Consider the following 72,089-nt stretch of genomic DNA (forward strand, 5'->3'; position numbering starts at 1 on the left):
TGTATTAGCGGCTGATCCCACGGCTCGAACCCATGACCTATAGGTCACACGAGAGACAACTTTTAACATTGCTCCAAGGCTCCCCTTCAACCAGAAGAAACAATCTTTACCAAGAATTACTCCAAAGATTGAAACTTGATCAAAAAATACGTTACAACACACTGTATAAAATCGTGTGGTGCATTTTCTTTGCTACTCCCAATAGCTGGGAGCGACACAAACAGTGAAACAAACAGAAAGATTAAAGAAGAATAAACAGTGTTATATTTCTCATAGGGTTCAACTAGATCCTAATAGCAATTTCAAGAACCAAAAAGCCAGTATAAACAATTGCAACAATTTGCTAGACAAATTGCAAGGGAATCCAAACATAAAAACATGTCCAACCAAACAGTCCAGCAAACAATAAGCAAAAGTACAAAACATTATAAGTAAAAAAATGAAAGCTTAAAATCCAACTGACCTCCAAAAAATTGAAACCCCACTTCAAGTTCACCACCAAGATCAAAGCTTTTGGTTCCAATCTTGTTCAGAAACAGCTAACACCCAATAAAGAAAACTTAATTGCCAGTCAATTTCAAGCCAACTCGCAAAAGTGATAAACTGCAACAAAAACAAAGATAAGATTGCAACATTAGTCCCTCAAAAGTCAATTTTAAAACAGGAGTAGAGAAAGAAAAAAAGCAAGAAAGGTTGGCTAATAAAGAAAAAATATATAATTACTTACTCTTACCAAGTATAGCACATGGAACAAAGCTCCACCACCACTTTCATTTCCAACTACAAATACTAACTGTTTTTAGACAAACCATAGTTCTAGAAGAAGAAGCCAAATTAAACACATAAATATGAAGAAAAGGTAAAAATATAAGTTAAAACAAACGCGTAAGCCACGTTCATTTTTTATTTTTTTTGGAAAAATTAGGCAAATATAGTGTATAGATCACTATCTAGAAAAATAATAATGGTGGGGTCCAAGATTTGCTGAAATCTTGCATTTTCAAGGTCCAATCTATGGAGTAACCCCCTCAACCCCACTACCCCACATGTATAGACGAGTGAAAACACGAAAGTGACATACAGAAAATATGTATGTATAGGTAGAGAGAGAGTCTAAAGAGAGAAAAAGGCAACAAAAAAAGTGTTAGCTGGTCCGCACAATAGCTCAGTCAGTGCTGGACTATTTGGCAACTTGCCACTATATGTCATGGCAATAACCAATTTTTCCCTAAAAAAAGAAAAACCAATTTCGAACCCCACCTCCTCTTGTTCTTTGGAGTTTTTTCTCTTCTTTTTATTGGTAGAAAATTGTGGAATATTGCTAAACAAAATAAAATTTATTCAATTTGGTCAAAAACATGTCATTTCTTGCTGGAATTAATAAATTCACGAGACAAAATTTTGGGATAATTTGAACCAAGAAAAGAAATTCATTATGCCAGAATTAAGTTCACCAAAGAATTATAGTGACTAAACCCTCATGACTCATGAGCCACTAAATAATTTTGTGTTGCATGCTCAAGATAAATAAAGGGTGGTTTTGATACTATGGATAAACAAAAATAATATTGGGATACAAATTTAATATTGCTTTATTCCTTGTTTGATTATTGATCTTGGAATAAGTTATTTCAGGATTAAAAATAGTATTGGAATAACTTTTACCTACCAGATGATGGAATAGAAATCTCAGAATAAGTTATCCCCGGATAAAGCAGTTAAATTGACAATCTCATGATTAATACAACATACCAAATAATCAATAAAAAATAATAGCAGGATAATTAATTTCTATCAGGACATGACACATGATAGGAAGGTGTAGAGGTCGAGTATTAGGGTTGAAGGTTAATAAGTAGTCAAGCATTTTTTCTACTATGTGTCGGGTTTAGGGCTAGTCTGATAGTGTCTTGTCTCATACTGCTAGTAGTACATATTGTTTTCATACTAGTTTGCTGCTTCGATTTCCTACTATCTGGCCATTGTTACTGGATATTGCTATTGCTTTTTTCATCTATTTTTATGGTTCTTAAGTTGCTGGTACTATCTTTCTTGTCTTTGTCGTCTATTGTTTCTTTTTATCTTCTTGAGCCGAAGGCCTTTTGAAAACAGTCTTTCTACTTCTAGAATAGGGATAATGCATGCGTGCATATTATCCTATTCATATCCCACTTATAATATTATACTGGATTGTTCTTATATAACTAATTCCAGCATAATTAATCCTGGCATAACTGATTTTCAAATCAAACAGCCCTTAAGTATTCAAGTTTCATTGTCACGGTTTTAGAAAATAAAATGTTTACTTGTAAGAGGACGTGTTGAAAACAAAAAATAAATAAATAAAAGTATTTACTCTTTAACAACTTAAATTATTAAACAAATGGTTCACACAATTACTAATTCTACAAAGGTAACCACCAAAATGCAAGAAAACAAAAGGACTCTATAAAAAAACATATATACCTAACAACCTTGAATCTTGATACCTTTACCCATGACTTTTGTCCAAACATGTGACTTATGTAATCTTGTATAGATATTAGTAATAGAATATTGTTGACTTAGATCGTGTAGGAGGTAGGACAAAAGTTTTGGAGGTGTTATGTTTCAAACATGTTTTTGAAATTAATGTTTATAGATATTGGAAATGTTCTTTTGTGAAATTAATGTTTGGTGGTAGATTTGTCTGTGAAATTATTAAACATTGTCATGTTGTAAATTATTAAATATTGTCATGTTGTAACTATTTTTTTTTTTATTGTCTTATTGTTTATTTATTTTCTCTGCGGCGCGAAAAGCTCAATAGATTTGAAACTTGTCGATGAATTCGGAATTAAAGAAAGAAAGGGGAAATTTTATCTTTTCTTAAAAAGTGTTTAGATAGAAAAGAATAATACTTAAATGGCCTTTTAAAGTTAGGATTAGAGTTTTGCAACAATTGACTTATTAGATACTTCCAAAGAGGAAACTGTTTAAACCTAACTAGACCTTTGATATATTCCACATATGACATACCTATGCTAGAAATTCAAACTTCACGATGATTGAATAGTTATGAAATGGAGAAAAAAAAGATTATCTCATTGAAATTGTGAACTCTATTATGGAGTAATATTTTATTAGACGGATTAGTTACCAAGTGTAAAATTTTGATTAGATTGAACAAAGTGATCAACTGCTTGAGTACATCTTCTTAAGCTTCAAATGATGTTAAAAGTTGAGTGTGAATTTCAAAGAAAAATATTTTTACAAGTTTTGGAACTCATATAATAATTATTACTGATCAACAAAAGTAACCATACACGATTAATAAATTCAAATACAAGGTCATCTTCTAGGTAAAACAATTTATATTCATAACGAAAATAAGTTTTTTGGAGTGACAAGTTATTCAAGCGATACTAGAAGATATGAAAATAAATTTACCTATTAGAAACCATAGTCGTAAGGGTTAAACTTGTTCATGTATGATCTCAAATGGAGTAACTTTACCTTTGTTAAACTTTTGATCCAATATCACCTAACGGAATTCCAACTTGAGAATAATTTTAAACCATAATCAAAAGCTTAAGGAGTAAATTTGGACTTTTCTCTTTAAAAAAGTTAATACGTGAAATTCAATATCCAGTTCACGCTAAAATTTGTTAATGATAAAGGCAAGTATGAGATGATGACTTGCTTGCGGGAAATGTATTAATGGACCAAGAATGTAACTCAAGACAAAATTGAGCCATTTCAGGTAGTACGTGATCAAATTTATCCTTAATTTTCTGACACTATACTTGTAACTTTTTAATCAAAAATAGGGATTTCGGTCAAAGCTTATTTTTAGAAGAACTCCGGTTATTGATAATCAAGTAAAAATAGAAATAATTGATGTAAACAATGATTGAATAGAAAGGAAAGTAAATCAGTATATTCCAATAGTATTTCGTGTCCTTACAAATGTTCAATCCTCACCTTTTATAGCTATTTCTAAGTAATACGTTTTTCTCCTTTCATAATGGAGTCATTATGGACAATTAATAGCATTTAATGTAATGTTATAATTGGTAATCATAACTTATTCAATACAGATTCCATAACATTTTCCGTAATTAATGCCTATTAATTACCAATAATACGTATCTATACCCCTTTTGCTACTTAGGTTCATTCCTCTTATGCGACTTCTGAATATCAAGAGGTTCGAGCACCTATCCTTTCTGATTTTCTTGGATCTCTGTCGTACCTACTGAAGCTCGTGCCTCTTCAACTATTCTTTGCCAACTGTCATTCTTTTACTAGTCCACGTGACATGACATGTCACCTCATAATTAATTCTATACATGAACTTAATTTTTCCCAATACAGATAGTCCCCCCACTTGCCATTTATTCATCAATAGAATATTTGGGAAGTGGATCTCATTAAAGCAGGAATATTTGCCGTCATTATTCCTTCTCTGGAACTGACGCTTCACATGTCACTTCCATTTAATGCTTGTGACGCGTGGCATCTTCTGATTGGTTCTGCAACTTTTCAGCATCTTTTAGGACTTTTTTACGGCTTCATCAATTACGAAGCGACAGCTTCCATCATGACATTTCCATCATTACACCTTTTCCTTTGACGGTTACTTCTGAGTATAAATATAGTTTTCGCCTTTCTCTTTCTCATAAAAAGTTAAGAATATACACTTCTTGTTTTCTTCTTCCTCGTACTACTATGTCTTCTTCAAACCCTAACCCTCGAAGAGTCCCTATTGTTGATGACCTTCCTGTTGCTCATGTTAGAAGCAGGAGAGGAGGAAGACTTCGTAGCTTAGGGTCTTCATCGATACGGGGCTCTTCTATTCCTCTAGTGAGTTCTACTCCACCTTCTAGAACTAGGGGTTCTCTTTCCCAAAGATCTTCGTCTAGAAATAAAGACTCTAATGAACCCCTTCGTGAACCTTTGGTAGACGAAATTGTTCATGTTGAACTATCTTTTTACACGGATAGGGAATCGATCAGAAACCAAGTTTCTTCCTTGTCTTATTTAGATCGTGCAGATATTTTCCCATCTTAAATCACTGAAGGTCTAATCTCTATTGTTCGTAGGGATTGCCACTGGAGACGTGATTTCCCCATTATAATTCCCAATGCGAACCAAAGGATTACATCTTACTTGACTGGGTTTTCTTTTGTATATACATACCCCTTTACACTGAATTTTAAACCCCTCATTGATCCTGTTATCATCGAATTCTATCATTTTTTCGACGTTTGTTTAGGACAAATTGGCCCCATTGTGTGGAGGGTTGTTACATGCTTAAGGCATTTAACCAATATGGCTAGTTTGCCTTTTACTTTCTTCCATTTGATTCATCTTTACTCTCCTAAACTTTTCTGCCATGGGATTTTCACTTTAGTAGCGAGAAGTAAGAGAGTGTTAGTTAGCCCAGAGGATGATAAGGACCGTGGCTGGTATGCCAGGTTTGTTGCTGCCCCCACCGTTGGTTTAGTGGGTGAAGAAAATGTTCCATTTCTTGATAAGTGGATTTTTGCATGTAAGTTTTCTTTTTACAACTTTTTCTATCTTTTCTCTTTATTTTTCTCGCTATCGTTTAACTTTTTCCTCTTTTCCAACAACCATGGGAATTGTTGATGAGATTCCCAATTTCCATGATTGGGTAGGAAAGTTATTGAATGTTGCTCCAATGGAAGGTAGATCTTGGAAAAACCTGTCGCATAGGTTTGGTTGGAAGGTGAAAACTCATGGTAAAGGATTTTCTCATCTCTTCTTCATATTTTTATTCACCCTTTCTTCAGAATTTGTTTTGATCCTTCTTTTTATCAGGATTTCCCACTCGAGGTATTAGTGTTGATGCTGTCATAGCTTCCAGAGTTTCTTTGGAAAGATCTCAAGAGATAATCTTGGGTTCTTCATCGAAAAGGAAGGCTGATACGACCCATGATTCTGAAGAAGAACAACAACAACAACAACAAGATGGGAGTTCCTTGACTAAAAGGTCGCGGGCCAGAAGACGTGTCTTTTCAGATGATGAAGCAACTCCTCCTTGTTTTGTTCCCATAACCGAGCCTGTTGAAGCCACCTTGGTGAGCTCTGATGATGACACTCATGCGGCAGCTTGTGACTCTGATGATCAGCTTTTTTCTCGTGGGTTTGATAGTAGTAATTTGGGTTTAGTTTCTGATGAAGTACCCCTTGCCTCATTTACCATGCATGTTCCTATGACATCTTCTTTACCAATTGTAACCGCTGCCGTTGCTGCTCCGCCCTAAGCTGTTTTGACTTCTTCCATAGTTCCCCCTACTATTGTCCTTCATACTGAGGTTGGATCCTCAAGTGGAAGTGGAGCTATGAAGCAGATTATCATCGAGGTTCCTGCCAATGGTAACCTTTTGAGAAAGTCAGGTCGGGCTGACGTGTGGCTGAAACCTCTGATCGGTCCTGTTGAGAAATCCAAGTCGAGATTCACAACTCTTTGACTTGGATGAATGACATAGTGCGGTCATTATTAAAGGTATTTGTTTCTTTTCACACTTTATTACATCCTTCTTCTATTAAGGTTCTTACCCCCTTTTTTTAGATCAACCTTGTTGGCACAAAGATGATGAAGAGGGTTTCTCATACGAAGCAGTTAGTGCATGATTATCAAATTGAAGCGGACAACTGGAAAGAACAATATGAAAGCCTTTAAATGGATATGGAAGTGTTAGAAGAAAGCAAGTGCACCTTAGAGTAGCAATTGAAGGTTTTGACTTCAGAGTTAGCAGTTGAGAAGGCTTCCTCAAATCAAGCTAGCAAGGACAAAAATCTTCTCGAGACATCATTTTTTGAGAAACTCTCCAAAGCCAGTGAAGAGATTAGAGAGTTGAAGGCTTTGCTAAGTGAGAAAGAGATTTACGTCGGTGAACTTGTGCAAACACTTACTCAGACCCAAGAAGATCTCCGTAAGTCTTCTGATAAGGTTAGTTTTTTAGAAAGTTCACTTACTCCTCTGCAAGCTTCTTATGATTCTGCCTTGGCTGAGAATGAAAAGCTCAAAAATAAGATTGATCAATGGGAGAAAGATTATAATATTCTTGAGGACAAGATTGCTATTGAAGTGAGTTGGGCGATTTTAAACACATGTCATGATACCCTTGTGGAGGCTAGCCAAGAGGGTTTCAACTTGGATGCTGAGTTAGCCAAGATAAAGGAGACTATTGAAAAAACTCAGCAAGGCCATGATTTTCACTCTCCCATGGCTGATACTCCTGAGCATGTTGAAGATGATATGGGTACGGTGAATGCCCCAACTCCTTCAAGTCAACTCGAACCTTCTGCTGCTAGTGATACTGCTTTAGATCCTTCTTCAACCCCTCAGTGAAAGCTTATGAAATGTGATTTTTTTTATTCTCTTGGTGGAATGTGGTTTTAACCTTCGGTCCCATTTGGGGGTTTAGTTTTTTGGAAATGACAAGTCCCCAGACCTTTTCGGGGCATTTTGCATAAATGATAAATAGTTTACGACTAGGTTCATACTTAGTCTAAACTTTAATATTAAGAAGTTTTTGTTTAACTTACTTGTCTTGAGCTTCTGTTTTACTCGTTCTTGCCTTTATATTCAAGGTTTTGTTTGTTAATTCGTGGGTTTTTGTCTTACCCTTTTTGCATTTTTTGTTTTTAAAAATTGCTTTATTAACTTCATGGATATCTGAATCAAACATGAATTTTATAAAAGAGGGCCCTTTTATACTCGACACTTAATGAAGAAGACGTCCCAACTTCATAATGGTGTAAATATACTAAAAAAGAAATAGGAACACACATGTTTCTTGAAATAACTTTGATAAAGTTTTCTTTTGAACTTTGCCAAGTTTAAGTAACATCCTACATGTATTTAAATATCTTCTATAACTTTTCGTAACTGTTTTTATTACAACAGATTTGCAAAAAAGGAAATAAAATTCAAGGGTTTTTTTTATACCCATGACTAAACATTGCCTTTAACCTAAACATCATAAGATTTTGAAATCTTTATGAAGGTTCTTTGACTGGCTTGTGTTATTGGCTCGTGACTTTGCTCTACACTTGATATATTCGATGAGTAGACTTTTGGGCTTGACTTGAATTTGACTTGCATTCAATCTTCTTTGCCTTCTTATGTATATTATATAGTCCCCCAAGTGTTTGAGCTTTGAAGTATGAAAATTTCAAGCACTTGATTACTCATTCCATGCGGTCCTGTTCCTGAAAAGGAAAAACATACGGGACTCGGAGGTAAGATTTTAGATGAAGACTGCTTAACCCATTTAAATTTCTATCAGAATAGTTGTAACCCTAGACCGGGAATTTATATTTTTCCACGTGTCTTGCAGGTCATGATTCATCACTTAGTACGGGTTAGCTTTTTGCCTATCATCTAAAATCATTAGTAAAATTTTAACAATTCAAAAATAAAATTTTAAAATGAGGGTACTTGCCCGTGGATATTTCCTTTCCTTAGAAATAATATCTCTTCAGATGAACAGCGTTCCAATGTGAAGGTAGAAGCTTGCCATCCATTGTTTCCAGCTCGTACGCTCATTTTCCTGCGATACCATGAATCTTGTAAGGTCCTTCCCAAGTTAGACTTAACTTTCCCATTAGCTGCTCTCATGGATTGGAAAACCTTCTTGAGTACGAAGTCCCTAATCTTGAAGTATCTTAGACGAGCTTTCCGATTATAGTAGCGTTCCATAACTTGTTTTTGCGCTGCCATCCTTATTAGTGCAGCTTCCCTTCTTTCTTCAAGTAAATCTAGGTTTACTCGTATTTCTTCTTCGTTTGACTCATCAGTTGCTTGTGTATATCTCGTGCTTGGTTCCCCTATCTCGACTGCGATCAAGGCTTCAGCTCCGTATACAAGTGAGAACGGTGTTTCACCCGTACTTATTTTTGTTGTTGTACGGTAAGCCCACAAAATACCAGGTAACACATCTGGCTGATTGCCTTTAGATTCCTCCAATCTTTTCTTCAAATTGTTGATAATGACTTTATTCGCTGATTTAGCTCCATTACCCACCGGATGGTAAGGCGTTGAAGTAATTCTTTTAATTTGCCAACTTTGAAAAAATTTTGTGATTTGTGTGCCTATAAATTGCGGGCCGTTATCACATACGATTTCCTTTGGCATGCCGAATCGGCATATGATATTTCGCCTAATGAAATCTCTGACCTCTTTTTCTCGTACATGTTTAAAAGCACCTGCTTCTACCCACTTAGGAAAGTAATTAGTGAGTACTAGCAAAAATCTTACCTTGCCTTTAGCTTGTATTAATGGTCCCACGATGTCCATCCCCCACTTCATAAAAGGCCACGGTGCAATGAACGGATGTAATAATTCTGCAGGTCTATGCATATTGTTACCGTATCTTTGGCACTTGTCATATTTAGCCACAAAATTTTCCGCGTCTTGTTCCATTTTGGGCCAATAATAACCGGCTCTAATCATGATTTTCACTAAGGATCTTCCTCTCGCGTGATTTCCACAATGCCCCTCGTGTATTTCTCACATCACATACTCTGTTTGAGAAGGTCCGAGGCATCTTGCTAAGGGGCCCCCGAACATTTTACGATAAAGATTGCTTTGTTTTAAACAGTACCGAGCAGCTTTTTTGCGAAGTGCTTGAGCATGTTTCTTATATTTAGGGACAATACCATACTGCAAAAAAGTGACAATCTCGTTTCTCCAATCCCAAGTTAAATTATTGAAATTTACCTCGTTTTTGTCTTGATCAAGTACTAAATGAAATAGATGAATTACAAAAGCATTTTCATCATTTGTCACTTCTCCTGCAAATGCAAGGCTAGCTAGGGCGTCTGCATTGACATTTTCTTCTCTTGGTATCTGCATAACTTTCCAGGTTTGGAATTGCCTAACTAGATCACGCGCCTTTTCTAGGTATTGTTGCATTCTTGCCTGTCTGGCTGTATAAGTCCCCAGCATTTGGTTAACTACGAGCTGCGAATCGCTTTTGATTACGACCTGTTCAACACCAAGCTAACATGCCAGTTCCGAACATGCAATCATAGCTTCATACCCTACTTCATTGTTAGTAACAGGGTGGCATTTTATGGCTTGTCGTATTGTTTCACCCGTAGGTGGTACCAAACCGATTCCTAGACCTGCCCCTTTTACATTCGATGAACCATCAGTGAATAAAATCTAAGTTCCTGGATTAGACCCGTTGAATACTTGTAGTTCTTTTGCTACTTCTAGTTGCATCCCTTGGCTAAAATCAGTCAAAATATCTGCCAATACCTGTGACTTTATTGCAGTTCTAGGTTGATATGTAATGTCATATTCACTCAATTCTATGGCCACTTGGCTAGCCTACCTGATAACTCGTGTTTATGTAATATATTACGTAGGGGATAGGCAGTTACTACAGAGATGGGGTGACACTGAAAATAAGGTCTTAATTTCCTAGATGCCATAATTAATGCAAGTGCAAGTTTTTCTAGATGACGATACCGAGTCTCAGTATCTAATAATGACTTGCTAACATAATAAATGGGAGACTGTTCACCTTGGTCTTCACGAACTAAAACAATACTCACTGTTACTTCTGAAACAGCAAGGTGGATAAGTAATTTCTCTCCATCTTTTGGTTTCGCAAGCAACGGTGAATTTGACAAGTATACTTTCAAATTTTTGAGCGCTTGCTGACATTGTTATGACCATTCGAACTGATCCTGTTTTTTTAGAGTGAGAAGAACCTAAAACATTTTTCTGATGATTTGGAAATAAATCTTCCCAAGGCTACAATTCTTCCCGCTAGTCTCTGTACCACTTTTTTACTTGTAAGTATATCAGGAATTTCCTCAATAGCTTTAATTTGCGCGAGATTTACTTCAATGCCACGGTTAGAAACAAGAAATCCCAAAAACTAACATGATGAAACGTCAAATGCACATTTCTTAGGATTTAGCTTCATGTTAAATTTATGAAGAATTTGAAATGTATCAGACAGGTGTTGAATATGATTCCCTGCTTGTTGTGACTTGACCAGCATATCATCTATGTAGACTTCCATGGTTTTCCCTAAATGTTCTTGGAACATTTTTGTCACCAACCTTTGATATGTGGCTCCAGCGTTTTGGAGGCCAAACGTCATTACTTTGTAACAGTAAGTCCCCCTGTCTGTTATAAATGAAGTTTTTTCCTCATCTAGGGGATCCATTTTGATTTGGTTATATCCTGAATATGCATCTAAAAAACCTAACAATTCATGTCCTGCAGTAGCATCAATTAGTTGATCTATATGCAGTAATGGAAAAAAATCTTTAGGACAAGCTTTGTTTAGGTCAGTATAATCTACACAAACTCGCCACTTACCATTATTTTTTGGTACTACTACAGTATTAGCTAACTAATTTGGATATTTTACCTCTCGGATAGATCCAATTTTTAAAAGTTTTTGTACCTCATCTTGAATCACCTGATTTTTGAAAGATCCTTGCTTTCTTTTCTTTTGTTTGACAGGTGGATATGATGGATCTTCATTTAACTTGTGAGTCATTACTTCCGGAGGTATTCTTGTCATATCAGAATCGGACCAGGCAAAACAATCCACGTTAGTTTTCAAGAATTCAGTCAACTTACCTTTCATTTCGTGGCTTATGTTGGCCCCAATGTAGACTTTCCTTTCAGGCCAAGGTATGAATAGTTCTACAGCTTCCAACTCTTCAATCGTCATTTTGATGTTTTCATTTTCTTCCGGTTCTTGGATGGAATTGGGCCTCGAGTCTACATCTGTCTGCCCGTGTTCAGTTGAGGCCTGTGTTGCAGCATCCTCAACTAGATTCTGTAATTGCTATTTTTCTTCATTTTTTGTGCTTGAATCTGCTACAGAGTTGATGCTCCTAGATGTTTGATGATCACCACAGATTTGACGTATTCCCTATTGTGAAGAAAATTTAATAACTTGATGTAGGGTAGATGGCACAACATCCATTTTGTGAATCCATGGTCTACCGAGAATCATATTATAAGTCATATCCATCTCTACCACCTGAAATTTCGTATCTTTGACAACTCCTTCTGTGAATGTTGTGAGTATTATCTCCCCTTTTGTTACGACGCTTGAATTGTCAAAACCAGATAAAGTATGCGCCTTGGGTACCAGCTTATCTTCGGCTTGCATTTCGTTCAATACTCTTAGCAAAATGATGTTCACGGAGCTACCTGGATCAATCAAAACTCGTTTCATATTAGTGTTATGTACAAGTAGAGATATTACCAGTGCATTATTGTGTGGAGTTAGTACACCATCTGCATCATCGAATGTAATACTTTCTTCTTCCAAAATATGTCGAACTTGCTTCCCGTGTGTGACTGTAACCTTTGAAACTTTCTTGGCTGCCATATACGTCATGCCATTAATTTCTTCTCCTCCATTTATAACATTAATGGTCCTTTTTGGTGAAGGAGGTTTAGGGGGCTCCTGCATGTTCTTCATATATGCTTGCATACCCTTTTCACTAAATAATTCGGCAAGATATCCTTGCTTTAACAAATGGTCAATTTCACCTTGTAGCAATCTACAATCTGCCGTTTTGTGACCATGATCGTTATGAAACTCTGACCAGAAATTAGGATTTCGCCTATTTGGATTTGATCTCATTTTCTTTGGCCACCGCACCTTATCACCTATGCTTCTTAATACTGCTACTAATTCTGATGTGCTAATATTGAAATTGTAATCGCCAAATTTTGCCTTCGTGCCTCTATCATCATCTCGCGTTCCGCTTTTTTCCAAACCTTGATGATGAGCCTGACTCTCTATCTCTCGATCTATGATCGTACCTTGAGTTATCCTGTTTTGAATGTGAGTCTCTTTCTGCTGGTCCCATGTAGGGCTCGTATCTATTTTTATCGAACCTTTTTTCAGTTTCAGCACGTTCGAACTTACCCTCTCCTCTTTTTGAGACCGAGAGATGGTATCTTCTTCTATCCTCAACTTCATGTCGTATCTGTTGTAAACATCATTCCAAGTTGTTGCTGGAAATTCACGTAGACTTTTCTTGAGTCGTCTCGTGGCTTCTGAACTTTTCTCATTTAAGTTACTAGTAAAAGCCATAGCTGCCCAGTTATCAGGTACACGCGGCAACATCATCCTTTCACGCTGGAATCTGTCTACGAATTCTCTGAGCAGCTCCGAATCTCCTTGCTTTATTTTGAAAATATCCTCCATTCTTTTTTCGACTTTTTGAGCTCCCGAGTGTGCTTTGATAAATGAATCTGCAAGCTCAGCAAAAGAATTTATAGAATTTTTTGGGTAAAAGAGAATACCATGTTAATGCTCCTTTAGTGAGTGTTTCACCAAATTTTTTGACCAATACTGATTCAATTTCTTGTTTGGTCAAATCGTCGCCCTTTACTCCAGTTGTGAATGCAGTCACGTGGTCTCGTGGATCAGAGGTTCCATCGTATTTTGAAATATCGAGCATCTTGAATTTCTTCGGAATTGGTAGAGGAGCAGCACTTGGCTTCCAAGGTTGTTGCAAATATTTATTCATATCTATTCCCTTGATTACAGGCGGTACTCCAGGTATTTGCTCTATGCAGTCGCTTTGCTCCTTGAGCTGTTTCTGCAAAGTTAATACTAAATTTTGTAAATAAGAATTGACTATGTTACCTGGTTCTCCATCACGAAACTCGTTGGGAGTTTCACCACTGCCTGAATTAACGAGTCCAGAATGTGGGTTTTCCAAAGTGTTGTTATTTGGAGTTGGTGTTGGTGGTGCAACCGGCAACTGACTGGTAAAATCCTGGAGGGCGTTATTGACCTGTTGAGCAATTAATTTCTTAAGAGCTTCATCGAGGGCTTGTTCATTTGCAACTCTGTCATTTTGATTTCATTCAGATCCGTTTGGAGTCCCCTCTCGTGACTGTCGCTGAGAATGTTGTGGCAAAGGAGGTGGGGTTCTGTCATCTGCATCGTTCACCTGATGTCGTGGATCTTGAGGTGGTAAATTGTGTTGGTTATTGTCGTTGACATTTGACATGATCGTTTTTGATAAAAGAATCGATTTGGAAAGTAGACGATTATAAGATTCCCGGTAACTGAACCAATTTGTTTAACCAAAAATAGGGATTTCGGTCAAAACTTATTTTTAGAAGAACTCGGGTTACTGATAATCAAGTAGAAATAGGAATAATTGATGTAAACAATGATTGAATAGAAAGCAAAGTAAATCAGCATATTCCAATAGTATTTTATGTCCTTACAAATGTTCAGTCCTCACCTTTTATAGCTATTTCTAAATAATACGTTTTTCTCCTTTCATAATGGAGTCATTATGAATAATTAATAGCATTTAATGTAACGTCATAATTGACAATCATAACTGATTCAATACAGTTTCCATAACGTTTTTCGTAATTAATGCCTTTTAATTACCAATAATACGTACCTATACCCCTTTTGCTACTTATGTTCATTCTTCTGATGCGACTTCTGAATATCAAGAGGTTCGAGCACCTATCCTTTCTGATTTTCTTGGATCTCTGCCCGTGCCTGCTGAAGCTAGTGCCTCTTCAACTTTTCTTTGTCAACTGTCATTCTTTTACCAGTCCACGTGTCATGACATGTCACCTCATAATTAATTATATACATGAACTTAATTTTTTCCAATACAGTAACTCGACGGATGCTATTTATATTAGAAACATTGACGGCTATTTTCTTATTAAGTTGTATATACCATACCTTTTTGTTTTTTGGTTGAGAAAATCAGAGGAAAACCGCAACGGTCACCCTTCAGGTGTGCACTAGGTAATCTGTTTATTGTGCAATAGCTTACAAATCATATAGAAAATGTAAATCACACTAGACAAGCTTGATGCGACGAGCTTTAACTGACAATGCTGCTGGTGAAAGGAATAGAGCTCAGGTCCCGAGGTGTAAGAAACCACTCATTTAACCAACTTAGCCAACTCTGACGCTTATTATATTTAATCATTTACAGCGCGGAGTCTAAAACAGAAAATATTCTTTCTGTTATGCATTAACACCTTGACAACTCTTAAGATGGTGCTTCCACATGGTAATCCATTAATTCACTTAATGGAGTGAAGAATATGTTGCTTTCTACTGAAATGACTCTGGTAATTGTGCGGTTTGCAAAAATTTCGACTTTGCAAATGATGAAGTGATCCACTTATAACACTCTGTATCTCATATGCCTTGTCTCAAGTGGGGTTTAAGCATTTGTTATATGTGTCATTCGAACTTACAGGTTTGAAGTAATAAAAGTAAACAGAAGACGTTAATGCAAGAATAGAAGACTATTATTTTTGTAATGAATTTATTAAGTGGACGTTAGGACATAACAATTGTAAAATTCCAAAAAAGTGAATTTTCTTTTAAGTGATAAATGATATTTGAAAATTAAGTTGTGTTTGGACATGGATATAATTTTGGACTGTTTATGAATTTTTGTGAGTGATCTAAGTGAAAATTTTGAAAAATAACTTTATGGAGTTTTTCAAATTTTCGAAAAATTCCAAAATCTATCTTTAAGTGAAAATTTTAAATTTTATGGCCAAACACTGATTTCGAAAAAATATGAAAAAAATTCATGGCCAAACGAGCTCTTAATTTTTCGCCAGATTTTCTTTACGTTTGAGATAATCATAAATGCGTGTTCTCGTAATATATGATTTCAATAGAAACTTGATATTGTTATATGGTAGTGAATGTTGATTTGTTAATGTCCAACATATTCACAAGATAAATGTTAAAGAGATACGAATTTTAAGATGAATATGCGGTCATACAAGATAAGACAATATTATAAATGGCAGCATACGCCAAAAGGTGCAAGTAACATGTATGGAGAATAAAATGATGGAAAGTCGCTTGAGATAGTTTGGTCATATCCTACGTCAACATATAGATACACCTGTTATAGGTATGAAACTATGTTGAATGAATGTATTCAAAGAGGACGAGGTAGACTTAAAATCACATAGAAAGAAGTTGTCTCGAAAAATCTACAAACTCTTAGATCTCAATGTAGATTTAACTAAAGATAAGGCATAATGGAGAAATTTTTTTATATATGTGATATTGCCCTAAATCGCACACGCAAACATACACGATCAATCAAGTAATAAAGAGTGAGTAGAGTACGTTCCCACGAGGACTTATAATCAATTACCAACTAAATCAAGCAAATTCTAATTTATCGAGTCAAGAACAATTTCAAGGTGATTTTTGCAATTAATTCTACTAACTAAAGTTACGATCAAAAGAAGAACCAATTAACTAGCACACTTAGCACGAAAGGTTGAATTCAGTGAGAAATAATATTCTAGGATGATGGTTGGATAACAATCCTGTTGAATTCTTCAATCAACTCGACTTATCAATTTGTCACGGTTATTAACCTGTAAGGACAATAATACTCATAGAAATTTGACAACTTCTACTTGCTTATTAAATTTATTCTAAACCCTATATTTCTATGAGATTAGAGATAAAAAGAACACATTAATAATCTCTTGCACAATTGACTAAGCACGGCAAATAGGTATATTTCTATCCATATTCGCAAATCAATTCCCTAGTAACTAGGTTCAAGATCACAGTTTATTCAAATCCTATTGCAATCAAGAATTACCTCTTTCAAGTTCAACTCAAGATTCATATATAGTATTTCACTGTTAGCTAGATAGTAAAATAATTAGGCTCAGAATATGCATAAACAACCCATTATAATAAATTAAATCATCAAATCAATCTCTAAATATTAACATTCATGTAACACCATAACCCCCAGAATAAATGAATTTAGCCACACATAGTCATTATAACAATCTCAATTAACTTCCAAGAAACAATAATAGAAGGGAAAAAGAATAACGCAAGATGAATTTCATGCTTTCCGAACTCTATTATGGCTTTTCTTTGCTTCCAAGTGTGTTCTTGCCTCCCCAAAGTTTTCCCTCCATATAAAAATTGGCTACCTATCATATTTATATGATTTAGGGTTCAGTTGGGGTAAATTTGGCTTCTCCTAATTCAGATTGGAGAAGCTGATTTTTTCTGCTCCGGTCCCCGTCTAGCGAAGCAAGCCTCGTTTCGATATCCCAGATTTTTGCCTTTAGCTTTTCTTTCGCCAATTTTACTCCTATTTGATCCTTTTCCGCGCGAGTTCATTCCTACACATAAGAAACATGTAATGAGCATATTTTTACTTTAAAAGTAGTATGAACTCCCGTAATTCACACAAGAATTAATACATAGATACACTCAAAACATGCACTTTTCATCCTTTATCAACGAGGCCTAAAATCACATAGAAAGACATTGTCTCGAAAGATTTACAAACTCTTAGATTTCAATGTAGATTTAACTAAAGATAAGCCATAATGAAGAATTTTTTTTATATGTATGTGATACCTACTATTAGTTGGGAACAGATTTTAGTCTTGTCAGATAACTTTTCAAAATAATTATTATTACCATAGTTATATATTGTTAACACATTTTCACTATATTTTATTTGTTTAAAATATTAGTGGGAGAAGTTTGTATTTAAAGCCTCTATTATTTTTTTCTGATATTCGATATCTGTTTTGAGATCCGACTAATGTGGATTAATGTTGTAAAATTTTACTTTATAGGTAAAATACTTCTTATCAAATACGTCTAATCAAAAATAAAAGAATATTTGTTATTCCACTAACAACTTTTGGTGTTGTTGTAAAGCCACCATTAGACCATTATAAAGTGAGGAAATCTCGGTGAATATGTCTTCACGGTACAACAACGTATTTTCATTAAAATATTTACTATATAATATCTCTGCACCATCTTTCAAATTTGAAATTCAAATTCATAAAATGGACATGAATCCAAAATATGCTTCAATAATTGTGACACTAGAAGGTGCATATTATTTCTTTATATAAACAGCACCCCATGGATTCAGAATTTAAAAGTTCAAATTCAAGACATAAATACAAAATGAACACTCAATCTGCTCAAATAATTGAAACACACTGTATAAAATCTGCTTTTCTTTTCAGAATATACAAAGTCAAATTAAGCTCCCGCTTGGCTATAGATTTTGGTTACTTTTTTTCAAAAAAATAAATAAATTAAAAACATTGTTCTTCTAATAAAATGCATGTCCAAACACAATTTCAACTTTCTAAAATTATTTTTTAATATAACTTTAAAAACTCTTTTTTCAAGTTTTAACTAAATTTATGTCCAAAAGCTAGTTAAGTATAGCTACTCTCTGAAAACGATTTGATTATATGCATACAGTATATTAAATTAGCTCCATTTTGAAAACTCAAATTCAGGTAGTGGGACCGAATTAAAGAATCCATAAGGACAAATTTGCAGTATTAATGCAATGAATCTGTTTGAAATCTTGATTGATAGAGAAAGACTTATTTTTGTGTATACTTAAAAACTACCAACTAATCCTTGAAAAAAATGACAAAGAGATAACTTGTTGTTCTTCAAAGTCAAAAAAAAAAAAAAAAAAAATTGAATGGGAAACTTATACTTACTGTTTTAAAGTTGGTTTTGAAAAATGGTTTAGTCAAAATATTTGCTACTGTTAGTTCTTCAATTCCAGATTATGTGGTAGAATAATAGATAATTGGAATATACTTCTCCTGATTTCTGCGCAATTCTTTGATGACTTAGGTTAATTGGTTCAAGATTTTAAGTAATTGGTCCGATTGATATATAATTAATAATTTTTTTCCACCAAAAGTTGGTCCGTTAATTTACTTCCCCCCTGGGGAAATGAATATGTTGGAAGTGTCGATGTGGAAGGTTGCAGTGTATACTCAGTATTTGCATCAAATCAAATAATTTAACCGTAATAGTAAAACTAAATTACTTAGTGTATCACTAAGCTAGTTTAGGTTAGAAGTGGATAAAAAATTTAAACTTATTGGAGTATAAAGGTTCTTAGACTGTACTTATTATTTACCCATAAAATAATATAGTTAAATTTATACGTGGTTTCTAGACAAGTGAACCAATTTGATCCAGAAATAATAAAACAATTGAAGAATAATATGATACTTAGCCTCAGAATGTAGAAATAACGATTCCGAGAACAAAATTTTTGGGCACACCAATGATGAGATCAAAAGCAAGAACGTAAATGATATTAAGCTTTATATAGAATGTAGTATAAGTTTGTCAGAAAATTTGTGTCCTTTACAATGATAACTGAGCTCTCTATTTATAGTTCTGTCGAGGGAGGAGGTCCTAGGATCGTGCCCTCTTTTAATGTCAATTATGAGGGCCATTGATGAAGGTGTAACGGTGGAAATAAATGCCAAATTCCTTGTAACAGACTGTCGTTCTTAATGCTGCAGAATATTCTCTATTAAATACTACCGGACACAAAGTATTTTATACACCTTTATGAACATTCTCTTCCGGTGACAAGCGGAATAATTGCGTTCAGCGACCATCTCCATTTTGGGTTCCACGTATCATTCCTTTAGATGACCACGTGTCATATCATATTTTTTCCTATACAGATAGACCCATTGCTTTCTGGTGACAAAATCCGTGTTACCGGAAAGTTGGTAGAAATACTCCTTTTGGCGGATATTACTATAATTCTCTTTGCAAGCTTCTGGCAGTTGATTAGACGCGCGTTTCTTCGCATTTAATGCCCCGAACACGCGTCATTCCACGATTCAGCGCAGCAGCAGCAGCAACAACAACAACAACAACAACAACAACCACCAAGTAGAATGACACTAGTGGGATCTGGGGAGGGTAGTGTGTACGCAGACCTTACCCCTACCCCGAGAGAGTAGAGAGGTTGTTTCCGAAAGACCCTCGACTCAAGAAGACGAAAAGAGACAATATTAGTACCACCAATAGAAATCATATGAAAATAACATCATGAAAATGAGAAAGTAGATGCAAAGTAAAAACAATAGACAATACATAGATCTGACACTATAGAAAACGAAAGAGTAGTAAAATGCAATGTTGCCACTAACTGACTTCGACAAAAACCCTACCAGACTAGCCTCACAAAGGTACGAAGGAAAGACTCAACTACCTCCTAACCTACAACCCTAATACTCGACCTCCACAACTTCCTATCAAGGGTCATGTCCTCGAAAATCTGAAGCCTCGTCATGTTCTGCATGATTACCTCTCCCCAGTACTTCTTAGGTCATCCTCTGCCTCTTCTCGTGCCCTCCAAGGCCATCCGCTCACACCTCCTTATTGGAGCATCTAGGTTTCTCCTTTGTATGTGTCCAAACTATCTGAGCCTCGCTTCCCGCATCTTGTCATCAATGTGAGCCATGCACACCTTCTCCCGAATATCTTCAATTCTAATCTTATCCATCCTAGTGTGCCCGCATATCGACCTTAATATCCTTATTTCTGCTACTTTCATCTTCTGGATATGTGAGTTCTTAACAGGCCAACACTCAGCCCCATACATCATGGTCTGTCTAACCACCGCTTTGTAAAACTTACTTTTGAGTATCGATGACACTCTCTTATCACACAGGACTCGAGATGCCAACCTCCACTTCATCCACCCTACCCTAATACGGTGTGTGACATCCTCGTCAATATCATATCCCCTCTAGATAACCGATCCAAGGTACTTGAAACTGTCACTACTTGGGATGACCTGTGATTCAAGCCTCACTGCTACGCCCACTTCCCTCGGCTCAGTGATGAACTTACACACTAGGTATTCTGTCTTTGTCCTGCTCAGCTTGAAACTCTTAGACTCAAGAGTCTGTCTCCAGACCTCCAATCTCTCGTTAACACTGGTTCTCGACTCATCAATCAGAACTATGTCATCAGCGAATAATATACACCATGGTACCTCCCCTTGGATATGGTATGTTAACGCGTCCATCACCAAGGCAAATAGGAACGGGATGAGTGCAGAACCTTGGTGTAATCCCATAACAACCAGAAACTGCTCTGAGTCACCTCCTATAGTCCTTACCCGAGTCTTATCCCCATCATACATATCCTTAATTTCCCAAATATAAGCAACCGGCACGCCTTTTGCCTCCAAGCATCTCCAGAGAACTTCTCTAGGAATCTTGTCGTACTCTTTCTCTAAATCAATAAACACCATGATAAAATCCTTCTTCTTCTCCCTATATTACTCCACCAACCTCCTAATAAGGTGTATAACTTTCGTAGTATAACGATCCGGCATAAACCCGAACTGGTTGTTGGATATAGATACCATCCTCCTCACCCTCTCCCAAATTTTCATGGTATGACTCGGTAATTTGATACCCCACGATTTAGCACAGCCTTTGCCGATTATCGAAGTAATTATGGTCATGAATTTAGCCGCCAAAATTTTACTTAGACGCATCACCCTTCTCCTATGTACTTCATAATTTTTCAAACTTCTAACTTGCATATGTGTTTTCCATCTTTTCCTTAATTCTCTTCGAACCAAAAACCGTTCTCTTTCTTCTTATTCAATGGATTATTCTTCCAAACGCGCTGGCTCTTCAAATAAAAAGAACAAGGCTGAGGACTCTGCTCCTCCAACAGTAATCTCCATCATCCCTCAAAGTCTTAACACCACAAAATACTTCAAAGAAAAATTCCCTACTGCTAACCTCGTTCATGGACTGTCACTAGGTATCCTTCTTCAATTCGCCCTTCCAGTATTCCTACTGTGAAGGAAGACTGTCGCTACCATGAGTTCGCCATCATTTCTCCTGATCAATTGGAGTGAGTGACCCTTCCCAGGGAAAGTTTTACATATTTTTACACATATCCCTTTACTTTGGGTGCTCTTTCTTTGAGCGGATAGCTTGATTTTGTGATTCCGGAGTTTTGCCTTCACTACCAAGTATGCTTGGCATATGTGAGCCCTTCAGTGTGGAGAACAATTCCCTGCCTTCGATGCCTGTGCCAAGAAATTGGAGAAGAGCTATCATTAGCTCGTATGATAAATCTTTACTCCCCAAATTTGTTGGGGGGGGGGGGTATGATAAACCTATGCAAATGTGGCCACCATGCTCTGTTGACTAGCATGGATGATTATAACGACTATGGGTGGATGGAATGGTTCATTGCAATTGCCACCAATAATATCATTCCGTCAATAGCATCATCCTTTTCGTCCGCTTGGAACCATAGTCGTAAGACCTCTACCTAGTATATTTTCTTTCACTAAATATTCTTCTATACCTCTATTGATTCTTCATCCTTCATATGTTTCAGCAACTCAATGGATCCCACCGGCGATGAAAGTTCTGGACCGGTGGGTTCAGAAGATCTTAGACATTACGACGTCCGAATTTGTGGAAAGAACTGGCCCTTAAGTATGGGTGGAAGACCAAAAGTCATGGTAATTCAAACTCACCATATTTCAATTTTTCATGTGAAGAACTTGGCTAATTTCTTCTATCTTTTTCTTGAAATCATGTCTACCTGCAGGCTCAGTTGTTGTCCCCGAGGAGGGCGTTTTGGCTGATCCTGTGGCGAGGCTACTTCAGGAGGTGCTTACTCGAGCAGGTGACTCCGGGCCTGCTTCGAGCCCAAATGTTTCATTACGGAGTCCCCGTCCGAAGAACAAGCAACCAAAGAGAAAGCATTCTTCTGCGGCCGGGGAAAGGAATAAGAGGGCGAAGACTACTGCCCCATGTCATCTCTGGAATTCATGATCACTAGCCCTCCTCCGGGGCCGGTCATAGACACCGTGGTGGTCGACGAGGTTTGGGCACTCTGGGGAGAGTACCAGTGATGAAGAAGCTTCTCTACACAAAAAGCGGTGTTCATCATCAACTCAACAAAATGCTCTATCTACTGAGTTAACTATTCCAACCGAGGACAACATCTCAGTGCTCTAGGGAGAGTTTGATTTGGTAGAAAATGCTAACTCTCGCTACTGAGTCCTTACTGTTGTGTCCAGTACTGCGGGTTTGAGTACCGATCCCCTCCCGTCTTTGGTTGGGGAGCATCTATCTACCAGCACTGCATTTGATGTAGCTGCTTCTCATCGTTCGACTCCATTAGCTTCATCTCCATCTTCACCAACACCAGCAACTGCTACATCACTTCTATCTTCATCAACTCTTCCACCAACAATTGCTACATCATCTTCATCGGCCGCACTTGATTGTGAAGAGGGTGTTCCTCCTCCGGAGTCCCCAGTTCATGGGAATTTGGGGCAAAATTATGCTGCCCCTTCTGAAGATCTATAGAGGAGGAGGAATATTACTCTTTAGGTCTCTACCGGGTGCAACCTACTTTCCCGAGCGGTGGAGCTTGCTAACTATCTGAAGCCTCTGGCTTCAGATAAATATTGGGAAAAGGTTCGGGCACTCTCGGGAGAATGCCTGTTGAACAACGCCATGCATAATGTCGTAGTGGTACGTTTCTTTCTTCTACCTTTGCATGAATATATTCTAAGTTTTGCTTCTCTTGCTTTGTAGGACAACTTTTTTGTTTCTGAGGGCTTTCAGAAGCTGATTCGCGAGAAAGAGGAACTTACTTCTGAATGGAATTAGCTTTCTGCAGAACGGGACCAGACTGTCCTCTGCCTCTCGGAACTGGAAACCAAAGCCACTGAGGCTGTTGTTTTGGAGGCTCGTTTGCAGCAAAGCAAGCAAGAGGTGGTAACCCTTAGACAAGAAATTGTCCTGCTAAGGGTTATATTTGATTAGGCCAAGGCCAAATGGGCTGAAGTCCATGACACTATTCTTATTGCAACCGAGCGCGAGGCTGACACTGCTGAAAAAATGATTAAATTAAAAGCAGCCTTAGATTCCAAAATCGAAGAGCTTGCTGCAATGGAGACGAAGTGTGCCTAGTTGGAAGGGAAGTACAAAAAAACTATCGAGCATAATAGGCTTTTTATTTTAACTATCCACGACCTTGACATTAGCCTCCAATCCATTAAGTCCGCCCGGAAAAGCCTCGCTTATGAGGTAACCCAACTCAAGGAAAAACTCAAATGCCGAGCGGCTTACCTCATTGTTGAAAAAACTTACACCATGTACAGCATGGGAAGAAAAACCTTGGAAGAGTCCAAAGTAGGCATCCTTGACTTTGATGCCGAAATTGCTAGGGTCCGAGAGCTTGAGTTGGCTGCTAAAAATGGACTCCTGGCGCAGTCTGATACTTTTGGTTCTTCTGGTCCTAATTCTGAGTATTTGGGAACTGAAGAGGAATCAGAGGATGATGATGCTGAATACCAAACTACGGAAAATGTCTAGCCATCAGTGGATACACCTACTTCTCCTAGGGGAGCGGACACTTCTCTTCCTCCTAGTTCCGGAAATGATGCAGTTTAGCTTTTCTTTTCTTTTTCCCATTCTTCTATCTTTTCCATTTTGGCACGTTTTTTTGTAAATAAAGATACATTTTTGCTCAAGTATTGTTTGAGTCTTATATCATTTGAATACCCATGCAAATCTTTAATCTTTGCATTTTCTTAAGAATTTTGCGCATGTTTTCATTTCGTGTTTTGCTATGCGTAGTTTCATATGTACTTTCTTTGAAGTACTTTGATTCTGAGTATTATACCTTTTACATGAGGGTTTCTATAAGTGTTTGCGCAAGTTTACCTTTTTGCGTCTTTTCGTATACGTCTTCGGGTGCATTCTTTCCCCACAAGAATTTTAATTTCGGGCATAAATTTTTCCGAAACCTGCCCTTTAATGTGGGGTTTTAATAAGAGAGGTCCTCTTATGCTTACGATGCTCTTGTAGAGTACCTTTCTTGTTCATTATGACACTAGCATTTGAAGTAATTGTTTAACTTTCAAATGACAAAGTTAGTTCATCGTTCAGATAAGAAACAAGATAAAAACAAAAGGACTTCGTTTCAATTAATTCCTTCTATTTTCAAAAATACAAAAGCTTTTGTTATGCTAAAAAAGAAATTGACATTACTTGTGTCTATCTTGTACAACTTGTTTCTAGGGGCTAGTTGTGCAGTCCCCGGTCTCGATGACACGTTTATATTTCTAGATTTTCGTTCTCGGTCGACGTGGATTACTGATGTCGTATCCTCATATCATTCCCCCCAGTGTTCGAATATGAAGAATGTGAATTGGAACATTGGAAGTCTTGTGCCTTCAAAGATTCCACCAATAGATTGATAGATAATCCTTCACTTGGTAACGCATCTTACTTTCCTTGAGGAATCTATGCTATCAAGCAAAAGATTATCTAATAATCCTCTAGTGATTATGCTCGTGAACGGTCTCATTAGCAAACTTAACTTCCCAGTAGGAATTTGTTATAGAGCCAAAGACTATCTATCTAGCTCCGAGTAGGAATTTGTTGATTTGCCTTGATATTAAAGGTCTTACTGCTTCTATCCTCGTAGTACGCTTTCCGTCCTTGCATCATTAAAAATCTTGCCAGAAAACCCAATTGAGACAAAAACTGAATGAAGGGAAAAAGAGTGAAGCACATACTTTTCGCTCGAATAATATTGATCAACAATAATATCTTTTGAGGTGTGTCATATTCCAATTGCTAGGCAGCTTATCTCCTTCCTGATTTTCCAACTCGTATGAACCTTTCCCAGTGATGGTTAAAATGTTGTAGGGACCTTTCCATGTTGGTCCCAGCTTCCCCGCATTGAGCTCCCAGGTATTTTGAGTTACTTTCCTTTGAACCAAATCTCCTACCTTGAAACAACGGAGATTGTCTCTTTGATTATAATACCGCTCCATTCTCTGCTTTTGAGCTGCCATTCTTACACGCGCCAAGTCCTTACGTTCCTCAAGCAGCTCCAAGTTGATCAGCATTACTTCGTTGTTCGATTTTTCATTAGCTTGGAAGTACCTCAAAGTAGGTTCTCCTACTTCCACTGGGATTAAAGCCTCTGCAACGTACATAAGAGAAAAAGGAGTTTCTTCTGTGCTCGATTCGGTCGTTGTACGGTAGGCCCATAGAACTCCGGGTAATTCTTCGGGCCTTTTGCCTTTTGCCGCTTCCAACCTTTTATTGAGGTTTTGAATAATCAATTTGTTCATTGATTCTACTTGACCATTCGCGCTCAGAGGCTAAGGAGAAGACGTGATCCTTTTTATCTTCAAATCTTCAAGGAACTTCGTAACTTTTGCACCAATAAACTGTGGCCCATTGTCACATGCTATTTCTTTCGGTATTCCAAACCTGCAAATTATATTTTCCCACAAGTAATCTACCACTTTGCGTTCTTCGATCTTCTGATAAGGACCTACTTCCACCCATTTGAAGAAATAGTCAGTCAAAATTAAAAGAAGCCTTACCTTTCCGGGAGCCAGCGGCAGCGGTCCGATGATGTCCATACCCCATTTCACGAACGGCCACGGACGGGGACATGACCGAATGTAAGGGTTCAGCCGGTTGATGCATTAATGGTGCATAACATTGGCATTTATCACATTTTCGTACGAAATCTTTGGTGTCCTCTTCCATGCGGGGCCAATAATATCCTACCTGTATCAACTTTAGTGCCAAGGAATCTGTGCTCGAGTGATATACGCATATCCCTTCATGAAATTATCTCATGACGTAATTAGCTTTGGACGCTCCTAAGCACCGGGCCAGCGGACCTTGGAAAAATTTTCTATACAACTGGCCTCTCTTGAAGCAGTATCGTGCAGCTTTTACGTGCAACGCCCGCGATGCCTTGTGATCTTCGGGCCACTTCCCGTGCTCGAGATAATAGATTATTTCATTCCTCCATTCCCAGAACAAACTAGTTGAATTTACCTCGTAATAACCATCTGTATCTAGAACCAAGTTTAATAATTTTACTACCGCGCCGAACTCTATTTCCTTTATTTCCGTTAATGATCCCAAGTTCGCCAACGCATCTGCTTCTGCATTCTTCTCTCTTGCGATATGAGTAATTGACCACTCCCGGAATTGTGCTAACAAATCCTGGACCTTTATTACGTACTGCTGCATGCGTTCTTCTTTAGTGTCAAAGATCCCATAGACCTGATTTACCACCAGCTGTGAGTCGCATTTGATTTCGATGACCTCGGAATCAAGTCCCTGGTCCAATTCAAGTCCTGCAGTCAAAACTTCATACTCTACTTCATTGTTAGTTAAATGGATCGTTCTGATGGCTTGCCTCAAAGTTTCTCCCGAAGGCGTGATTAAGACTATTCCAAGTCCAGACCTTTTTACATTGGAAGCCTCATCCGTAAATAAGTTCCAAACTCCCGATGTCGATTTCGACACCGTTGCTGCCTCCTTAGTTTCCAGGGGTAGCAGTCCCAGACTGAAATTGGCCACAAAGTTAGCCAAGACTTGTGACTTAATTGCAGTCCTTGGTTTGTATTCAATATCAAATTCACTCATTTCAATAGCCCATTTGGATAATCTTCCCGAGAGCTCAGGCTTATGAATAACGTTCCGCAAAGGAAAAGTAGTCACCACAACTATTGGGTGAAATTAGAAGTATGGCCTCATCTTCTGAGCAGCTACTACGAGAGCGAAGGCCAATTTTTTCAAATGTGAGCAGCGAGTTTCTGCTCTCGTTAAAATTTTGCTAATGTAATAAATGGAAGATTGCGTACCTTCATCCTCTCGGACTAAAACTGCACTTACCGCAACTTTTAACACCGCGAGGTAGAATAGCAATGCTTCACCTTCTTTTGGTTTCAAGAGCAACAGAGGGCTTGAAAAGTACTTCTTCAAGTCCTTCAAGGCTTGCCGGTGTCCATTCGAAATTCTTCTTCTTTTTGAGCAGTGCGAAGAAGCGATGACATTTTTCCGACGAACGGGAAATGAACCTTCTCAATGTTGTTAATCTCCCCGTGAGTCTCTAGACTTCTTTTATGTTTGACAATTGATCCGGGATATCCTCTATGGCCTTGATTTTGTCAGGATTAACCTCAATTCCCTTTTGTGAGACCAAGAATCCCAGGAACTTACCATAGGTGACCCCGAACGCGCACTTCTCGGGGTTAAGTTTCATGTTATGCTCCCTCAGGATGTCGAATGTTTCTTGCAAATGCTTAAGGTGGTCACCTGCATTCAAAGACTTAACGAGCATATCGTCTAAATATACTTCCATAGCCTTTCCTATTTGTTTCTCGAACATCTTATTCACGAGTCGTTGATAAGTGGCTCCGGCATTTTTTAACCCGAAGGGCATCACATTGTAATAGTATATACTAAAATTCGTTATAAATGAAGTCATTTCCTGATCTCCTGGGTTTATCTTGATTTGATTGTACCTAGAATAAGCATCGAGGAAACTCATTAACTCGTGCCCGGTCGTGGAATCAATCATTTGATCGATATTTGGCGATGGGAACGAGTCTTTCGGGCATGCCTTATTAAGATCTTTATAGTCTACGCACATCCGAAACTTACTCTTTTTCTTAGGAACTACTACTACATTAGCTAGGCAGTCCGAGTACCTTACCTCTTGAATTGAACCGATATTGAGTAAGCGGGTTACCTCTTCTTTGACGAATTTATTCCTTGCTTCAGCAATAAGGCGCTTCTTTTGTCTTACCAGAGGTATATTGGGATCCAAGCTTAACTTGTGCACGGCTATATCCATCGGGATACCTGTCATATCCTCATGCGACCATGCAAAACAATCGGCGTTAATTTTAAGAAATTCAATAAAGGCAGACCTGAGCTCCGGGTGTAGTCCTGTTCCCAAATGGAATTTCCTTTCTAGGAATTCTTCGAACGGTGCAACTTCCTCTAGTTCTTCCGCCATTGACTTCGTTGCGTCCGTTTCTCACAGAACATGGAAATACCTTGGCACCTGATACTGTTCTAATGATTCTGTTCCAGGGCCAACTTCTTCTAGCTCAGGAGCAAGTGCCAGTTCCTGTAATTGCTATTTCGCGTGCTCCTTCCCTTTTCTATGGAAACTGAAATTGCATCCATCTCCCTTAGTGTTGGTTGATCACCTTTTATCTGCCTGATTCCTTCGGGAGTTGGAAATTTCAACAATTGGTGATACGTCGAGGGTACAACTTTCGTCTTGTGTAACCATGGCCTTCCCAGGATAATATTGTACCACATGTCTCCGTCTACAACTTCAAAAAAAGTTGTTTTCATTACTCCTTCAGAGTTTGTGAGCAGCAAAATCTCTCCCCGGGTTGTCATGCTCGCGAGGTTGAATCCACCGAGGAGCTTTGTTGCCGAAATAATACTTCCAGTGAGTTTAGTTTGTTCCAACACTCTCTATTGAATGATATTAGCTGCACTTCCTGGATCCATTGGAACACGTTTAATCTTAAAATCTAACACATTTAAAGAAAGTACCAGTGCATCATTGTGTTGAAGCAGCAATTCGTCTGCATATTCCTCCGTAAAAGTGATATCGTCTTTCCCAGATCCTTTTACTATGAGTTATTGATACTTTCATTTTCATTGCTACCGAAAAGGTGACCCCATTAATCTCATTCCCTCTGAATATCATATTGATCGCTTGGCATGGGGTTCTTCTCCAGCTTTCGAGGATTCTGCGTTGTCTCTGTTCCGACCATAATTTTTCTTAGCTCTGTTGCTTAAGAACTCTGTGAGGTGACCATTATTCAATAGCGTTGCCACTTCTTCCCGAAGATGTCGACAGTCCCCTATCCAGTGGCCGTTTGTCCCATGGTATTCACACCATAAGTTGGGATCCATCTGTCCGGGATCAGATCTCATTGGTCTCGGGAACCGTGCCTCTTTGATGCTTCTGGTGGCTGACACCAATTCTACTATACTGACGTTGAAATTATATTTCGATAACCTGGGGCAAGAAAGATCCCGTGACCCTGACGTTTCTTTCTCCTGCAATGATCTGTTGTTCTGACCATGATCGGTCCTTTTGCCAATGGTGAACTTATCTGCTGCCCAAAGGCTTTTGCTATGACCTTCAGTCCGCTCGTAGGGTAGAAGTCGGCCCCTCAGAGTTTGTCTGTCTATTTCGTAATTATCCTTTGACTTTTCTCTATTCTTCTTCCGTCCTTTGGTCGATAATGAAAAACCAACCTGATTATCTTCGATCCTTATTTTTGACTCGTACCGGTTGGGGACATCCGCCCAAGTCATTGCTTGAAACTCAAGCAGACTTGCCTTCAATTTTCGGGAAGTGTTTGAACTTCTCGGATTTAATCCTTTGGTAAATGCTTTAGCTGCCCATTCATCTGGGACAACCAGGAGCAATATTTTTTCCTTCTGGAATCGGGTAACGAACTCCCTTAATAACTCGAACTCTCCTTGCGCAATTCTAAATATATCAGCCTTTTGGGCCTGTACTTTTTTGGCCCCGACATCGACCTTGATGAAAGAATCCGCGAGCATTTCAAAGGAATCTATAGAATGCTCGGGTAACAATGAATACCACATCAAAGCTCCCCTTGTGAGAGTTTCTCAAAAAAAATTAACAACACAAATTCAATTTCGTGAGGAGCTAAATCATTTCCGTTTACCGCTAATGTGTAGGTGGTAATATGCTCTAGAAGGTCTGAAGTTTCGTCATACTTTGGGACTTCGGGCATTTTGAACCGCTTCGGGATTAGTTCTGGTGTAGCACTCGACTTATACGTCAATTGAGTATACTTTTTCGAATCTGGGCCTTTCAATACTGGTGGCGCGCTCGGAATTTGGTCCATGCGGGAGTTTACTTCCATCGTAAATTTTAAAAGCTCATTCTTGAAAGGATCATTATCGCTATTGAGACCGGGTTCGCTCTCCCCAGCCCCGTCGGACCCAACTTTAGCCCTGGGTGTGTTGGTGTCGATCCTGTGCATTGTTTGTTTTGCGGGAATACCGTGAGGAATTGGATTTCGTCTGTTCGCATTGCTAGAAGCCCCCAACAACGCCTGATTTAATTCCGCCATAACCTTGTCTTGCCGCATAAGATGGCCTAGCTTATTGCTCTTGCAAGAACCTTACCGTGTTGACGATATGATCCTCTTCAGCATCATCGGGAGTCGTCTCCCGAACATGTCGAGGATACTGTCTTTCATGCACTGGTATGGCTTTATTCCCCTCATTGTGGGTGTTACTGATTGAGTCCTCGAAATGAGGCTGCTCTCCTTGAACCTCAAGGTTATGCGTGTTGTTAACAACATTATCTGCCATTTCTTATGATTTTCTTTAAGACAAAACAATTAAAGTACGTTAGTAAAAAAAGGCAAGGATCAATTTAATTGCACGGTTGTCTAGGTACCACGGTAGGTGCCAAACTGTTTACCCGTAAAATGGTACAGCTGGATTTATATGTGGTTTCTAGACAAGTGAACTAATTTGATCCAGAAATAATAAAACAATTGAAGAAAAATATGATACTTAACCTTAGAATGTAGATAAAATAGTAGAAATAGCGATTCCGGGAACAAAATTTCTGGGCAGAACAATGATGAGATAAAAGCAAGAAAGTAAATGATATGAAGCTTTGTATAGAATATAGTATAGGTTTGTCAGAAAATTTGTGTCCTTTACAATGATAACTAAGCTCTCTATTTATAGTTGTGTCTAGGGAAGGAGGTCCTAGGATCGTTCCCTCATTTAATGTCAATTATGAGGGCCATTGATGAAGGTGTAATGGTGAAAATCAATGCCAAATTTCTTGTAACGGGTTGCCGTTCTTAATGTTGCAGAATATTTTCTATTAAATGCTACCGGATGCAAAGCATTTTATACACATTTATGAACATTCTCTTTCGGTGACAAGCGGAGTAACTGCGTTCGGTGACCATCTCCGTTTTGGATTTCACGTGTCCATCCTTTAGATGACCAGGTGTCATATCATATTTTTCCTTATACACTTATACTTGGAAAATTATGAACTTAAAACACAATATTTATTAAAATTTTAGTACTTTTTACATAAATATTTATATTTCGTATTAAAAATATTGGTTTCAAGAACCCATTGCACAAAAAAGGCATTTGCCTTTGAAGGTTCCCTCGTTATACATTTGATATTCAACTTTTTTAATGAATATAGTAAGATATGGTATAATTTCTATTCTTTGTTTTTTGTTTAAGGTAAATGCACGAAGATATTCTATGCATGTGTGAATCTTAAGAAGAATGTTTAAGAAGAAGTGTCAAATAATGAGGTGAATATCGAAGTAAAGCGCATTTCATAATTCTCATTACTGGTCTTTGATTTTGTCATACTTAGGTTGATGTTGTATAAGTTGAAGTAGTGATTTTTTTCAAATAATATATACATAGAGATTATGATATCTGTTTTTTGTTGTATATATTTGTACTCTACAATTGCAATAACTTTGAGTCGTGATTTTATCTGATATTGAAGTGAGATTCTAATGTGTTTTTCTTTTCCTATTATATATAGATTTATTTTATAAATATATTTTTCTATTTGTTCATAATTCTTTTTCCTCTATTTTTTTTTTCAATTAACTTTTTTGAATTAGGCATTAATCTATGACAATGACAATTTGTAGATTACTTTAAGTTAACATACAATGTAATCTAATTAATTAAGAAATTACATGTAATAATAGGTTATTACCGATAAAAAATTTAACAATGTGAATGGGCCAGGCTTTCGGTAGTTTAAAAATCACTAGACAACGAGTTATTAACTTTATGAAATAATTTTTTTTTATTTTCGGGATATACTATCGATGATTGAAAACTTAGTGAAGTTCATAATCAAGTTACAAACAATACTCATTATTCTAATTTTAGGATTTACACTCAATTAGTTTTTATTCTTATCTTATTAAGTGGGTTATTTTGAGAGATTTTTTTATTAAAAAATTAATTGTTCATGTGAATGCTTGGTGAATTTTATTCTTTAAAGTGTAACATTATCTCTAATTTAATATTGCAGTTACTCAATTAAATGTATCACATAAAATCATACTTTAACTACCAGAATAATACAATAAATTAATGGAAATTTTTTTAACATATGTTGCAAACTAAGAGGAGAAGGTCTTCCTAATGATCTTTTGTCAAAAAGTACATATTTTTTCTCATAGAAACTTTTAGCTTCTCAATATACAACTAAAAATAATTTAATTTATTTTATTTGTGTAATTGGTAGCTTTAAGAATCTATGCGAACTTTTATTTTTATTTTAGGTTTTATTTTTCTTGGTCTTGGAATTTCTTAATTAGATAAAACTTAAGTAATATTCATTGATAATATACAATTAACTATACATCATTTTGATTATTTGCTACAAATAAACTAAATTTATGAATTAAACCAAACAAATTTTATTTATTGGCGACTTTCTTTCTCATAAAAGATGAATAATATCTACATTTGTTATTAACTCGATAAATTCTTTTTTAAAATTTTATTGATGTTTTTTAAACTCCGCGCGAAGCGCGGGTAAGTCTACTAATGATACAATAATGGTGGAATTAGCGTATGGGAATCAAAATATCCAACTATCGAATTAACTTTGGATGTCGATCTTCTATTTTTCTACGTTACTAATATTTTTAAGAGAGCCTCAAATGGAAGTTTCTAATGTCCCTCCAAGAAAAGGAAAAGTTTGTATTTTTTGAATAATATCTAAGATGTACTTCATCCTTCTAGCTCAATTGTGTGGGTTAAAAATGCATAAAAAGGATTTGTCTCAATATATATTCACGTGAGTTTTGGAAGGTACATGACTTCATGTCTTTCGAACTATGTTGAGAGAAGCTCTTCAAAATATGACCCATATACTTTTATTATTTTTATTTTTAGGGAAAATCCATTTTTGCCATTATTTTCCTTTTTTCAAACAATATAGCCTAGTTGGACAGTACGGACGGGGCATTTGAATCTATACCCGCTTTTTGGGTCACGTTTTAACTTGTGCATGCTTTGCATAAATTGCAAGCGTACCCACTTTTTCGCGTAACTTCAGCATACGGAGCTGAAGTAGCAAAGGCAATCACGCAAAACTTCAGCGTTCTAGTAGACGGGCCTGAAGTAGCAAGTGTGCTGAAGTTTTTGTTTATAATTGCTGAACTTAAGCATAGTAGCTGAAGTTTTATTCTCTATTTGCTGAAGTTTTTGTTTGTAATTATTGAACTTAAGCATAGTAGCTGAAATTTTGTTCTCTATTCGCTGAAGTTTTTGTTTGTAATTGCACTAAGTAAGCTGAAGTTTTTTTGTCCTGGATTTATTAGTTTTGTCATTAAGCTTTTTCAAAAACTTCAGCATAAGATGCTGAAGTTATTTAGTTCATTTATAAAAACTTAAGCACTAAATAAGCTGAAGTTTTTTTGTCCTGGATAAGCTTTTTCAAAAACTTCAACAGAAGATGCTGAAGTTATTTAGTTCATTTGTAAAAACTTCAGCATTTTTTGTCCTGGATTCATCAGTTTTATCATAAAGCTTTTTTAAAAACTTCAGCAGAAGATGCTGAAGTTATTTAGTTCATTTGTAAAAACTTCAGCACTGTATAAGCTGAAGTTTTTGAAAAAGCTTTCTATCATACTAAATAAATAATCAGATTGCCAACAGTATCTAAATCATAAATTTTGGAAACAATAAACGTGAAAAGAACAGAATTATCATTGTCTACTAACTTACGTACATGGAAATATTCACAAATTATTGTCTACTAACTTACGTAATTATTTATAATTTATTTTTAAATAATCTGATAAACATATTTATGGAAATCATCCCATGAACTGAAGTTTCATAGCAGCACCAACAGCAGCAGAAGAAAGAAGAAGAAGAAGAAGAAGAAGAAGAAGAAGAAGAAGAAGAAGAAGAAGGAGAAGGAGGAGAAGAAGAAGCAGAAGGAGGAGGAGGAGAAAGCGGGCTGAAATTGTTTAAAAAATGGGTACAAGTTAAAACTTTTAAAAAAAATAAGTATATGTTAAATGAGGGCGATCAAATAAGGTGTCCCGTGCAATTTTTACAGTACGGACACCTAGTAAACGATGTAAAATGGCCCAGCTTTCTGCCAAGTATTGGGCTTCTCGTGTGTAGCCCAAGAAGATGGCCCAGCTTCCTACCTTGTCCAAGATTCAGGTAGAAATGACACTAGATAGCCATTCTAAAGGACTGCTATTTATGAATTAGCCAATATATCTTAAATTTTGATTTTCCAGTTTAAGTTTTTGGTACAAAAATTTCATGAATTATTCTGAAACTAAAATTTTTAGTTTAAAATTTTAGGACAAAATAAGTATTGATTAATCCCTAAATAGCAGCCCTAAGAATGTTTATGTACTTCTCCCGGGAAATGCTAATCATACTATTCTCTTCGTATAAACTATCTTGCACATTTTGACTATCAAGCATAATAACTTATTATTTAAAAATAAAAAATATAAAAAAAGATGTGGAATGAAAATAGTAGGATAAGCACAACGAACAATAGAAAAAGTTACAAACAACCACTTTTCTTCAAATAAATATATTAGCATTTGTTTAAAAAACAAGTGAAAAAGTATTTCAGAAATTTTATTTTTTTCAATCCATTTAAATAAAAGTTTTTTCAGTTCTTGCAAAAATTGAAAAGCTACTCTCCGTGATGCTTTTCAATTTCCTCAAAAACTGGAGAAAAAAATAGTTAAAATTCTTTTTGAAAAAAGTATTTCGAAAATAAAAATTCAACACTTTTTGTGAAAAAGCATCCTTGTAACTTAATGCTTGAGAGAAGAGAATATAGTCACTAGATGAAAGTTTGACTGGCCGTATTCACTGGTAAAGTTGCTACTTTACTGTTAAAAGAGTTAAATGTACCAAGGAATCCTACAGTTTCTTCAGAGTTCAGCCTTCTACATAAAATTATCCTTAAAAAACAGGTCATTTGCGCCAAATGATAATTATATGCACATCTTTAGGACCTACAGTAATATTTACATAAATAGTCGGTCGGATTCACTAGCTACCTTTTCTAACCAATATACATTGAGATATGCACAGTTATACATAAGTTATAGTGCATATATATTAAGTGGTTGAATGAGAGGCAACTTAGGTTAATTTTCTTCAATAAAATAAAAATATACTATCATTGCCGGATATTCATACATAAATTTGCCTAAAGCAATTATAGAGTTCCGACGTATTTTTTTACTAAATTTGCTCAACTTGGTAACTCTTAGCATACAAAAAAAAAAATTATTCCTTACAATAGCACAACATTTACAAAATTTACATGCCCTGACTACAGGACATTTAGTAGATTATTACAAATTATTCTTTTATTTTCTATTTTAGTTCACAACTAATTAATATATCCTATTGAAAATATAGTCCTGCAAAAATTGTATATATATAGAGTTGCAAGAACATATAAAAATAAAGATGGCAGCTGGATGCAATAGTTGATTTTGAAGGTATTCACACCAATATTATGTTGAACTATACACAACGATTTCACCTCTTCTTCTTTCACCTCCATATGCAGTATTGCAACTAAAATTAACCACAAAAAGGAGAAAAAAACATAAGTAAACAGTATATTTTAAGAGTTTAACCTCTTTACACAGATATGGTAAGAAAAAATATACTGTAAAGTCACCTAATATTTACTAGGTAATTACCGGTCATAAAACTAGGATTAGTAACTTGAAAAATAAGGCAGATTACAACTACAATATGTTAAAATAAACCTTTTACATTATCAATGCATATTTAACTTACATGCTCTGATAATATACTTTTTTTATAAACTATCAATATATTATAATTAATTGTAGCATATACTATGTCTTATTTTTTTTTTCTTGATTATTAACCCCCTTTTTTAATAAAACGATTAACTGTAAATTATCCTTTAAATGCCGGATAGTGTAAAAGGAAAACTTGTACGATATGAAATTAGTATAGAAGTTAAATTTATTTTTTAGGCAAAGAATTAGATTATTATAATAGCAAAGAACTAGACTAAAAATACAAATGACTAATATGTACGATAAAATTTTAGAAATTTTATATTAAAATACATATATAAAGGTGTAATAACAAATTTAAATAGTTACTTTTATAGTCGGTTTGGTTCGATTTTTTTCGGTTATTTTTTTATTAAAACCAAAATCAAACCAAATTTAATTGGTTTTTAAAATTCAAAACCAAAACCAAACCAAACCAAACCTAAAAAGTATCGGTTTTTTTGGTCGGTTTGGTTTGGATTTCGGTTTGGTTCGATTTTTCGGATTTTTATGAACACCCCTACTTGCATTAGGGTAGGTTATCTACCTCACACTCCTTGGGTGCAAGCCCTTCCCCGATCCTGTATGAATGCAAGATGCTTTGTGCACGGAATTGCCCCAGTAGAAGGAAGAAACATATAAATGGTTACCTGTTATGTGCAGAAGAGGAGTTATAGCAGCAAATATTGCAGGGATGTATAAAACTCTAGTGCAGTTGACCATCTGTACAATAGAGAGGTGTATACATATCATAGGGACCAGTTGATATGTGACAAATATTGGAGTTGAAAATCCGACCATTGTGAGTAACATTATTCTCATGAGTAGAAGCAGCACCCATATTTGGATCTTGATATATAATACTATTGAACTTTACATCTTGATCACTTGTCTCCTCTTCATGATTTCCATAAGAATTTGCTTTACTTGCAGCTTCCCCAAATTCATCATTTCTTGCAAATCTTCCCCTCACTCTTGGCCTGCTGTCTGCTAGTGTTTTTCTGCATGCATACTGCAAAATTTGGCTTCCAAAATCAAACTCAAGAAAAAAATTGCAGTACATAATACGAGTTTAACTTCTATATCGTGATAGTATATAAGAATTTTTACACCATCAAATTATTCATACTACTCAATATGTAGGTAAAGTTGTTGTCATGTGACCAGAAGGTCACAGATTCGAGCTGTGGAAATAGCCTCTTGCATAAATGTAGGGTAAAGCTGCTTACAACAGCCCTTTGTGGTCCGGCTCTTCTCCGGACCTCGCGCATAGCGGGAGCTTAGTGCACCGGGCTGCCCTTTTTTTACTCAATATGTAGGTAACATACTACTCAACATGTTAAAAATAGTTAAAATTCTTTAGACTGTCGATGTACGCAAGTTAAATCTAAGTTATAAGAGGAGATATAGACCTTGATTTTCTTGCTGAAATTCCTCTCATTTCGTTTCTTCATGTATCTATGAATCTTCTCCCTCCTATCCTCAACTGAGCACCTGCCAGTTTTATTATAGGAAGGATCTTCAAAAGTTGTAACTTCTGCAGCCAAAGGGTTAGAACAACCAACAGCACTAACCAAATGCTGACTCTCATTGCTGATTGCCTTCATTGGAAAAAAGTTGTTTTTAACAAAAATCACTAAATAAAAGCTACAGTAAATAAGTAACTAAGTTTCACTAAAAATTAAAATCAATACCTGAAGCTCAATAGAACAGTTATAGATCCTTGACAAGGCATCAGGGCAAAAAATTCTACTATTCCCTTCTTGAAATTCCAATTCTTGATTTGGCAATTGGGATCCATAGAACAAAGCGCTATTAGCAGCAGCAGCAGCAAATACAGCTGAAGCATCAGACGGGATTATAGTGTTAAGATTTCCTTGAATGTAATTTCCTATAATAGGATCAAGAAGTGAACAAGAAGGAGATGAAGTAACGACGCGCATGTAAGGAGGAATAGAGGACAACGATTCCTCTGCGTATAGATGGCCTAATGGAGGTCCCATAAGCGGAACGATAGGAGGGTGATCTTGACGATACTGATGAGATAAGGGACCAGAAATAACATCTGTGACAGGGTAATGGTGATTGTTAAGGGTATTAACGTCGAATTGTTCGTCTTGTTGTTGAAGGAAATGGTCAGGGATATTGAAGTTTGTGGATGGTGTGAAGTCTATAGAAGTAGTAATGTCATTCTCAATTTCCTCTTGAGTATCAAATATTTTCGACAGACTGTTATTGTTATTGTTGTCATCCTTGTTGTTGCTATTGTTATCGGTTGTGCTGGTGGCTGCTTTGGTCGAGGTTGTGATAGTTTCATCATTCTTTTCACTAGTGCTTTGGAATTTGTTTAGATCAAGATTTGTACTATAAGAGGATTGTTCATCATAACAGCAGCCATTTGAACTAGAAGCAACTTCTGAATTTTGTATTTCTGGAAAAAGTTCAGACTCACAAAAATTCAGAATTTGATCACTTAAGGGGCTTGGCATCTCTTCCTGCAAAAACAAAAACAATAATCAAATTCTTTAACAAGAAAAAGACTTGTTAGTATAGAATAGAATTATACTTTTCTACTATACCTTTCATAGAATAGAATCATATTTATCGTATATTAGATAAAAATCATCTTTTTTTGTCATGCAAATTGCGCGGGACTCGAGGAATACCTAACATTTTCATACGCTTTACTTAATGTTTTTGGCATCTAAATTATACAAAAAGGACATGAATTCTCAAGATGAGAGAATCATGTTAGTGAAAGCAATTTCTCAAAACAGGAAAATAGAGTAAAAGAATCCAAAGTTGGACAAGCAACTACTAGCAACTTTTTGTAGGAGTAAAAGCCTATTATGATAAGCATGTGACTTGTCTCAACAATTAGAGAACCTAAGAAAAATAAAGAATCATTTTTCATAGTTAGAGAACTTGAGTAATAAGCTTGAAAAGATAAATATTCCATTGTAATCCAAAATGGGAAATGGAAAATGACAGGTTGGTCAGCCACCCTTTTGAGATAGAAAAAATCTTTAAAAGAAAAAAATTCATTGAAAATTTGATTAAATCTTTTTAGTCATAAAACCTTTTAGTAATACTTTTCTGATAATTAATGAATGAAAAATCTAGCAAAAGCTTAGTAGAACATTTGAATACCAAAAACATATAGTAGTAAATTTCATCACCATGCATGCAGATAGTTTGATTGAAAAAATGAAGGCAACAACATGAAGATAAATTATTAAAAGAAAAGGTTAAATTTAAAAATAAACACAATTGAGACAAAGAAAAAGTAGTTAATATGATCTAATTCAAGATCTTGAAAGAAAACAGAGAAAAACAACATTCAAACTTGTAAGACACCATTTCCATGAAACTTGAATCTTGTTTATATATTTGTAAAAACCTATAGGAAATCAACATAAATGTTAACAATTTTTTATAATACAAAAAAGAGCTTTATTTTAGCTAAAAAGAAGTATATATGGGATAAATAAGCAGTATACATAAGAAAGCTGATGTTCTTGAGGATGAAGCATCATGTCCTGCAACATTTTTCTTTTTTGATATTAATTTCTTAAGCTTGAATATATACACTGAAAAAACATAAGTAAACAAAAGAAACCTGTGATTACCACCTTTTGTGTTACCTTGATGAAACTCATGTTTGTAACCAAGGGAAGAGAGAAATCCATGCAAAAAAAATAGGATGGTTTTTATTTTTATTTATTTTTGGACTGGAAAATAGAGAGAAAATTGGATTATGAAAATAAAGAAGACGGCTTATGTAATACTTTTTGGGATTATAACATGAAAAAGTTGGGGGAGTTGGTCTAAATGGAAATACAAAGGTACGTTAGTTATATAGGTTCATGGATTGACCGTACATTGGAGTCAAACCGAGATTGTCGGTGGGCCACTCAGTTTTGGAACATTTCATGGTTTTGTGACACGTGGAGGAATGTCTATCTGGCATTTTGATTTTCTTTTTTTCTTTTTTCTATGCTAAATGCGAAAGATAAAATCACAAAAGACCCAACTCGGTACAGTTCTAATATTATTTTGAAAAAAAAGAAGATAGGACTTGCTTCGCAAATCGCAACATTATCTTGTCAAATAGATTTTTTTAGCGATTGAACTGTTACTACACAAATGAGAGAAAATTTCTTGTACCTCACTTTTGCACCAACCAAATTCATGTAAAACATATGGTTGCATATAAATTTTCCACTTAACTATATTAAGTGAAGTGTATAAAAGGCAGCCTTGCGGACGAAGGTTTTCACGTTCACATAAGGTCCGGAGAAGGGTTGTACCTAATGGAAAATGATATAGGCAGTTTACCCTAATGTGTGCATTAGTGGTTGATTCCACAACTCGAACATGTGACTTATAGATCATGCAGAGATAACTTTATTGTTGATTGTTGCTCCGAGGATCACTTTTTAATTAAGTGATGTGTATATGCAATTTAATTTGTGACTGATCCAATGGTTAAATTAGTGGTTTGATGTGAATACTAGGCGCGTATGAGTAATTTTCGAAACAGAATTATTGGACAGTTCGATGAGTTGAGTAGCTAATTAATATGCTTAAATTGTGTTGACCTAGCCAGTAGCCAATGAGGTTTTTCAGTCAAAGACATCAAGAAGGCACTAAAGTAAGACTATCCAAATTCGAAACAAGCAGCTCTTTAGAGAGAATTTTATTGTTGCTTTTGATAAAAAAGTTCATTTTTATTCCACAATAATTTAGTCTCGTGTGTGTGTTATACTCCTATTTGGCCACTTTTGTAAAAGAGGGCTTTTGGAATAAACGTTTGTGAAAGCGATACCAATTCCTGGTTTGGATATGTAATTTAGCATTACTGACTGACTGCTTTTCGAATATTTCTTCAATTTTAGATGTAGGTGCTTTTGGTACAGTGGAAGTGCTAATATTACAGTACTAATTCCCTAAAAGTGGCTACATTAGTAAATATTATAAAAAGCGAAAAGGAAACTAAATTAAAAGCACTTTAACTCGCAAATCCTGGTACGTATAATTCACCTTTTAGTAAGAATCTTCATCCTATGCATGGTTGATTAAAGAAAATACTTATTTAACTACTTATTTTGAAAAGTGCTTTATCAAAAAGTACTTTTGCAAAATAAATAGTTTGTGTTTGGCCGATTCGTTTGAGTATTGCTTTTTGCAAGCTCATTGTGTTTGGCCAATCTTTTAAAAAATCCTTTTAAGTATCAAATTACGAAAAAGGACAGTAAAAATTTAATTTGCGATTAGTATTATTTAGAAAAGAAAAATAAATTTAAACATTTTATAGAAAAGAATTCCATTAAAATATAAAATGTAAAGTAAAAATATAAATTAAGATTCTCATTAATATAATATATTTATTCCAAAACAATAATATTGAGTGTTTAGTATATTTACATGATAATTTAAATATGTTAAAATACATCATTCAATATAAATTTAAAATCTACTCTTAGGAATAAGAGAAAGAGAATAAAAATGTAATTAAAATAAAAAAGAGAATAAATGTATAGCAAAAATTAAAAAAAAAAAGGAAAAGAAAATTAAATTAATGAGGGATAATTTGAAAAATATAAATTTATTGTAAGGTTATTTTTGTCTTGAATAAATTAACTTTATGCTTCTGTTTCTGCTTTTCGGAAGAAGCTAGAATTTTTATAGCCTGTTTGACCAAATTTTTTTTAGGCCAAAAGTGCTTTTTTTTTGGCCAAAAGCACTTTTGGCCAAAATTTGAGGTGTTTTGCCAAGCTTTTGGAAGGAAAAAAAAGTGTTTTTGAGTTTTGGAGAAGTAGAAAAAAGTAGTTTCTCTCCAAAAGCACTTTTCTAAGAAACACTTTTGAGAAAAATACACTTAGAAGCAGTTTTCAAAAGCTTGGTCAAACACTAATTACTGCTCAAAAGTGCTTTTCTAATTAATTACCCACACACAAACTACTTCTCAGCAAAAACACTTTTTTTAAAAGTACTTTTGAGAAAATCACTTCTCAAAATAAGCTGATTTTAGAAGCTTGGCCACACGGGCTATTAGCTTCTCTCCAGAAGCAGAAAAACTGTTTCTGCTACTACTCAAAAGTACTTTTTCATTTTGGTCAAACACCTTAAATTTTTCAAAAAGTGCTTTTTTAACCAAAAAAGGTACTTTTGGCCCCTTAGAAGCTTGGCCAAAGAGGCTCTATGAGTGTGTTTGGTATGAAGAAAAACATTTTTAATTTTTCCATGATTGGTTGACTAAATATTTTGGAAAACATTTTTCTCGTGAACTCATTTTCCTCCAATTGAAGGAAAACATTTTCCAAAACTCCTTCTCAACATTCCTCACCCTAGTCACCATCTCTACAAACTTATGCTACACACATTATTCTGAGCTTAATAACATTTTATTTTTCACTTACTGTTATTAATAATACTATCTCCCGAAGCTCTGCTCTCGGAACCAAGCTATCTGCTATCTCATCTCGATTTCAATGCTAAATCTTGCATTTTATTTATTTATCATTTTAAGGGTCAAATCGATTCGTATCACGTATAAATTTATTTACCCGTAAAATGGTATAGTTGAATCTATATGTGATTTCTAGACAAGTGAATTAATTCGATCCTGAAATAATAGAAGAATTGAAATAATATGCAATACTTAGCCTTGAGATAAAAATATAACAGCAGAAATAGTAGTTCCGGGAGCAAGGCTTCTGGATACAACAACAATGGAATCAAAAAGTAAAATGATAAATTGTATAAAGCTTTGAACAGATTATAGCATAAGTTTGCCAGAATATTTGTGTCTTTTACAATGCTGATAGAGCTCACTATTTATAGTTGCACCTAGGGAACAAAGTCCTAGGATTATGCCCTTCTTTAATGTCAATTATGAGGGTCGTTGAAGAATGTATAGCGGCGGGGATGAATGACAAATTCTCGATAATGGACAGTGTACTAAATGCTATAGAATATTCTCCATTTAATGCTATCGGGTGGTAGATATTTATTTCATCTTTATGAGCACTATTCTTTCTGGTAACAGATGGAATAGTTGTCTTCGAATTTAGCTATCCTCTGCCTTCGGCTCCATGTGCCACTCCCTTATGCAGTCACTTAACATAGATATTTTACCCTATACAGATAGTCTCACTGCTTTCCAGTGACATAACTTTGTGTCATGGGGAAATTGGTATAAACATTCATTTTGGCAGGAATTTCACTGATCCCCTCTGAAAAGCTTCTGACGGTTGATTAGATGCACATCTCTCCGCATTTAATGCCCCGGACACGCGTCATCCCACTATTCGGCATAACTTTTGCCAGATATCTAGGTAATTATGGCCACGAGTTTAGCCGCCTAAAATTTTACTTGTACGCATCAACTTTCTTAATTTACACTTCATATATAACACTCTGAATTTTCTAAGACTTTCTTTGCTCAATTCATCGTTCGACTTCAACATTTCTTTAACTTCCTTCTTTGAGAGAAAAAACACTTCCTTTGATAAAGATTGGCCTCCTCTTCAAGAAAACCTAGTTCTTCAAAGAACAAAGGCAAAGTTGATGATGCCGCTCCCCTTACGGTGAGTACTATCGTCCCAAAGAACATGATTACCACTAAAGATTTCGAAGAGAAGTTTCCTACTGCTAACCCTCGTACATGGGCCGTTGGCAGATACCCTTCTTCCATCCGTCCCTCCAGTATTCCTGTTGTGAAGGAAGATTGTCATTGCCAGGATTTAGATATTATCGCTCCTGATCTGGCGGAGAGGGTAACCCTACCCAAGTAGGGTTTTACATACTTTTACGCGTATCCCTTTACTTTGGGAGTGTTTTCTCTGAGTGGAGAGCTTGACTCCATCATTGAGGAATTCTATCTCCGCTACCAGATGTGTTTGGATTAAGTAAGTCCTTCCGTGTGGAGGACGACTGCTTGTCTTCGGCTCTTGTGCCAAGAAATAGGAGAGGAGCTATCCTTAGCACACGTGATGAACCTCTATTCCCCCAAAATCTTCCAGGGGGTAATGATAAACTTCAGCAAACATGGTCACCATGCTCTATTATCTAGTATGGATGATGACAACAATCATGGGTAAATGGAACGGTTCTTTGCAGTTGCCACCAATGATATTATTCCGGTAACGGCTTTATCCTTTCCGGAATTATGGAACTGCACTCATAAGCTAATTGTTTAATATTTCTTTCATCAGAAAGTTTCTCATATAATTATTGACCCTCCTTCTTTCGCCTGTTTTAGAAACTCGATGGGTTCCACCTAGGGTTCAAGGTTTGGACCAGTGGTCCAGAAAATCTTGGACGTCACTACGACCGAAACCCGCACATGGAAAGAACTGGCCCTTAAATACAGGTGGAAGGCTAAAAATCATAGTAACTTAGACTCATCTCGTCTTTAATTTTTGTATTAGGAAATTGATTATCCTTTCTCTATTTGCCGAATTCAGGTCTACCAGGGCTCGGTTGTCGTCCTCGAGGAGGACGTGGGTGATCCTGCTGATGCGGCGAGGCTGCTTTAGGAGGCTCTTACTCGAACATGTGTCTCCATTGCAGCAAAGTGAGTAAGAAGTAGATACCCTTAACCAAGAGATCGCCTCGTTGAGGGTTCAATTTGAAGAGGCTAAGGCCAAATGGGCTGAAGTCCATAGTGCTGTTCTTGGTACATCCGATCGTGAGGCTGCCTCCGCTGAAAGATCAAATAATTTGGAGGCAGCCTTGAACTCCAAAACTGATGAGTTTGCTACTACCGGGGTGAAATATGCCCAGTTGGAGGGGAAGCATAAGAGGACCATCGAGCATAACAGACTTTTCAGCTCTACTGTCCGTGATCTTGATGTTAGCCTCCAATACGTTAGGTCAGAATAGGAGAATCTTTTTGTCGAGGTTGACCAACTTAAAAAAGAACTTCAACGTTGAGTGGCTTCCCTCATTGTTGAGAAAACACATTCTATGTATAGCATGAGGAGAAAAACCTTAGAAGAGGCCAAAACGGATGTCGTAGATTTTGACACCGTAATTGCTAAGGCTCTTGAGTTGGAGTTAGCCACAAAAAGAGATCTTCCGACCAGTCATGATTCTACCAATTCTTCTGGTTTTGGTTCTGAGTTCTCGGGAATTGGAGAGGAACCGGAAGGTGACGATGTTGAGGGTCAAAATGATGAAGGCCAAGATATCGAACTAGCGGCGGATCTACCCACTTCCCTTGGGGGCGTGGATGCTTCTTTTCATATGGATTCCATAGATGCAGCATTTTAGCTTTTTATTTGTTTTTCCAACTTTTGTACCTGTGCCGTGTTGGCACTTTTATTGTGAATAAAAACATCTTTTACTCAAGTATTGCATGAGTCTTTCTGCATTCTTTTGTTTGAAAATTTATGCAAGTTTTAATCTTTGCGTTCCTTCTTGCTTAAGTATTTTGTTCAAGTTTATTTATTGCGTCTTTTTTCATTTAAGTATCTGTGCAAGTTTTTTTTTGCTTTTTTTTATGTAACGCTTCGGGTGCATTTTCCCCCGAAAGCATTTGGATTCCGGACATAAGTACTTCCGAAATTAACCTTTTATCATGAGGGTTTTTATAAGAGAGGGCCCTCTTACGTTTATGGTGATCTTGAAGAGGACATCTCTTGTTCATTATGACACTAGAATTTGAAGTACTTAATTAACTTTTAAATGACAAAACCAATTCATCGTTCATACAAGAAACAAGATAGAAATAAAAGGACTTTACTTTATTCCTTCCATTTTTAAAAAGTACATAAACATTCATTATGATAAAAAGAAATTGCCATTTCTTGTGGCTAACTTGTACAACTTGTTTCTACGGGGATGGCCGTAAAGTCCCTGGTCCCCGATGATACAACTATGTTTCTGGTTTTCGTATTTCGGTTGACGTGGCAGTCATTATTGCCATATCCTCATATCATCCCCCCCCCACGAGTGTTTGAATGCGAATTTGAACACTAGAAGTTTTGCACCTTCGATGACTCCACTAATGAATTGCTAGATAATTTTCAGTTTGATAACAAACTTCACTTTCCCTTAGGAATTTATGCTATCAAGACAAAGACTATCTAACAATCCCATAATGGTTTTCACTTGTGAATGGTCGGATAACCTTTGATCGATAGCAAACTTAACTTCCCGATGGAAATTTTGCTACCGAGCCAAAGATTATCTAACTGCTCCGAAGTGGTTCTTCGCTTGTGTGCCTTTCTATTAAAAGGTCTTATTGTTGTTGTTGAAACCTTCTTCATAATATGCTTTTTGTTGTTGCCTCGTTAAAAACCTTGCTAGAAAAACCCCATTGGGACAAAAACTGGACAAAGGGAAAATAAATGTAGAACATACTTCCAGTACAAGTGATGTTCTTCAGCAATAATATCTCTTGAGGTGTGCCATATTCTAGTTGCTTGGCAACTTTTCTCCCTATTGATTCTCCAACTCGTATGAACCTTTCCCGGTGACAGCTGAAACCTGTTAGGGGCCTTCCTATGTTAGACCTAGCTTCCTTGCATTGAGTTCCCAGGTGTTTGAGTTACTTTCCTTAGAACCAAGTCTCATGCTTTGAATTAACGGAGGTTGGCTCTTCAATCATAATATTTTTCTATTTTATACTTTTGGGCTGCCATCCTTATATGCGCCAAGTCCCTGCCCTCATCGTGTAGCACCAAGTTGACTAACATTGCTTCATTATTTGCCTCTTCACTTGCCTGGAAGTACCTTAAGGTAGGCTCCCCTACTTTCACCGGGATTAAGGCTTCTGCTCCGCACACAAGGCAGAAATGAGTTTCTCATGTGCTCAATTTGGCCATTGTTCGGTGTGCCCATAGCACTCCAAGCAGTTCCTTGGGCCATTACCTTTAGCTACTTTCACTCTCTTTTTGAGATTTTGTATAATCACTTTGTTCGTTGATTCCGCTTGACCATTTGTGCTCGGATGATAGGGCGAAGATGTGATTCTTTTGATTCAAGTCTTCAAAGAACTTTGTGATCTTTGTGCCTATAAACTGTGGCCCGTTATCACAGGCTATCTCTTTTGGTATTTCAAATCTGCAAATTATGTTCTCCCACAAGAAATCCACCACATCACGTTCACCGATCTTCTGATAAGGACATACTTTAACCCGCTTAGAAAAATAGTCAGTTCAAATTGAAAGAAATATTACTTTGCTAGGGCCGACGGCATTGGTCTGACGATATTCATTCCCCATTCCATGAACAACCTAGAGACAGAACTAGGTGCAATGGTTCTGCTGGTTTATGTACCAGTGGTGCGTAGCATTGACACTTATCACATTTTTGTACGAAAGGTTTGGCGTCTTGTTCCATTCGGGGCCAATAGTATCCTAGCCTTACCAGTTTTAGTACCAAGGACTCGGCGCCCGAATGATTTCCACATATTCCTTCATGGACTTCTCGCATAACATAGTTAGCTTCGAAATCTCTCAAGCATCGGGCAAGTGGGCCTTGGAAAGCTTGTACAATTGGCCTCCTTTGAAGCTATATCGTGCTGCTTTGGCGCGCAGCGCCAGGGATGCCTTGGAGTCTTCGGGAAACTTTTTGTGTTCGAGATAATCAATGATCTCATTCCTCCAGTCCCAGACCAAATTAGTCGTATTCACCTCATAGTAGCTATATGCGTCCAGAACCGAGTGCATGATCTGTACTACCATCCCAAAATCCGATCATTTCATTTTCGTTGATGAATCGAGGTTAGCTAATGCATCCGCTTCTACATTTTCTTCCCTCGAGATATGTGTAATTGACCACTCCCGGAATCGAGCAAACAGATTTTGAACCTTCACTACATATTGTTGCATGCACTTCTCTTTGGTTTCGAAGATCCTGTAGACCTAATTTACCACTAGTTGGGAGTCGCATTTGAGTTCTATGACCTCAGAATCTAGTCCCCGTCCAATTCGAGTCCTGCAATCAAAGCTTCATATTGTGCTTCGTTATTAGTCAAATTGACCATTCTTATGGCTTGCCTTAGGGTTTCTCCGGAAGGTGTGATCAATACTATGCCAAGCCCGGACCCTTTTACGTTAGAAGCTCCGTCCGTAAATAGGGTCCACACTCCCGATGTCGATTCTAACACCATCATTGCTTCTTTGGTTGCCAGAGGCAGCAATCCTGGACTGAAATCAGCCACAAAGTTGGCCAAAACTTGTGACTTAATCACAGTCTTAGGTTTATATTCTATGTCAAATTTACTCATTTCGACTGCCCAATTGGCCAACCTACCCGAGAGTTCGGGTTTATGAAGGATATTCCGCAGGGGAAAGGTGGTCATCACAGCTATCGAGTGACACTAGAAGTAAGGCCTCAGCTTCTGAGCGGCAACTACGAAAGGCCAGCTTCTCCAAATGCGGGTAGTGAGTTTCAGCTCCCTTTAAAATTTTACTAACGTAATAAATGGGATATTGCGTACCTTCGTCCTCACGGACTAAAATGGCGTTGTCGCTACCTCCGAGACTGTTAAATAGATTAACAATTTTTTACCTTCCTCCGACTTTGATAGTAACGGAGGGCTTGACAAGTATCTTTCAAATACCTTAAAGCCTGATGGCATTACGGGGTTCACTTGAAGTTGTTCTTCTTTTTGAGTGATGCGAAGAAACGGTGGCATTTATCTGATGATCGGGAAATGAACCTGCTCAAAGCGGCCAATCTCCTGTGAGACTTTGAACCTCTTTTATGCTTGACAACTGGTCCGGGATGTCTTCAATGGCTTTGATTATATTGGGGTTTACCTCAATCCCCATTTGTGACACCAGAAATCCTAGGAATTTTCCGGAACTAACCTCGAAAGCGCACTTCTCGATATTAAGCTTCATATTATGCTTCCTTAGGATATCAAAAGTTTCTTGCAAGTGCCTAAGATAGTCACCTGCATTCAAAGACTTAACAAGCATATCATCTATATAAATTTTCATGGTTTTCCCTATCTATTTTTCAAATATCTTGTTTACGAGTCATTGATAAGTGGCTCCGGCATTCTTTAGCCTGAGGGCATCATATTATAGCATTTCGTACCGAAATTTGTTATGAACGAAGTCTTTTCCTAATCCTCTAGGTTCATCTTAATTTGGTTGTACCCGGAGTGAGCATCGAGGAAACTCGTTAACTCGTGCCCGACTATTGCATAAATCATTTGATCGATGTTTGCCAGTGGGAACGAGTCCTTTAGGAACGTCTTATTCAAGTCCTTATACTCTACGCACATGCAAAAGATATTGTTCTTCTTAGGAACTACTACTACGTTAGCTAGCCAGTCTGGATACTTTACCTCTCGGATCGAACCGATATCAAGTAAGTGAGTTACCTCCTCTTTGACAAATTTATTTCTGGCCTCGACAATAGGACGTTTCTTTTGTCTTACCAGAAGAATTCTGGGATCTAAGTGTCACGACCCAAAACTAACACTGTCGTGATGGCGCCTAACGTGGTACTAGGCAAGCCGACACACTACCAAAACTAATCAATATTTTCATTTTTAAGACAAAACCAAAGTTATTTAACAATAAACTTGCATAAGGAGTTTAACTCAAAAAAACAATACAGAAAGGAAGCCCGACATCGGGGTGTCACTAGTCATGAGCATTTACTACAATCGTCTGACAATATCAAGACTAACATAGTCTGGAAATAACTGAATACAAATAAGGGAGGACAAGGAGGGAGAAAAGCAGGGTTGCGATCGCCAGGTAGCTACCTTACTAACTCCGATGGACCTGCCACTAAGTAATCAACACCCGCTACCGGGTTTAGAAATAACTGGATCTGTATACAAGGTGTAGGGAGTAATGTGAGTACGCCAACTCAGTAAGTAATAAAAGTAAATAGAGACTGAGCAGTAGTGACAAGCAATAAAATATATACAGTTCATATCATGAAATCTCAATAAAATACAGCAGGCTTTTAAAATCATGATTTTGAATCAACTCAACCCATTTAAATCCAGTTTCAGTAAAATCATTTAAAACATCTTCCAACCGTTTTCAACAAAGTGATGAAACAGTAAGTAAAAATGATGAAAACATAAACAGCCCTTCAGGCAAAACTCACTCGTATACAGCCCTTCGGGCAACATAAATCAAGAATAGCCCCTCAGCGAACATCACTCGTGAACAGCCCCTCGGGCAAACATGAATCATAAACAGCCCCTCGGGTAAACCTCACAGTCACTCATATATAGCCCCTCGGGCATTACCTCACAATCGCTCGTAAATAGACCATCGGGCACAACATGAATCAAGAACAACCCCTTGGGCAAAACATCATATTACTCACTTAGGGTACCCGCACTCACTTGGAGTGTACAGACTCTGAAGGGGCTCCTACAGCCCAAGCACTATAACAAGCCACCTCGTGGCATAAATCAATCAGGCCCACGACCTCACAAAAATCATGAATCAATAACAACATGCTGCGGGGTGCAGACCGATCCCATAATATCCTCACAACACAGGTCATCGGCCTCATTCAGTCAGAAACCTCTCAAGCCACTCGAGCTATCAGTAAAATAAGGTGCTCAGCCCAAAATATCATTCTATGCATCAAAACGAAGTAATAAAGACTGAGTTATGAAATCAATAAATACAACATGACTAAGTATAGATCTTAAATCAAAAACAGTGAGAGGATAACAAGAAAAAGCCCTTCAAGGTCCAAATAGCTCTGGCACAAGGCCTAAATATGACATTCAGCCCAATTTATAGGAAATTCTTTCTAAAACACATAAGTATCATATAATTTAAGTCAAATACGCAACTTTATAATTGCTACGGGACGGACCAAGTCACAATCCCCAACGGTGCATGCCCACACGCCCCTCACCTCGCATGCGCATCACCTCAAAATAGTAAAGCAATGTGAAATCCGGGGTTTCATACCCTCAAGACAAGATTTATAATCATTACTTACCTTAAACAAGCCAATTCCAATACTGAGCAAGTCAAGCGATGCTCCAAAAATGCCATCTCGCGCGTTCCGACTTCCGAACGGCTCGAAACTAACCAAAAATAACTCAAATACATCAAACAATGCTAAAGAAATCAATCCCAATCAAAAAAGGTCAAATCTTTAATCAAAAGCCCAAAATCGGCCAAAAAGGGCCCGCATCTCGGAACTCGATGAAACTCACAAAATCCGACAACCCATTCAACTAAGAGTCCAACCATACTAGTTTCATCCAATTCCGATTCCAAATCGATATTTAAAACTTAAAAATTCACTTTATGAAACTTTAGGCAAAAATCCCCAAATTTCACTTTGAAATCATCAATCAAATGTCATAAACGATGGTGGATTCATGAAATATAATCAAAACTGAGTAGAGAACACTTACCCCAATACATATGATGAAATTTGCCTCCAAAATCGCCCAAATTCGATCTCCCCAACTCAAAATATGACCAAATGAACAAACTCTTATTTTATATATTTTTCTGCCAGCTATTCTGCCTCTATTCTCATGTCAAATGATCCCTAAACTCACATTTGATACCTCCAATGGATTCCTTGTAAAATTTTAGTCAAGTTAGGCTCTTGAATCACTCCATTCGACCTTATATTGAAGGAGATATGTTGGTTTCAATATTTGAAAATAGTGCAGATTTTTAAATACGAATTCAGTGGCGATTTCGTAATTAATCTGAAAAATCTAGCAACCCAATTCTTAGTAAAATGACCATAAAATCCTTATACGATGTCTAAATTCGATGATTCTTTTTGCTATGGCTCTGTAATTATGATACGGATTTAATGCTTCAATAAAAACAAAAATCGGAGCTCATTTGCTTAATGTAATACCATTTATGCTTGAAAAACGACATCGAAACATAAAAAACGAGCGCAACACAACCCAAACCTATTCGAAACTCACCCGAGCCCCTCGGGACCCTGTTCGAACATACCACCAAGTTTCATATCATAACATGGACCTACTTGAGGCCTCAAAACACACATAACAATATCAAAACGACGAATCACACCTCAATTCGAAATCAATGTACTTGAAACTTCAAACTTCCACAACGATGCCGAAACCTATCAAATCATGTCTGATTGACCTCAAATTTTGCACACAGGTCATAATTGACATTATGGACCTGCTCCAATTTCCAGAATCGGAATCCGACCCCGATATCAAAAAGTTCACTCCCGGTCAAACATTTCAAAATTCCAACTTTCGCTATTTCAAGCTAAATTCTACAACAGACCTCCAAATCACAATCCGGATGCGCTCTTAAGTGCAAAATCACCCAACGGAGCTAACAGAACCATCAAAAATCCAATCCGAGATCAAATTCTAAAAAGTCAAAACTTGGTCAAACTTTTCAAATTTAAAGCTTCTAGCTGAGAATCATTCTTCCAAATCAATTCCGAATAACCTGAAAACCAAAACCAATGATTCACATAAGTCATAATACTTCCTACGGAGCTACTCATGCCCTCAAACAATCGAGCGAAGTGCAATTGCTCAAATGATCGATCGGGTCATTACATCCTTCCCCACTTAAACATATGTTCGTCCTCGAACGTGCCCAGAGTTGTTCCAAAAGCCATCTACTCGCTGTATAATCTCACTATGCACATACCCGGGGATGATCCCACATCACCCTATTCCATATAGGTCTAATAACACAACATGACTGAAATTTCTTAATCCAAACTAGTCCATAAGTCTTAGGGCCCAATTTCCAATATCCGAAATTTTCTATAAGATGAGAACCTCGCATCTACACACTGTATAAGTCAAGCTGCATCAAACTGTATCTGCAACCCAAGATGTAATCACATGATATACTACATAACTCAAACACTCGTACCAATAATTCCTACTCACAGTAGCGTCTCAAAACAACCCAATACGAGTATTACACCTTTTAACAAACAAAGCCTCATTCTAACACTTTCATATACCGCCAATGATGAAAGAAACACGCATAAACACATAACCATTCGTCAGATCAACAAGTCATGGAGCTCCCTCTTCTCTGACAGGAACTATAGCAGATTTCTAAGTCGACTTCCGATATTATCCTTCCAACCATGATGTAACCAATTCTGATAGTATTCATTCTAGGTCCAATGACCTCATCTCATCTAACACAACCACTCTGATGATATGACACATCAATACAATCCAAAGCCATAACCTGTGCAACTCGTGCACCCAATAGCAATATCCCAAATGTACTCAAATCATGAAAACAAATGACTCAAACGAGAGGACTGTCCCGCAAGCTTAACAAGTACTGCCACAACAAAATACTGAAAATCCATCACACCCCATAGGACCTCAATATAATTTCGCTGCAATGTATGCCCCATCCAAACACTACTCCATGGCATATACCTCAGCCACCTTGCTCAAAATCAATAAACACGCGCAACGACATCAAGTACTCAAAGTGTATTACCATATCCACGGAGAAGCAAATGACATAACACCACATGAAACCCGAAAGAGCATAACCAATACGCCATCCACCAAGCAATACCCAATACTCTTCTCGCTCAAATTCCGCTATAAGACCCCAATAGAACTGCACCATATGTGCATATGACCAATAAATCATAACCCCTCATAACATAGAAGAGAAGCTCATAGATCACTCCAGAATACAAATAAGCTCAACAACAATCGAATGGCATATCCCTCAGCAATAGCAATTTGGAGTCAACAAATCCGACCCGGTACAGAATACACCTCCATCTTGGTCCTACAAATTAACCCCAAATTAGCTCCGGTCCCCCACGATAGATAAATAACCCTCCGAAAGTCTACAATGACTGAATCACAACACATACTAATCTCTAACTAACCTTGGCTACTTTTTATGGTCCACAACCACGAAATAATCTACTCATGAGAACTCCCAGTCTCTAAATCCATTGAACATATGAATCACCATCTCTAATCTCAACTCCACTGCATGAATGCCCACACTTCTCCAATTACACAGTCACCCCATGAGGAATACTTTTAAAATTCTTCTATGACACAAAGCAAAATTTGAACTCCAACAGTCGATCAAATAAGAGAGTGCCGTAATACCAATGAAGTATCCATAACTCCCACACATCGCCATTTCTGAAATGTATACTCTCATCAAGCCATACCAGTTAATAATGTCATTTACCAAGTCATTAGAAACTGTCCATGCTGCCTAAGAATTTATGACCTTCCTTTCAGAACTGAACCGTGACCTTACACATGCAAATCAACCCTACACAACATACTGCATATACCATGCCCTCTCATGATAAATATGAGAACTTCATAATCCACTCCGAGTCACAAGCAACTACGTACTCAACTAGCCAAGAACTTTCCATTTGATCCTATCTAGGAGAAGATTACTATACATCACATGCTCCTCACGCCAGTAGAAGATATACCTCTCTAACCGTGGTAGAAAACATCAAGAACTCTCTGAATCCTATTTGCTCAAAACCCAACCGTCAAGACTGAATCCTTCTAACCCAACCAAGCTACGCATGTCACCAAAACTCAAGAGTATTGCCATGAAACACCTGTAGAAACTCATTACCTCATAAACACCCAAAGAACTAATCATACCCATCACAATACTGATCCAACCTACTACCAAGCTATTCTATCTATCTGAGTTCTTTCTGAATTGCATTCACATTGATACTTCCCCTCGCCATAATACCTCAATCCTCAACCCAAACTTACCACAAGAGACCCTAACATAAACCATACTACCCTAAGGCTCATAAGTCGCTGAATGATCTCTTAAGCACCCCAAAAGTACCACAATAGAGATACCCACTCCGAAGAGACCTTCTACAAATACTGCGAGCCTCGACACCATCCAATGTAACTCTCAGCTTCTAGCCATATACAATCTCGCAAAAATTCTCAATTTCCATATATAAATTTTGAATTCATTAGAACCATTCTCGAGAGTTATTCACTCTGCTCAAATCTCAATTAGACTGATCAAATGGGCCGATCGACCTGAGCCCCATTAGCACTCCAACACCCAAGAATGTAACCCCACTTTAATGCAACCAAATAAATTTCTGCTCCACACACATTACATCCTTAACCAATAACAACTCAAATCATTCCATGATTCTCATATACTCATAAAACCTAATACAACTCGTATCTAGAAATTCCCTTTACTCGAGTCATCCTTGATCTCAACCTATGCAAGTCATAACTGATTCACTAGTATACCTCAAACTGAAACTAATACGACACTTGGCTGTCTAATCAACTTATCAATAGCAGACTCCTCCACTTGGCTCAAAGCCATAGATCAAAATACACAAAAACTCACAATGCCCATACTCTATTACTGCCATAATATCATAGTGAGATTGAACTAAATCTTTCATAAACTCGTGCAACACAAACCATCTAGTACTTCAAATCATCTGCAAAATTCGCATTCACCCTCGTAACAGTCAAGACAACTCTCATACGCGATCCAAACTCAATCTACAGCACATATAATTCACTGGTAAAAGAGACTTGCTACAAAACAGCATAGGGATCACGCGCCCTCAGGACACCCCCGCAGGAGATAACCCACCTGCTTCGTCTCAAACTAACATCTCTTTATACCCTTCCACTGTCATAAACATCACACAATCACTTAATCTTCCTGAGTCTGAACTCATATCACGACATGAAATCTACTTCATTCCCCAACTAAACAATATGAAAATATCTTTCAACACACCCATAACTCGGAGCTATACATCAAATCAAGATGGAAATCAAGTGCCAAATAGTTCTTTCTACCCTCAAGCAGGCCCTCCTCGTCACACCCAAATCATATGAACACATATCGCAATCACATCATACTCATCACTTCCACTAATAGGGACACTATCGAACATATAAATCTAAAAATATGCGCTCACACAATCAACACCTCAGTGCTCAAGCTACAGGCAAAGCCCTGACCAAAGTCCTCCAGAATGGCCCAACATCAACACACAGAAATCACATCTCTCCTCTCGTTCAGGGAATCACAAGCTGTCGATACATAGTTGATACCAATCGTTCATGCGCACATACGAACGCGTGGAAGGAATTTCAAGAGTTACATTTCAAGCTAAATCAAAGTCGCACGATAAGAATTCAAGAATGTGGGATTTCCTAAAGGTTCTGCAGCCTCTCAAAGATAATTACATATGTCTTCGTACTGATCCGCGAGACTTTACTAAACCTGCTTATAACTCGTGAGACCTATGTAACCTAGCTTTGATACCAGCTTGTCACGACCCAAAACTAATCCTGTCGTGATGGCGCCTAACGAGGTACTAGGCAAGCCGACACACTACCAAAACTAATCAATATTTTCATTTAAAAGACAAAACCAAAGTTATTTAACAATAAACTTGCATAAGGAGTTTAAATCAAAAAAACAATACAGAAAGGAAGCCCGACATCGGGGTGTCACCAGTCATGAGCATTTACTACAACCTTCTGACAACATCAAGACTGACATAGTCTAGAAATAACTGAATACAAATAAGGGAGGATAAGGAGGGAGAAAAGCAGGGATGCGATCGCCAGGTAGCTACCTTACTAACTCTGATGGACCTGCCACTAAGTAATCAACACCCGCTACCGGGTTTAGAAATACCTGGATCTGTATACAAGGTGCAGGGAGTAATGTGAGTACGCCAACTCAGTAAGTAATAAAAATAAATAGAGACTGAGCAGTAGTGACAAGCAATAAAATATATACAGTTCATATCATGAAATCTCAGTAAAATACAGCAGGCTTTTAAAATCATGGTTTTGAATCAACTCAACCCATTTAAATCCAGTTTCAGTAAAACCTTTTAAAACAGTTTTCAACAAAGTGATGAAATAGTGAGTAAAAATAATGAAAACATAAATAGCCCCTCAGGCAAAACTCACTCGTATACAGCCCCTCGAAGAACATAAATCATGAACAGACCCTCAGCGAACATCACTCGTGAACAGCCCTTCAGGCAAACATGAATCATAAACAGCCCATTGGGCAAACCTCACAGTCACTCATATACAATCCCTCGGGCATTACCTCACAATCGCTCGTAAACAGACCTTCAGGCACAACATGAATCAAGAACAGCCCCTTGGGCAAAATATCATATCACTCACTCAGGGTACCCGCGCTCACTAGGGGTGTACAGACTCTGGAGGGGCTCCTATTGCCCAAGCGCTATAACAAGCCACCTCGTGGCATAACTCAATCAGGCCCTTGGCCTCATAACAAGCCACCCCATGGCATAAATCAATCAGGCTCGCGACCTCACAAAAATCACGAATCAATAACAACATGCTCCGGCGTACAGTCTGATCCCATAATATCCTCACAACACAGGCCCTCAGTCTCACTCAGCCAGAAACCTCTCAAGCCACTCAGGCTATCAGTAAAACAGGGTGCTCAGCCCAAAATATCATTTCATGCATCAAAACGGAGTAATAAAGACTGAGTTATGAAATCAATAAATACAACAGACTGAGTACAGATCTTAAATCAAAAACAGTGAGAGGATAATAAGAAAAAGCCCCTAAGGGTCCAAACAGCTCTAGCACAAGGCCCAAATATGGCATTCAACCCAATTTATAGGAAATTCTTTCTAAAACACATAAGTATCATATAATTGAAGTCAAATACGCAACTTTATAGTTGCTACGGGACGGACCAAGTCACAATCCCCAAAAGTGCACGCCCACACGCTCGTCACCTAGCAAGCGCATCACCTCAAAATAGTAAAGCAATGTGAAATCCGAGGTTTCATACCTTCAAGACAAGATTTACAATCATCGCCTACCTTAAACAAGCCAATTCCAATACCGAGCAAGCCAAGCGATGCACCAAAAATTCCATCTCGCGTGTTCCGACTTCCGAAAGGCTCGAAACTAACCAAAAACAACTCAAATACATCAAACAATGCTAAAGAAATCAATCCCAATCGAAAAAGGTCGAATTTTTAATCAAAAGCCCAAAATCGGCCAAAAAGCCCAACCAGGACCTGCATCTCGGAACCCGACAAAACTCACAAAATGCGACAACCCATTCAATTATGAGTTCAACTATACTAGTTTTATCCAATTCCGACTCCAAATCAATGTTTAAAACTTAAAAATTTACTTTATGAAACTTTACTCAAAAGCCCCCAAATTTCACTTTGAAATCATCAATCAAATGTCAAAAACGAAGGTAGATTCATGAAATATAATCAAAACCGAGTAGAGAATATTTACTCCAATACATATGGTGAAAATCGCCTCCAAAATCTCCCAAGTCCAAGCTTCCCAACTCAAAATATGACCAAAAGAACAAACCCTTATTTTATATATTTTTTTGCCAGCTATTCTACCTCGATTCTCATACCAAACGATCTCGAAACTCACTTTTTATGCCTCCAATGAATTTTTTGTGAATTTGTAGTCATGTTAGGCTCTTGAATCACTCCATTTGACCTTATATTGAAGGAAATATTTAAATACGAATTCAGTGGCAATTTCTTAATTAATCTGAAAAATCTGTCAACCCAATTCTTAGTAAAATGACCATAAAATCCTCATACAATGTCCAAATTCGGAGATTCTTTTTGCTATGGCTCGATGATTATGATACGGATCTAATACTTTAATAAAAACAAAAATCGGAGCTCATTTTCTTAATGTAGTACTATTTATTCTTGAAAAGCGACGTCGAAACATAAAAAACGAGTGCAACACAACACAATCCTATCCGAAACTCACCCGAGCCTCTCAAGACCCTGTTCGAACATACCAACAAGTTTCATATCATAACACAGACCTACTTGAGGCCTCAAAATACACATAACAATATCAAAACGATGAATCACACCTCAATTCGAAATCAATGAACTTGAAACTTCAAACTTCCACAACCAATGTCGTAACCTATCAAATTATGTCCGATTGACCTCAATTTTTTCATACAAGTCACATTTGACATTATGGATCTGCTCCAACTTCCTAAATCGGAATCCGACCCCAATATCAAAAAGTTCACTCCCGGTCTAACTTTCCAAAATTTCAACTTTTCCTATTTCAAACCAAATTCTACTACGGACCTCCAAATCACAATTCGGACGCGCTCCTAAGTTCAAAATCACCCAACGGAGCTAACGGAACCATCAGAAATCTAATCTGAGATCAAATTCTAAAAAGTCAAAACTTGGACAAACCCTTCAAATTTAAAGTTGTTAGCTGAGAATCATTCTTCCAAATCAATTCCTAATAACCTGAAAACCAAAACTGACAATTTACATAAGTCATACTACTTCCTACGGAGCTACTCATACCCTCAAACAATCGAGCGAAGTGCAATTGCTCAAATGACTGATCGGGTCATTACACCAAGCTTAGCTTGTGTGCGTCCGCTTCCGTCGGGATATCTATTATATCCATATGTGACCACGCAAAACAATTGGCATTAAACTTAAGAAATTCAATAAATCCAAACCTGATCTCGGGGTGCAGTCATGTCCCTAAGTGGAATTTCCTCTCCAAGAACTTTTCAAACCATGCGACTTGCTCAAGCTCTTCCGTTGTGGAATTTATTGTATCCGTCTATACTGGTACCTGGAAATATCGTGGCACCTGATAAGATTCCAATGCTTCTTCCCCCTGGTTAGCTTCACTTGACTCGAGAGTAGGCGCTAGTTCCTGTAATTGCTATGCCGCATGCTCCTTCCCTTTTCTATTGGAGACCAAAATTGCATTCAATTCCTTTGTCATCGGTTGGTCGCCTTTTATCTGTTTAATCCCCTCAGGAATTAAGAATTTCAGCAGTTGATGATACATTGATGGTACGGCTTTCATCTCGTGCAATTACGGTCATCCCATAATAATGTTTTAACCTATATCACTATCCACAACCTCGAAAAGGGTCATCTTCATCACCCCATCGACATTTGTGGGCAACGGGATCTCTCCTCGGGTTGTCACACTTGCAAGGTTGAACCTGGCGAGGAGTTATATGGCTAGAATAATGCTTCCTGTAAGTTTGGCTTGCTCAAATACCCTCCATTATATGATATTGGCCGAACTTCTTAGATCCACTAAAATACGTTTGATTTTAAAATCTAATACATTTAAAGAAACTACCAATGTATCGTTGTGTGATAGCAATGATCCATATGCGTCTTCCTCGGTAAAAGCGATGTCGTCCTCAATGACTTTCCGGAGCCTCTTGCCGAGAGTTACTGTACCTTCATCTTTTTTGCTGCCGAGAAAGTAACCCCGTTAATCTCGTTCCCCCTCCCCCCCTGAAAATCATGTTGATCGTTTGGCACGAGGGGTCTTCTCCTATTTTTTAGGGCTTCGTGTTATCACGGTTGCGACCATAATTGTTTCTAGCCTGGTCACTTACGAATTCCCTGAGATGTCCATTTTTCAATAGTGTTGCCACCTCTCCACGCAGATGTCTGCAGTCCCCAGATCGGTGGTTGCTCGTCCTGTGGTATTCCCACCATAAATTAGGATCCCTCTGGCTGGGATCGGACCTCATCAGCTTTGGGAGTCATGCTTCTTTAATTTTCCTCATAGCCGAAACCAACTCTACTACATTAACGTTGAAGTTATATTCTGAAAGTCTTGGATAGGAAGGATCTCGAGAACCTGATGCTTCCTTGTCCGGTAGCAATTTGTTGTTTTGGCCACGGTCAGTTGTTCTATTGGTAACGAACCTGTCTATTGACCGAAAAACTCTGTCGCATCCTTCATCCCATTCATAGGGCAAAAACCGACCCCTCAAAGACTGCCTGTCTGTGACAAAATTGTCTTTTGATTTTTCTTTATTCTTCTCCCGACCTTTAGCTGACGCCGGGAAGCCGAGCTAATAATCCTCAATCCTTATCTTTGACTCATACCGGTTGTGAACATCCACCCAAGTCGTCGCTTGGAATTCAACCAAGCTTTCCTTCGACTTCCGAGAGGCATCAAAACTTCTCAGGTTCAAACCCTTAGTAAATGCTTCAGCTACCCATTCATCCGGAACAACCGGGAGCAACATCCTTTCCTTCTAGAACTAGGTTACGAATTCCCGCAGCAACTCGGACTCTCCTTTTGCAATTCTAAATATGTCTGCCTTTCGAGCCTGCACCTTTCTGGCTCCAGCATGAGGATTAATTCACGAGCATCTCAAAGGAATCTATGGAATGCTCGGGTAACAATGAATACCACGTCAAGCCGTCAAGACTCCCCTCATGAGAGTTTCTCCGAATTTTTTTAGCAAAACAGATTCGATCTCGTGGGGAGCTAAATCTTTCCTCTTCACCGTCATTGTATATGTGGTAATATGCTCCTAAGAGTCCAAAGTCTCGTCATATTTCGGCACGTCGGGCATTTTAAACCGCTTTGGGATCAATTCTAGTGTCGCTCCTAGTTTGTACGACCACTGAGTATATTTCTTTGAGTCTGGCCCTTTCTGCACTGGTAGTGCACCCGGGAATTGGTCCATAGGGGCATTTACTTCCCTCATAAACTGTAAAAGTTCACTTTTGAAGGGATCACTCTCGTTGTTGTGACCGGATCCGCTCCCCCTGGCCCCATAGAAGCCGACCTCACCCCTCGGGGTGTTGTTGTCGATCCTCTCCATTGTTTGATTCGCGGGATCGGGAGGAACGGGACCTCGTCCGTTCGTGTTATTGGAAGCACCCGATAACGCCTGCTTTAGTTATGTCATAACCTTATCCTGTCGTGTGAGATGGCCTAGAATGACCTCTTGTTGCTCCTACAGGACCATTACCGCTTCAACAACATGCTCCTCTTCAGCATCATCGGGAGTCAACTCCCGAACATGTCGCAGATACCGTCTACCGTGGACCAACATGGCATCCGGCCGCGGACCGGCGTGCCATCGTTCCCCTCATTGCAGGTATCACTTATTGAATCCTTGTGCTAAGGCTGGTCTCCTTGAGCCTCAAGATTGTGTGTGTTGTTAATACCATTATCTGCCATTTTCTTTGATTTTTTGCTAAGAATAAGTAATCAAAATACATTAGTAAAAGAAGGCAAGGACCAACTTAATTACATGACTGTTTAGGACCCACAGTGGGCGCCAAACTGTTTACCCGTAAAACGGTACAATTGAATTTATACATAATTTCTAGACAAGTGAATTAATTCGATCCTGAAATAATATATGAATTGAAATAATATGCAATACTTAGCCTTGAGATGAAAATGAAACAGCAGAAACAATAGTTCTGGGAGCAGGGCTTCCGGATACAACATCAATGGAATCAAAAAGCAAAAAGATACAATTATATAAAGCTTTGAACAGATTATAGCATAAGTTTGCCAGGATATTTGTGTCCTTTACAATGATAATAGAGCTCACAATTTATAGTTGCACCTAGGGAACAAGGTCCTAGGATCATGCCCTTCTTTAATATCAATTATGAGGACCATTGAAGAATGTGTAACGGTAACATGAATGACAAATTCTCTATAACAGGCAGTGTACTAAATGCTATAGAATATTCTCTATTAAATACTACCGGATTGCAGGCATTTATTTCATCTTTATGAGCACCGTTCTTTTCAATAACAGATGGAATAGTTATCTTCGATTTTAGCTATCATCTGCCTTCGACTCGACGTGTAACTCCCTTATACAATCACTTAAGATAGCATATTTTACCCTATACAAAATTCAACTACATGTGAAAGCAACACAATTGGTATTAGTTATTTAGTTAGATGTTTCGTCGTCCGACGAACATGGTATAACACTGTCAGAGGAAACAAAAAAATATCTAAGCATAAAACATAAACCTTATCCTTAAATAAGACTAACATAAGTTTATTATTCTTTGAATTGTCGGTCTCCATAAATAAGGGTATCAAATTACTTATCCGCCTTAACATCGTCTAAAAGCTCCTAGTTGGATAATACACGTTTTTCTTCCCCACTGGCCCTTTATTTTCCAGGTTCAATGAGATTCAGTATTTTTTATGCCAAACATTATATATATATATAAATGTTTGGCATAAAAAATACTGAATCTCATTGAAAGTATAATTTCGATTCTGATCCATTATTCTAAAAGTATAATTATAATTATCAGTATTAAAAATTTAGGAATTGAACTCATCAATTTTAAAATCCAGCATCACATTTGCCTACAAGTGTTGTAAGTTGTTTGTACCATACTAAGTCAGTTGAACAGTACGTACTACGTAGTTCAATTGGCAGTTCAGTAAATAATGAATACTAATAGAAAGCACGATGTAATATAGATATTTCAGTAAAGTAGAAAGGGAGAAATCTAAAAGAAAAAAGAAACTCCATCTTTCGTGATTCCAAAAGTATAGCCAACACTTTGGAATAAAATACCTAGTCCTAACTAGGTTACTTTGCATCAAATTAAAATCACCTTTATGTAGTACAAGATGGCAGCCCCACCCCACCCCACCCTCCACCCCCTCGCCCCCGGTGACAACAAAAGAAGAAATGGAAGATAAAAGAAAAGCTTGTGCTATAAGGCACCAACCGAGGTTGTTTTAGTCTTTACAAAACCAAGCAGGTGAGGCAACTTCAGAATTTGAATATTATGGATTGGAGTTTAGGATTTCACCGCGGACCATTTGATTTGTATTCAAATTTATTATTTGCATGAACTTAAGAGGAAATTTTTACACATATATACATGTCTCGAGCTAAAGTTATTAGATTCGATGAACATACAATAACAAGTATAATTGTTTAGAACACGTTGTTTTTATTGGCTACCGTTTGGGCCAAATGTTTATGCTAATGTGGTGAAATGCACTTCATTTAATTAATAATTATACCAAAAATAGCAAGTAGACATTCTTTGGGACATCTTTCTTAACTAATTGTGGAAAGATTCCAGCTCTTCCAATACTACACTTTGATGAAGTATACATATCTGAGCAATATATATAAAAGTTGGAATCAAAATTAGCTAAGATTATGTTTGTTCTTTTAGCATTGATATATATTCTCGAGGCATTGATGAGATGGTTGTAAAATGTAAGCAAAGTTTGTACGTGTTGTTCATTTCAAAGACTTTTTTATGAGTCTTTTATTTTCTTTCACACATGGCTGCATCAATGCCAAGAACTGTGGAGATGGGAATCCAAGACTGCTTGGGGCTAACAAGACACTGATTCTAAGATGAAATGACTGTGTGATACATTCTATATCGAGGTTTGTTATATTTTTTATATGATGGAACACCACATAATGACATTAGAACATCATCTAGTCATAAAATTAAAGGCCTAGATAGTAGGCTTTCTTTCTAGGCGGAAAGGCAGAAGTCAGGTTCGGGCGAACCCAGTAATTTTTGTTTAGACATTGTATTTATATTAAGAAATTCATTAAATATGTACAATATTAATTTAGAACTCAGTCATTAGCACTTGAAGTCGATGTTCTAAAATTCAGAACCCATAAAGTTAAAATCCTAGTTACGCTTATGTTTCTCTTACTTGCTAAATTTTACATATTCCTTTACCTTTAGGTTTAGTTTTGAAGGGAGTATTGATGCAACGATAAAAGTTGTCATCATATAATTACATGACGAGAAGGTCATTAGTGCTGGGCTAAGCAGCCAATAGATGCAATCTAATTTCACTTTAGGTCAAGCTCGCATGGTGTTCCCCAAAAGATATTATATTAAGAGTATTCAGTACCTTTTATGTATATTCATTTTTCTTGAGCTTTTTGTGCACCCAATAATTTCTTCCTTGAACTTAGAAGTATATGACTCGAACTAAGCTAAGAGTATTATACCACATTGTATGTAGTTTCATTTTTTTTCTTTATAATTTTCAATGTGAGATTTCATTTGCACATTCAACACGTGTTCAAATCTTGAAAATAACCTCTTGCTCTTGCCCTTTTGTGTTTAATTAGGGTCACGCTAGCTTCAATAGTCATTTTCTTTTTCGCATCTTCTTTTTCTTTTTTATTTATTTATTATTCATTTATAGGTTGGGGCTTGGAAAACCTAGCCTTATGAACAATGCCTACCTCACTATTTGGTTTATAGATATCTTTTTTAGTATGTTCTCGTGCCCTATTAATATCACTAAGAAGTTAGAACTAACAATTTGAATTCTTTGAGATTTTCCCTCTTAAGCAAAAAAGAAAATCCTAAGAGTGGATTCAAATATAATATTGAAAATACCCAAGCCTATGCTAATTGTTTCAGGATCTGATGCAGAGATACATAAATTAAAAAGCGATATTAAATTTGGCGAGACACATTTTTTATTTGTTTAAAGAAAATGTTTGTAGAGAAATATTAAGGTAGTGGCTACTGAGCTAAATTAGAGTAGACAAAAACTTTTTTTCCCACTGTTGTAAGGTATGAAATTTTGGCTGAACACTCTTTGGTGCTCTCACATCTTATAGAGAAAAGGAAAATTCTAAATTGCTGATTCTATTTAGTCTCAGAATATTAGTACAACTATATGCTTTGTTCCCTATGCCCTCCTTAACATTTTCAATAGACTTAACCAATTGAATCAAAGATAATCTAGTACATATCAAAGCCTTAGATATTGTCTAATTAGAATATCATTGATTAATTAATTGGACGGAATGCCTTCTTTGACCTCTCGATTATGCTTTGCAATGACCAATAGGATGGATGATAAATGAGTACAGTTTCATACCTTTTTGTGCGTGAGTCGCGGGAGATCACATTCTAACAAACGTGTAATATGCTCATTGCGTGTTTATCATGTGTAGGAATGAGTTTGGATGGAAGTTGGAGAAAATTGAATGATTGAATGCAAGAGTTGGGAACATGTCACAATTGGTGCATTACATGAAAGGTAGGCGCAAAATGTCCTAGAAAGTGAATCGAAACCAGTGAAGTCTGGCACTTTGGCACCAAGCCCCAGCACGCGAAAGAAACAAAGAAGACAAAAAAACTGGGAGCGTGCCTAGGGGTCACACGATGTATGAACCCTAGGCACGTGACTCAACTTATCCTTTTCAAAATAGGAGAGCTTAAGGACACCCCCACATCAACCCTATTTGGTATAAATACAATTTGGGACCATTTTTGAAGGGTTACACTATATTTTTGAAGGCAAGAACAAGTAAGGAGCAAGGCGGAAGATTCAGAAATGAGTTTTTATATTTCTTCTTCATTTTTCTATTATTGGTAATGAATTCTAATATTGTAGTTATGCAAACAATTATGAGTAGCTAAACTCTTTTATCTAGGGTTTGATGGAAACTTTTGGAGGATGTTTCATTGCATTTAATATAAATTTGCCATTGAATTTACCGACTTGTTTAACTACGTTATTATTGTTGTTGACTGAAGGACCCTCAATTGATTGTACCTATTTAGTGTGTATTACTTTGAAAATGATACATATTTAGGTAATTGTTGAACAACATCACTCCTAACGTATGTGAGGAATCGATATGGAGTGTTTAAAGGTGGGATTAGGAATAACGAAACTTTGGTGTGATCTTAGTGAGCGGTGAATTAGTGCCAATTAGTGTAGTTCAGAAGAATACGTCTAGTAAATTATAGTATTTGCTCGGAAGAGAATTACAACACCTGAAGTACTCACGATCAGTAGAGAATACTTAGGAAATTTATAGGAAACGTAGCGGGGAGGATTCGGATGAATTGGGAAAATCATCACCCTAGACCTTTCCAATCTTGTCCACAATACCTGCTCTGTTAGTAATTAAGTTACATCATTTTAAGTACTTTGCTTTTAGTTAGTAAATACTAAACTCATTATTTAATATTTTTGTAGGTTGATTACTTGAATTCTTGCGAAATTAATGGTTGTGATGAGTAGGTTAATTTCCTGCGAGATTCGACTCTGAACCTGTAAACCGGATTATATTTGCAACGATCGCTAGACCATTTAGGAGGCATATTTGGGCGTGATCAATGGAATAACCTCTTAATTTTTTGGCCTGCTCAAAATTTAACCAAATGCATATCATTCAATACCCCCAATAGACACCAATATCTCAAACATGTTTAGTACTAGACGTAGATGGACCGAGACAAGCTATATTCTTGATTAATCTCACACCTATACACTACGTTCTGGGGCCACTAATTAAGATGTACTATGACATGAAGTAATTGTCATTAGTGAGAGGGGATGAAGAAAGATATCACTAAACTTTGTTTCTAGTCGTTCAACTTGTGAGTAGGGTAAGGCCGAGCTTCAATATTTGCAAGACATTACCATGTGAGTAAATGGGAAAGATTACCATGTGTGTTAAAGGTTACGATTATGTAAGTAGATGTGAATTGGTTAACAAAGTCATCATACTTCTTACCTGTTGAAACTATGTACACTAGATCGAGATATACACAGATATTTAGAACAAAATTTTCAACTCCGCCTAGGATTAGGATACAATGCCCATCATCTTTCACAAAGGTCACACTTCACTTTAAGCTTTTGGAAATATCTCCAAGAAGATTTGGGTACACGAGCAGACCTCAGTTGATCAAGAAAAAATTGTACAATATACAAGGGAAACAAAATGCATGCAGATAAATGGAGAAAGGGACTTGGTGTTCTTTGTCGGAGGTTGAGTATTTTTACGGATTTCACCTATGAAGGGCATGATGCTGACTTAGGAAAAAAATGAAGTTAATTTGAGATTTAAAGGGAGATATTTGCTCGAGTGGGAGTCATGGATTATCATTTATCATTTCTACCCGGGTTATTCTCATTCATCTATTATTTCATATGTTTATATTATGGAAGTATACATCGTATCCTCTCATGTGATTTTGGCTATACAACTTGATTAATTTGTCTTATGAGGAAAATGCTAGTGGCTGTTACTGATAGGTACTATACAGGAGTCAGGATAAGGTTTTCGATGACAGTATTCTATGGCAATCTCTATAGTCACCACAAAAAGTAAGTGTCAAGTTACCACAATAAGAAATGATTTTAGCGGCAAATTCTATGTCGTTTAAATTTATTTTGTGGGGCATTTGTTTACTTTTGTACCAAGCTTAGTTTCTACAAAAGCTAATAATAAAATAAATTAGTTTTTTTTATGACAAAGCTCGCCACTAAAAGTAAATAAATGCGCCACAAAATAGATTTAAGGTAGATCACTACTCAAAATGGCGGTATATAAATCACCACTAAAGTTGTGACGACTCGGCTCTTACTTTTGGTGGTGACTTAAAGAGGTCAACACAGAACGTCGTCATTGAAAACCTTATTTCTTGTAGTTGTAGTAAGGAAGTGTCATCAAAATGGGCTTGCTGGAAATAAAATTGGAAAAGAAGAACACCTACAAAAGTTTTGGTTAACAAAGAGATTGCCAGCAAGCCCATTTTGACATGTATTTTGGGTCAAACATGAAAACAAAAGGGTTGGATATAGTGAATTTGTTCTGGTTGAGTCTATACAGGGATACAATGATATCATTTCTAATAAAATTTGACACTTAATCAATATCATGTGTTATATATTGGTTAGAGGGAGTGCTTTGGATTGCTCCTGGACGATATACTTGAGCTATACAAGATTCTACTGTGAGTGATTAACCTTGCTGATGAGCGTAATTACAAAAGATAAAGTCTGCTTGGCAACGATAGTATTGTATTGGGAAAAAACTGAGTTTATATTAAAGATGACGTGGCATGACACGTGGTTTGGTTAAATGGTTAAAGCGCAACAATTGACTAACAGGCACGGATGGAGACAGCCACGAGAAGAGGAATTTAAATAGGCACGAGACGAAGTGCAGATACGAGTCTCGTACCAATTCAAGTCATTTACAGCCAACGGATTAGAAGGCATTAAAGACAAAGATCTGATGACAGAAAGGAGTCCAAATTCATTATTAAATACCTGATACGTTAGAAAATTGGTATTTAATAGGAATGATTGTATAACGGCTTATTTAATATCATTTATTACTCATAATTATACCATTAAAGCTGAGACTTCATCCCTTTACCTAGAATTACCTATAAAAGGAAGAAATATCATCATTTGTAAGGACAAGGAATACTATTGGGAACTCATTGAAATACAAAATTATTTGCTATTTTACCATCATTCTCAAAAGTATTTTATTTTCGTCTCCTGATTATCAGTAACCCGAATTTCTTTTTAGCTTTGACCAAAGACCCAAATTTTTGGTTAAACAAATTGGTTCCGTTACTGGGAATCTGATAATCTTTTCTTTTAAGCTATATCTTGTCGATTGTTGTCACCATGTCAAACAACAACACCGACAATAACAGTAATAACACATTGGGAAACCATGAAAATCAATTTCATCAAAATCAAGATGACATAGTTCCCTCCCCTCCAGATTCACCACGTCAATCTCGTGAAGGCACTCATGTTACTGAATCCCGTGCTGATCAACAAGAACAATCTAAACACTTTGAAAGAGTTACAACTGAAGCTTTACAAAAGCTAATTGATGCACAGGTCGGCAAAGCTCTTCAGGCACTTGTTAGTCGATTGCCTGCTGCACCACCCACACCAACTCCTAATAATAATAATACATTGGAGAATCCCCGTTCTGGTCTTGATAATTCTGGAAACGGAGCAACCCCCAGTGAACCACAGGAAGGGGGACCAGGTAATTCAAATAATTCATATTTGCAAAATTTAGTACTAACCTTGCAGAAACAGATTAAGGAACAAAATGAGCGTATTGAACAAATCCCTGGAGTTCCGCCTGTAATAAAAGGAGTAGACATGGACAAATACTCACAACAACCATGGAAGCCAAGTGCTGCTCCCCTTCCGATTCCGAAAAAGTTCAAATGCCTGACATCCCAAAATATGATGGTACTACAGACCCACGTGACCACGTGACTGCATTTACAACAGGCGTGAAAGGCAACGACTTGACCAAACAAGAAATTGAATCAGTACTGGTCAAGAAATTTGGAGAAACACTCACCAAGGGTGCATTAACCTGGTATTCTCTTTTATCTGAAAATTCTATTAATTCTTTTGCTGAGCTTGCAGATTCTTTTATTAAAGCACATTCGGGAGCACAAAAGGTTGAGAAAAGAATGGAAGATATTTTCAAAATCAAACAAGGGGATTCAGAGTTGCTTAGAAATTTTGTTGATAGATTCCAGCGTGAAAGAATGACTCTACCTCGTGTGCCTGACAATTGGGCTGCAATAGCCTTTGCAAGTAATTTAAATGACAAAAGTTCTGAAGCCACGAGACGACTCAAAGAAAGCCTTCGAGAATTTCCTGCAACCACGTGGAATGATGTTTACAACAGGTATAGTACGAAGCTGCGAATTGAAGAAGATACCGTACCTAAGTTTCATCATGAAAAACGGGGTGGTCCCCGAAGATCAGAAACCAAAAAAAGATCAGGTAAAAACAGGTACGATCCATATATGGGACCTGCAGGAAAAGACCCACGGTCGAAACAAGATAGCCAGCAATATGATCAAAAATCGAGGAACAGGGACTCTGGCTCTTCTTCAAAGTTCAGGAATGATCGGAACAGACAAGAATCACGAGATGATGACAAAAGTTTAAAGGCACGATTCGGCGGATACAATTTTAATGTCTCTACCTCCGAGCTCGTAGCTGTTTAAAGAAGTATGGGAGATAAGGTACGGTGGCCAAAAGAGATGCGGTCAAATCCAAGTAGACGCAATCCAGATCATTGGTGCGAATTCCACAATGATCACGGGCACAAAACTTCCGAATGTAGATTCTTGCAGAGTGAAGTGGATCATCTATTGAAGCAAGGATACCTCACTGAGTTATTTAGCGAGAAAGGAAAACAAGCTTATATGAAAAACAGGCAAGAGCCACCGCAACCTCCTTCACCCAAGAGGACAGTGAATGTCATAAGCGGGGGAGAAGATATTCACGGCATAACCTACACAGCCTCCAACAAGGTTTCTAAGGTAACAATTACACACGGGAAACGGGTGCGGCAGGTCCTAGAAAATGAAAGTATTTCGTTCGATGACGCAGATACCGAAGGAGTGACAACTCCACATAATGACGCACTAGTAATATCTTTACTTGTACATGATACTAAGGAAGTACAAAGATTAACGGGAAGAATTGCAGCTTTGGGGAGATTTATTTCCAAATCCTCAGAAAGGTGTTTTAAGTTTTTCTCTGCACTCAAAAATCAAGATCATTTTGAATGGAATGAAGATTGTCAACAAGCCCTTAAATATTTGAAAGCTTATTTGTCAAAACCACCGTTGTTGGCAAAACCAAAAGTGGGGGAAAAACTTCTCATCTATCTGGCCGTATCTGAAGTCGCGGTGAGTGCTGTTTTAGTCCGCGAGGACCAAGGTAAACAATCTCCTATTTATTATGTAAGTAAGTCCTTATTGGAAGCTGAGACACGATACCCACAGCTAGAAAAATTAGCATTAGCTTTGATCATGGCATCTAGAAAATTAAGACCTTATTTTCAATGTCATCCCATTAATGTAGTTAC

The 72,089-nt window shown here is 37.1% G+C and overlaps 3 protein-coding genes across 10 annotated transcripts in view; all 3 read right to left on the bottom strand.

Moving 5' to 3' along the window:
* LOC104226225 (uncharacterized) overlaps nucleotides 1–875 on the bottom strand; it is a 3,727-nt gene extending 2,852 nt beyond the window's left edge. Inside the window, exons 1-2 of one of the 3 annotated variants that reach the window (XM_009778165.2) lie at nucleotides 734–875; nucleotides 464–603 (exon numbers count right to left, since the gene is read on the bottom strand). The gene's annotated coding sequence lies outside the window, so the exon portion shown is untranslated. Of the gene's footprint in view, nucleotides 1–463; nucleotides 699–727 lie in introns of those variants that run through there. The other 2 variants (XM_009778166.2, XM_070173166.1) reach the window with 2 other exon arrangements.
* A 24,592-nt stretch (nucleotides 876–25,467) lies between these two features.
* Nucleotides 25,468–27,331, bottom strand: LOC138868249 (uncharacterized). Its single transcript, XM_070145781.1, has 2 exons — nucleotides 26,575–27,331; nucleotides 25,468–25,859 (listed from the first exon to the last, which is right to left on the bottom strand). The coding sequence occupies exons 1-2, from the start codon at nucleotides 27,329–27,331 to the stop codon at nucleotides 25,468–25,470; spliced, it is 1,149 nt and encodes a 382-aa protein (XP_070001882.1).
* An 8,690-nt stretch (nucleotides 27,332–36,021) lies between these two features.
* On the bottom strand, nucleotides 36,022–40,395 carry LOC104226224 (uncharacterized). Of its 6 annotated transcripts, none has more exons than XM_009778163.2 (5): nucleotides 40,233–40,395; nucleotides 38,283–39,083; nucleotides 38,001–38,189; nucleotides 37,239–37,600; nucleotides 36,022–36,352 (listed from the first exon to the last, which is right to left on the bottom strand). In XM_009778163.2, the coding sequence occupies exons 1-4, from the start codon at nucleotides 40,275–40,277 to the stop codon at nucleotides 37,295–37,297; spliced, it is 1,341 nt and encodes a 446-aa protein (XP_009776465.1). In that variant the 5' UTR covers nucleotides 40,278–40,395; the 3' UTR covers nucleotides 36,022–36,352; nucleotides 37,239–37,294. The 6 variants fall into 6 exon arrangements, with proteins under 6 accessions (XP_009776465.1, XP_009776462.1, XP_070014831.1 ...); XM_009778160.2 differs by having other exon boundaries at nucleotides 40,221–40,395; XM_070158730.1 differs by having other exon boundaries at nucleotides 37,136–37,600; nucleotides 40,221–40,395.
* Nucleotides 40,396–72,089: the final 31,694 nt, after the last annotated feature.

This window comes from Nicotiana sylvestris, chromosome 1 (assembly GCF_000393655.2).
Source record: "Nicotiana sylvestris chromosome 1, ASM39365v2, whole genome shotgun sequence".
NCBI classification, from domain to species: Eukaryota; Viridiplantae; Streptophyta; class Magnoliopsida; order Solanales; family Solanaceae; genus Nicotiana; species Nicotiana sylvestris.

Bases quoted from the DNA above. Each gene is read 5' to 3' on its own strand.
- LOC138868249 (XM_070145781.1), bottom strand. From the start codon at position 27,331: ATGAGTGAATTTGATATTGAATACAAACCAAGGACTGCAATTAAGTCA. The intron at 25,860-26,574 runs GTCCGCTGGCCC...TGTACGTTGCAG, and splicing joins GTATAGAAAATTTTTCCAAG to AGGCTTTAATCCCAGTGGAA.
- LOC104226224 (XM_009778160.2), bottom strand. From the start codon at position 40,277: ATGGATTTCTCTCTTCCCTTGGTTACAAACATGAGTTTCATCAAGGTA. The intron at 39,084-40,220 runs GTGGTAATCACA...TTGTTTTTGCAG, and splicing joins TCATCAAGGTAACACAAAAG to GAAGAGATGCCAAGCCCCTT. The intron at 38,190-38,282 runs GTATTGATTTTA...TTTCCAATGAAG, and splicing joins ACTGTTCTATTGAGCTTCAG to GCAATCAGCAATGAGAGTCA.